Here is a 72089-nt window from a genome sequence, read left to right on the forward strand (position 1 = left end):
ATTTCGTGAATATAGAGCAACGCTATACGAAAAATCTAACAGATCTAAACCCCAAAGATTTAGAATGGTATGACAACGAGGGACGTTAGGAATTTTCACGATTCTTAACTAGCCAGCTGCCAGAAATGAGCGATGTTATTTTAGATGAAGAATCAAAATTCGCAAAAGGTATAGCTGACATGAGTTTCAATATTTTGTCTAATTATACTTTTGTTTCCAGCAGATGACATGAAGAAATTGGTGGTGACCAGGAGAGCGATTTTCATGATCACGATACTGTTGTGACGCCCAACTGAGATTAAAAACGTTCACATAATTTCATTTACCTAAACTGTGTTTTTCTTACTTTATCAAACTCTGTTTTTGTGCAATTTATTTAAACAAATCATTCAGTACTACAGTTTCGAGCAAGCTCTTTATTGATGATATGAGAGTTTCGGGGTTGCAGATTGATCATTGGCTTACAACGTAGACTTTCATAAGCCCCAATATGATCTTGTAATGAGTTTTAAGTACTGATAAGTTGTCTGATTGCTAAGATGCTGCACGAAATTGTCTGATATAAATTTTTTCTGCGTCTGGGAAAGTTATTTGGTTGTAACCAACAGTTATCGACGTAATCCTTTGTTACCGATCGGTAATACTTTTTAACGTTTTCGCAATTGTCTCAAAATTTCAAATATTGGGTTTAAAGCTGGAGAAGATATATCGATAGTGGAAGAATTCTGACTGTATTTAGATGTATGGGAGACTGCTAACGTAAAGGCTGAACTGAAAGTTAAGCCATGGTAAGGAGAATTCGAAAACAGTTGCTCCATGAGCTAGAGAGAAAAAAAATCTAAGATCAGAAGGTGGTAGAGGAAAGACGAAGAAAAACATGAATAACTAGACAGTAGTAAAGGAAGAGAATTTGTACGAACCACCACTGTTATCAAGACTGTCTTTACTTCGCAACATCTCACAACGCCCAGTCACTCATAAACAAACAGTGTGCGGGTGGCTGAACCGGCAACTGAAAGCACAGATCGTTCAGTTGGAAAACGGCAGGGCTCAGTTTCAACAGGTCCGACGCGAACAAAAGCGGATGGCTACTCGTGGGAGAATTGTACGCGATCGTTCGTCAGCGTTTAAGCGCCAAATAAACGGTCCATGGCCTGACAAATCACGCCTGAACAAGCACGGGCAGTTTAATCTGCCCCTTCTCTTCCCTCCCTCTGTCGGTTTAATTGTTTGTCGGCGTACGTCCTCTCCCAGTCCTATTTCTGAAAACGAGACCCTCACGACGAGCTACGAGCTCGTTTCAATGTCTCTACATTGATGAGCAGCCATTCATGCTATCTATAGCCTACAGTATGCAAGACGAGGAGGAAAGATAAAGAAATCCTTTCACTGGGAAACAGCAGGCACGTTATTTAAATTCGCCATTATGCAGCTTCTAGTCTTATAAATACACTGCGCAATAGAATTAAAGAATAACTTTTTCTACACTCCAGTATTTCCACGCATTGCGAGGCGTAAGTCTGAAATTTGGCTCAAAAGTGCGTACAGTCTTCCTCTGTAATGGTGCAATGTGTGGTTCCCTGTGACTTCGTCCAAGAGCTCGAAGACTCTTTACAGCAGGGTGTCGCTACATAAAAAAAAGGCCACAGTTCCGTTCAAGTGACGTGTAAGTTGGGTTAATGATGTCGCAATGGCACCAAACGTCGCGATAGTTCTGTCCAGTGCCAATGGGAAAGTCGTAACAGTCCCTATTACCCACATTTCATCCCTCCTTTTGATATCTTTGAAATGGTGGCCAGAACCCCATTTTTCTTATGACTGGCCGACAAAATCAAGAGACACTCTTCTGCTCAAAATCTGCAAATAAAGGCCTCATGTGTTGGCATAAAGGACGTCAGTGAAACCATCCCTCTCCACGGGGCATTAATTTCATCACATTTCCAGGTCGAAAACAGTTCGCAGTGCGATGATAAAAAGCAAGACGTTCTTGACAAACTTTGACACTGCTGAAACCCTCCGATCTTTTAACCCGTCCCTAAGGATACTTTGGGGCTGCACCCCTGTTATACATGATCAGAACCCTTTGGATCACAGAGTGATCGTCATTTTTGCTCTCATGTACAGATTAGAACCGCTACGGACCGTTCAACATTTTTCGACGAGATTTTAACATGACCTCTGGCAGAAAAGGGAACTATGCATGTATTTTCAACTGATGTCACATCCTCCTGTGGCGTCGTCATGGGGTGATGCCACATTGACCCATGCGGAGAATACAATGGAAAAGGCCCTTTTAACATCCCCCAGTTCGGCTAACTCCTCGCTGGCATCCGACCACCTTTAGTAGAGTTTTAGAAATGAGTGTGTACAGAGATAACCAGTAAAGAAGTACGAGGCACTTGCAGACAGCCTTCTGGATTTGCAAGGTTTTCAATAAGATGCTTGCCTCCAGGCGCTGCGGACTATTTTCTGATTGTTTCTCTACGCGACCGTTTTTAAAATTCTCAATAAAGGTGTGCAGGTGCCATAGGGGTTTTTGTTGAACTGGGCGATCTTTGAAGCACTCTTTGCTTTTGACTTCACACATGAGTCAATGTTGCATCACCCCCATCCCGCCACAGGAGGACGTGAAACAGGAGGAACGAAAATGCGTAAGTGCCCTTGCCTGCAATGGATCACATTTAAATTTAGTGGGATGGTTACGGATACTCCCTAGTGGTTCTAGTCCGTACAGAAGCGCAAACAGAGCGGTCGCCCTGCGCTCCAAAGAGGTAACATCACGTCTAATGGAAATGCAGTACTGAAATGTCCTTAGAGGGGAATTGAAACGTTCGAGAGTGTCAACGTTTGTTGCTCATCGCAATGCGAATTGCCACAGGGAAATGGTTGGGTTCGTTGACGCCCTTTATGTCTATCCCTGAGACGTTTTCTTGCCAGTTCAGAGAAATGTTATGTAATGATCGACGTTATATAACGAGATGCGAATTTTACCCTGCAGTTGACTGTAAAATCTATACCGGTTTTGCTCATAAAATTAAAAGAAAACGGACTGCGCCTATTTTCATGCAAAGGGAACATTCATTATTGTCACAACTGTGTTTTCCTTTTTTAATAGATGCTTTATTATAGCAGATGCGTTGACGTCAAATACAATTGTTCTCCATCTCAGAATGGCGAGAGCGGGGGAGGGGGAGTGGAGTCGAAAGCCGGACACAGCCGCGCTCTACGAGGGGTGGGCAGTGCTGCTAAATTTTGCTTTTCTGTTGGCGAAGGGTCGTCGCCTTAAGGCAGGACATCTAGAGGGGTTCTATCTTTCCAAGAAATACGTTTAACAGATTGCAAGAAAGAGTTTTTTGATGATAAATACAACTGTTCTTCATCAGAGAAAGGCGGACTGCTGCGAGCGAGGGAGGCATGTCTACTGTGGGTGGTCGCTGGACACTGCTGCACTGTGACCAGGGGGCAGAGTGTTTGGGCTGTGCGGTTATCTTTTAGGTGAACAAGCTACACTTGGGCGGCTATGCTTTTATCTCCAATTGTTTAGGTGACTATATACTATTGTGTTGGCGAAGGAGCGTCACCTCAAGGTGATTAGCCATGACGAAGACAGAAGAGTGGTAGAGAACAAAGTACAGTGGGGCAGGTGGCTGTTTGAAAAAGCCTGCGTCATCCACATAGGCAGAGGAATGGAGGGGAGGAGGGATGAGGGGAGGTAAGAGGGCCTCGATTTTCGCCAGTTTGTGGGCCCCTTTCGAGGAGAACACACATTCAGCTACCGTCCCCTCTGCAGTCTTTTGGACGATGAATTTCCCCAGTATGTGTGTTGCATTCTGACCATTCATTATGAACGCTGTATCTTTCATGACAATTTTGAAATGTAATTAGAACTGTGATGCATTTTCTCAATCAGTTGTGGCAGTGTGTATTGGCTTCGGTTATCTGGGCTGCGCGCTGGGTTTTGAGCAGGCGTCTGTAGCGAACTCTGACGTCAAACAACAGTAGATACTGTCCTCAGCTGTATGCTTACAGGTAATACACTTCTTAAACTCCTCTCCGTCCAACATTAGCATCGCATCAGCTGAGCGTATTTCTAGCCAAAGAGAATAAAGATAGTACTTTACACCCCTGTCTTTTCCTGCTAGCTTGTAAGTGAAGAGTAAAGTTTGAGTGTGTCTGCCACTAGTTTCGATCGATATTGTGAAATTTTTTCTCAGCAGGATAGCACCAGTTGTATGGTATCGTCAGTTTTTGAGCTGTATTGCGATTTCAGGCCATCCTTATGTAGCGCTATGCATGTAGTTGTGTAATTAGGCCCAAAATCTATGATTAATTACATAATTAGAACCTAATTTGCTTCATTTACCTGGCCAGAATAGATAAACTACACTAACTAACTTTCCTCTACTGCATCTTCACAGTTTTCATGCCTTGGGGGTTGTCCTTGGGCTTTCCATCCACTAGAACCAGGGTTCGAGTCCCAGGAACGGTACAACCCTTTCCACTTTCCCGTCAATTAAAACTGCCTCTGGTGTTATAATTGTGTTAGAGGGCAGCACTTGGGCTTTCCATCCAGAAGTACCAGGGTTCGAGTCCCAGGAAGGACAAAACCAATTCCTGAGTAGGGTGTGGGGTGGGATGTCAGCACAGCCCTGGGACAGAGAAATTCCCGCCAAACTTTCCGCGAACATTCGAAATTCCGGTTAATAGGATAGATGGGGAGGGGAAAAGGAGGGAGAGAGCGAGGGTGGAGAGTGGACAGGGGCCGGGGTCCACGTGCAGGCTGAGAAACACACATGACGTCATCTGGGGATGGGGGTGTGCGAGGTAGGAGGTGTATTAATTGATCAATTTAATTAATTTGCATGTGAATTTCATATCAAAATTTCACCCATGCCCAGTCGCTGTGGCTGAGAGGTTCTAGGTGCTTCAGTCCGGAACCGCACTGGTGCTACGGTCGCAGGTTCGAATCCTGCCTTGGGCATGAATGTGCGTGATGTCCTTCGGTTAGTTAGGTTTAAGTAGTTATAAATCTAGGGGACTGATGACCTTATATGTTAAGTCCCATAGTGCTTAGAGACATTTGAACCACTTTTGCACTCATTCCCCCACTAATCTACTAGTTTCCTGCCGTTTGTTATACGTTTATTTAGCCTGATGTAAGAGTGTGTTATATCATTTACAGAAAAGCCGTTATCTACCGGAATATGCCCTAAAATGTCGAATTCTTTACATATTTTGCTTTTGGCCAAAAGTGGGCGAAGGTGCTGGTGAATCATGGAGGTGAAGAAGGCTTTTTTATATCAAGCAGGGTGGTATGAACTGTCATTGGTGATATTATCTGTACAAGTGGGTTTTCTGAAAATAGAAAACTTATGTTTCTTGTTAACTTTCCCAATAGTAAGATCAAGGTAGTTAATGGAGCTCTCTTTTTCAATTTTAGTAGTGAAAGTTATTTTTGGGTGCATGCCCCATAGTGCTTGGGCATATGCGTTGACCTCACTGGTGTTACCTTCTATCAGCAATAAAATGTCACCAACATACAGTTTATAATAAACCATCCAGCTGTTGAAACTTGGCAAAAAACATACATTCTACATCGTTCATAAAAATAACTGCTGAAGTACCAGCTAGATTATTAACCATCCCAAACCCATCTTTTTGATATTATACTTCGTCCTTGAAGGTAAAAAAATTACTAGCTAGAACAGATCCTAGAAGTTTAATTAATTCTGCACATATTGCAGTGCTGATCTTCTTATGGGATAGGAGATTACGTCTAATAATGTCAATAGTTTCTTTTACTGGGACATTACTGTAAAGGCTTTTTACATCCAAGGATGGTAATGTCGATTTATTTCTAATATGTATATCCTTGATTGCATTTGCTAGCTCAGAACTGGTTTTGACCCCAAAATAAGTATCGAACGTGTAAGCTGATTTAAGTTAATTGTTAAGAAACGTATTTAGTTTACAGCATGCTGATGATATATTATCCACAGTTGCGCAAACCGAATTTCCATCTTTGTGAATCTTAACTTGAGATCTAAGCTGGGGAAATTTGACATTCATCATTTTCAGGAATTTCTTTTCTTATTCATTAAGAAGAAACTGTTTGTGAGCCACGACTCTGGTGTAGCGGTCGCGGGTGCACAAGTTGTTAACAGAAGTGAAATTACCGATTGTCAGCGTATTGAATTAATGGATACATGCAAGTGTGAACATTGCACCAAAATTAGTAAAGGAATACACGAAGCTATAATTTCAGTATTCATCACATAGTTAATTAGACTTTCAGTTGTGCACAATTTCATACGTATTTCATATAACAGAATACATACACAGTATTTCCAGAACTTCGTGACTTATTATTTGACTGTATTAGTTCAAGTGCTAGAACACAAAAACAGATTGTCGGTAACGTCTGAAAAGAGTGGAATGAAAAAGAAGAGAAAAATTCTATTCAGTTTGTTCATAACTATTTCCTTATCGATTTCTGCTTGTGGCACAGTTGTCCTACGATTCTACATTAACAAATTTTGTTAGAAAACTTTTCAATGTTTCCAGGTTCGAATCCCGGGCCAGCACACACTTCTGAACTGCCAGGAAATTTCAAATCAGCTCACACTCCGCTGCAGAGTGAAAATTCATTCTGGAAATTTCGTTACTCATTATTCACTTCGCTGCTATTTCTAGACTAACTGAAATAAATGGATGTGAACATTTTCGTTACGGGTTCACATTTCCATGAATTCCCATCACAGAGATTAAATTCTCTCTCACTAGCCTCTTAGATCGTACACTTAGCGGTATCCGTTCTGCACCTTCCAGATTATAGTCTAGAATTATCCATTCAGTGGATCAGTTAAACTCGATCACCACTGCTTCATGGGTCTAAAGCTGTTCCTGCAACCGACTAACGTCCTAGCAAGAAGTTATAGCAGTTATCTTGCGGCAGAAAAGTTATTACGGGTCCCCTGCAAACATTTCCACTAACGACCGTTCTCGTTGGCGCAACCGTTATGAGTTGCAGCGCGTGTAAATCTGAACGAATATCTCTGCTCGTATACGTCAGTGGAGCGATTGCAATTTGGTCACAACCATAGTTACGCGCCAGAGCGCAAAAACGGTATATACGTCTTCGACAATGCATCAGAAGCGACCAAACTAAACATGTTCTGTGTTGTCCCAACTAATTTTATTATAAATCTGAACCTGCTTCTTTCCATTAACAAAAACATAAATCATTTAAACGATGTGGACGGACATATGGGGACTCTAACCTAATGTCCCACATTTACATTTGCCGCCTCATATGGTACATAGCGAAACACAGATATCACTCAGTATTATCAAATATAGACGAGTGATTTGGTCATGCTCTATATTTCTTTCCGAATTGTTATTATGCTACGAAAATCGTGCTGTTACACTGCGTGACAGATAAGTGATATGTTAGAAGACAGTGTCGGATGTTAATGTGACTTCGTACTTATACACACCGTCTACGAATATCTAAACAATTAGACTTGCAATTCCCTGAGACAGAATAGCCAAATGACTGTATTAATGCTGTTCGGGATTAGTGTTCTCACTGGCCTTGTGGGATATACAGCCTGTCTCAAAAAGAATCATCTGACTTGGCTCCTCTATATTTCTGAAACTAATAAGCATATAAAATGAATTTTGTTTTTTGATGAACGGAAAACTGAAAAAAAAATTCTCATACATTTTCATAGGTGTTCCATATGCCACCTTGAGATGCACGGCATGTGTCAATGAGGTATTCAGATTGTCTCCACACTGCAGCGAGCTTAGCTTGAGCTACAGCTTCCATAGCTGCTGCTATGCGATGTCTCAGTTCATTCGTTGTTGTTGGTAACGGATGCACATAAACAGTCTTTTATAAACCCCCACAAGAAATAATCACATACTCAGGTCAGGTGACTTCGGAGGCTAGTAATATAAGGCTGATTCATTTGGTCCATTGCGACCGATCCAACGTTCAGTAACTCTTTGATTTAAAAATTACCGCACTTACAGATGCCAGTGTTGCGGGGTGCCTTCCTGTTGGTAAATTAAATCGTTCGAATCAGTCTGCAGCTGTGAAGGAAGTTATCAAACATACCGAGATATGTGCTTCCTGTGACATCGACAGACAAAGGTGGACTATACACCTTTCCCCGTTAAACTGCACAAAACACTTTAAATTTTGGAGAGTCCCTCTCACGTTGCACAACTTCGTGCGGTTGTTCCGCACCTCTTATTCTCACATTTTGGTGGTTAGCCTTTCCATTGAAATGGAATGTTCCCTCGTCATTAAACACTAAGCGTGGAAGAAAACTGTCGTCCTCCATCTTGCCAAGAACACAATTACAGAAATCCTTACGTCGTTGTTTGTCACCTTCAAGAAGAGCTTGCAGTAGCTGAATTTTGTTGGTTTCATGTGTAAACATTCACGCAACACAAGCCAGACGGACATCGGAGGTAAGTTGAGCTGTCGAGCTGCACGGCGAACGGATTCTGAGGACTCCTTGTGAAACTATGGCGGATGCGTTGTGTGTCTGTGTCATACGCTCGGGGACGGCCAGCGATTTGTCTTTACACAATGTGTTTCTCCGCATTGTTAATGCCATCGTCCGATGATCTGGGCTGTAGAAGGTTCCACACCGTACGTAGTATGAAATGCACACTGAACAGCTATTACTGACCCACACTGCACAAAACGTAGAGCACAAAACGCTTTCTGTTGTTCTGCCACCTCTTTTACTAGAACTGAAGTGGGAGTACACTGCTACTACCTAGCGGGAACCATGAAAAATTTCCTCTTTCCAACAGTACGGTGTTCACCCACATAACTCAAATAACTTAATAGTTGTGATTTTTTTCTAAATTGGATGATTCTTTCTGATACAACCTGTATAACGGCCGTGAACATCGTCAGATGTTATGTGACCACTATGAAGGACACAGAGTTGTCACTTACACGCCTGAGACGCCACTGTAAGCTCCTGACAGATCTCCAAAGGTACCACAGTGTGATTCTCCATTTGGCCGACTGGTAGCATTGGGCAGTATTCAGATTTTTGTGATAGTATCCTGAGTTTGGACTGCTTGGAAAAGTGGGACAGGTAAGTTCCTCACAATGTTTCTGTAGACCAAGTATAACAAACAAAAGGGACGAGCGCTCTATTTGAACCAAGCACATTGTAACCCTTTTACATCCACGCTGCCATCCGAGAACAATGTAATGAGCTCCCGGCAACATTCTGCGTCATTCCGCACCATTGCTCGGAGACAAGCAGCAGCCGGATTAAGGAATTACGGTCCCAAGCATAGGTCTCCGTTCACACCACAACGCAAACAGCGCGTTTGACGTGACAAATTGAAATGCCGTGTGGCTAGGGCCACCCGTCGAGTAGACCGGTCGCCTGGTGCACTTCTTTAGAGTTGACGCCACTTCGACGACTTGCGTGTCAAATGGTTGAAATGGCTCTGAGCACTATGCGACTTAACTTCTGAGGCCATCAGTCCCCTAGAACTTAGAACTAATTAAACCTAACTAACCTAAAGACATCACACACATCCATGCCCGAGGCCGGATTCGAACCTGCGACCGTAGCGGTCGCTCGGTTCCAGACTGTAGCGCCTAGAACCGCACGGCCACTCCGGCTGGCACCTGCGTGTCGATGGGAATGAAATGACGATGAGGAGAACACAACACCCAGTCCAAAAACGGAGAAAATCTCCGACCCAGCCGGGAATCGAACCTGAGCCATTAGTGCTGCTGATGAATGGCGTCACATTGTGTTCAGCGACGATTTGCGGCTGTGCACTATCACGCACGACCACCGTCGGCAGGTGTGGCGGCGACTTGGAAAACTGTTCCACTGTTCCTGGTGTCGTGGTGTGTGTGTGTGTGTGTGTGTGTGTGTGTGTGTGTGTGTGTGTGTGTGTGCCATCAGGCGTGACTTTAGATCACGACTCATAGTGACTTACGTAACTCTGACGGCACAACAGAGTTCCTACATCCCCATGCGTAACGTCTCGTTCGGTGTAATATTGGTGCCATTTTTCAACAGGATAATATTCGCCCACACATGACACGTATTTGTATGAACTGTCTGCGTGATGTGGATTTACTTCCGTCGCTAGAAAGATCCCCAGATCTGACCCGATGGAACATGTGTGGGACCACCTCGGACGTCAGTGACTGTGTCCAGGATATCAAGGGCCAGTTGCAACAGCTCTGCGCCAGCTCTCCTCGGGAGAGGATACGACGCCTTTATGACACCCTTCCCAAGCAGATCAATACACACATGCAGGCCGGAGTGGGTGCAATGTCGCACTGACAAGCCTCATATTGCCAAATTCTCTGTAAATTTCACTCGATTTGTAATCACTGAAAATCATCACATACCTTTTCAGCTTGTCAAATTTCATTTTGTTTCCTCACGGTGCTCCGTCGATTTGTTGGGGCCAGTGATAGTGAGCTACGCTGACAACAATGTGTGCCTCTATAGCCACAAAAGTGGGCCGTTCACCGCTGTTCATCTGTCTTAACAACAAACCCAGCTATCTTCAAAAGGCTTTGCCAGGCAAGCAATAACTAGACATACGATGTCTACCAAATGTTGCAGTAATGAATAAACTTCAAAATAATTTGAATGTAATGAGAAAATTTATGGAAACTTGTTATCAAAGAATGTAGTCAAAACAGTGCCCAAGTTAAGCTGAACACTGTACACCGTATATTCAGTTATAACACAAAAAGAAATATGACAGATTTACATGAAACTATTAAATGCCTGGACGTTTCCATATCAAATTTAAAGAGGCAAGTTTGTAGTTAACCAAAGGTGCAGCTCAGACTGCATGTATAGATAATGATATGGAAAATGTCCCAATTAAATAAGCAATCTGAGAGAAACATCAATGTCAAAGTCCGACTATGCGTTAGCATTAAAGTCCATGCTTCTTGACTGTCCACTGACAAAGTTAAAGTTCTCCAATCCCGAAAGCGTACGTCACACAAAACCAGCTTGAAATCGTCTACGTCCCTCGTATTGTTCACATTCTGTCATCCCTAAAACATAATACACTCGGACGGTGCGACTTAACTGCCAACCGTAAACCATCTCCTGTCGGAAGCTGCCCAGACTCGCCAAACACGCCACGCACCGTCTCCTACGTAACATCTCAGAAACAAGACCATTATATTCATGTTCATAACTTGTTTTCAAAATAACGTTAAATAACCATCACTGATAACACATAATTTTTCCGAAATCTAAACATATTGAAATGAATGCAACCCATCGCTGGCCACTTTCCGACCTTGTAAAACATTTTAACATACATATTACAGCAACTATTAATGAAATCAGCACGGTGCCATCATATAAACTATATATATATATATATATATATATATATATATATATATATATATATATATATATAATGGAAATGAGCGTTTGACGTCATTGGCCGGAAGGCTCCTTACGGGGCAGGTCCGGCCGCCTTGGTGCAGGTCATATTACGTTCGACGCCACATTGGGCGACTTGTGCGCCGGATGGGGATGAAATGATGATGAAGACAGCACAACACCCAGTCCCTGAACGGAGAAAATCCCCTACACAGCCGGTAATCGAACTCTGGCCCCTTAGGAGGCAGTCCGTCACGCTGACTATTGAGAATAGCACAATTTCCTTCTCTGTTATGTGGCGCTCTAAGTTTTTATGTAGTTAATTTGTGGCCTGTCTCAATCAAAATGGCCGGCCGAAGTGGCCGTGCGGTTAAAGGCGCTGCAGTCTGGAACCGCAAGACCGCTACTGTAGCAGGTTCGAATCCTGCCTCGGGCATGGATGTTTGTGATGTACTTAGGTTAGTTAGGTTTAACTACTTCTAAGTTCTAGGCGACTAATGACCTCAGCAGTTGAGTTCCATAGTGCTCAGAGCCATTTGAACCATTTGAACCATCAGTCAAAATACATACTACTCTCCGCGGCTCGTGGTCTTACGGTAGTGTTCTCGCTTCCCGCACACGGGGTCTCGGGTTCGATTCCTGGTGTGGTCAGGGATTTTCTCTGCCTCGAGATGACTGGGTGTTGTGTGTATTTCATCCTCATTCACTCGCAAGTCGCCGTAGTGGCGTTAAAGAACTTCTGGTGCGGCGGCCGAACCGCCCAGCGAGGGGTCTCCCGGCCACCAATGCCATATGCTCATTATTATTATTATTATTACTACATACTACTTAATTTTACACATATATACTAGATATATAAAGCATTAATGTCTAGAGGAACGCATTCTGACCGTGAAACACGTGTGCTTACGGATTACATTTAGTTGTAGTACGTTTAATTCAGTACGAAAGTTCAGTCTGGATCCAGATAAACTATGTGAACTTGTGTTCACTATACAGTTCAGCTCCAGTTTCTCACGTGGTTTGTGCAAGTGGCAGTATAGTTTACAGTTTTTTATCTTTTATTTTAAATCCTGAATGAATTTTCACTCTGCAGTGGAGTTCTATAGTTTGCCTGGAAGTTTCAAATCAGCGCACACTACGCTTCAGACTGAAAATTCATTCTGCAAACAGTCCCGCAGCCTGTGGCTAAACAGTTTCCCCTCAATATTGTTTCTACAGGAAATGCTATTTCCACATGGGGTACGCAGAAGAAATAATGTCACGTCTGGAAGGTAGGAGGTGAGATACTGGGAGAAGTATAGCTGTGAGGGGGGGAACGTGTGTCGTGCTTAGATAGCTCCGTCGGTAGGGCACTCGACCACGCGAGGCCAAGGTCCCGGCACACTGTTTTGATGTGCCAGGACGCTCCGTAAATTTTTATTTATAAAAATCAACGTAAACTAGTGTTCACAGTGTGTATTCTCGAGACATTGAGACGCACGATTTGATATCCACATTGATGAGCGCTATTGGTTTGTTAAGGTCCGATCGGTCGCGAAATGAAACCACAGCAGAAATCAAAACTGTTTTATTTGCAAAAGTTAGCTACTCCTTCCAGCTACTTCTCTACAGTGGCGCCGCTCCGAGTTACACACTTATCGTAGAGCCATTGTTTTCAAGACCCTGGTCATAGAAGACAGCACTCTGTACTTTCCTCCAATTCTCTACGCTGGCCTGTCTGTGCCAAAATATCGTCTTCATAGCCGGCGATCCACGGGAGCAAAGATGAAACTCAGAGGGAGCAAAATCTGGGCAGTAAGGTGGGTGATCAAACACTTTCCATCGAAAATGTTGCAGTGTGCGTCCAAGAATCGTCATGAAGAAAAAATGCATGATAGTTACCTTATGTATGTTGCATAGAATCAGGCGAAGTTTCTCAGCATGCACTTATATTTGGCAACAGAAACAATTTTCTAGGCACTTTTGAGTGCTCACTGTGTACTCAGAACTGAAACGCAATCAACGAGCATACTAGACACACTGCCTAACACTTCGAATGTTCATTGTGGTTTGTATTTCGCGATCAATCGGATCTTAACAAAAGAAATGGCTCTCGTACACTGATCAGCCAGAACATTATGAGCTAAAAGCCGGTATGTCCACCTTTGACATGGATAAAAGCGGCAAAGTGTCGTGGCATGGAAGCAATGAGGCCTTGGTAGGTCGCTGGAGGGAGTTGGCACATACACAAGTCACCTAATTCCCGTAAATTCTGAGTGGAGTGGCAACGAGCTCTGACGCCACGTTCAACCACATTCCAGATGTGTTCGATCGGTTTCAGATCTGGCGAGTTTGGGGGCCAGCACATCAGTTGGAACTCGCCACTGTGTTTCTCTAAACACTATCACATTCCTGGTCTTGTGATGTGGTGCCTTATTTTGTTGAAAAATGCCACTACCGCCAGGAAACATGATCGTCATGAAGGGGTGTATGTTATTCATTGGCCGTCGTGATGCCATACAGGAGCTCCTCTGGACCTAATACAGGTGTCAAGGAGCTGTTGCCCTGGAAGACGACGGATTCGCATACGCCTATCGGCATGATGAAGGTGTCGGGATTCATTAGACCATGCAGCGCTCTGCCACTGCGCCAACGTCCAGTGCCGATGGCCACCTACCCATTTCAGTCGTAATTGGCGATGTCGTGGTGTTAACATTGCCACATGAATGGATCATCTGCTGCGGAGGCCCACAGCGTTCCGTGCACCGTGTGTTCAGACACACTTGAACTCCGCGCAGCGTTAAAGTTTGAATTTAGTTCCGTCATATTTCGCCACACGTCCTGTTTTACCATTCTGCCCAGTGTACGGAGTCCAACATCTGTAATAAGAGGTGGCCGCCCAACCTCACGACGTTTGGGTGTGGCTTCACCATGGTTTCGCCAGGTGTTGAAGACACTCACCACAACACTCCTCGAACACCCGAAAAGTCATGAAGTATCCGAAACGCTCGTGTCGAGTCTCTGGGCCATCACAGGCTGCCCTCGGTCAATGCATATCACTCACCTCCCCCACCCTACTTATCATCACTTTTAGGTCTTTGAGGGAGGTCGAACAACTTGCCACTTGCCTCTGGTACAAACTCAAAACAGGAAGTACGTTGTTGTGCAATACTTGCTGATCGAATGATGTTGTGATGGACACTGGACTAGTGGTGGAGTAGGCATAGGTTCTCCCAGAAAGACTAAACCATGAGACCTAATCTGGCTCTAATGAACACGTGAACGACACCTGCTGAAGTTCAGGCAGAGGCTACAGGCAGAGCGTTATCACAAATCGTGGAAAAAAATGTGAATTAGCGTTGAGATTTGGAGTTGCACTGCGTCATTTATCACTGACACCATACGACAAACAACAGTGACGTGAATGTTGTTGAGTCTAAATGAGAAAGATTTATTAAAAACTTCTAAGAAATATGTTACGCTACCCACTATATCCTTCGTATAAAAAGGGAAAAGAAAATGGTATTATATATGATTACGATTATGATAACGGTGCCTGCCTTCACACTGAACATTAATAATATGTAATTAAGGCTGCACAAGTGGCTAGTGTGTGGGCTGGCGAATGAAGATGCTCAATTGAATTAATACTCATCTCCGCTTCCATGGTTGCTATGTGACATTGTAACTGCTTTGTTTTATTCTTATTTATATTTGTTGTAGTGGATGTAAAGTACTGATGTCCTATTCTTAAACTTTCGTTTATGTCTGTATTGTAATGTTAAACTGAATAATGCAGGTGTTGTGCTTACATAAACACTGTCTAGTAAAAAGAGATGCCGAATCTATCTGAAACTATGTAACTGTATTGCAATTACTTACAAAACGTAAAACTGTATCCCAAAGAAGCTGTGCTGTGAAATTCTGTATCGCACACTGCAGTGACCAGTGTCACAATGTGTAACGTCACAGTACGTGACTTGCACTTCCAACAGACAGAACCAACAGTGTGCTGGCGTAAGCTGTCGCCAGCACACCAGTCTGGAAAGAGGTTGCAAGAAGATCGATATCAGGCGCTGAATCAAGCGCACCTATCAGGAGAGGCCAAAAACCGACTCGCAAGCAACGCTCCGCCAACACCCTCTCGATCACCAGTATTTAGATCACAGCCGTGGACTGGAGGGTCCAGTCAGTCACAATCACGCCAATCGCAGACCGTAGGTTGTAGTCAGCTCAGTTACAAGCTTAGTCCCTATTCTAGTTAGCGTCTGTCAGTTCACATCAGCTGCTACTAGCGGGACTTGCAGTGAGGTTAACGTGAACTATTATGGAAGAGCTTGTACCACAACAGCTTGCTTTAAGATAAGTGGCTTTCTGCTCTGGTAAATAAAGAACCCTGTTAATACTTGCGTGCAGTTGTGTTGTAGAAAGAAGACGCTGGCCACCAAACAACATCGTCTCCGCTGCTTCCCCTGGTACAAGACTTCACAGTGGCGACGATGACACAAGAAACAGAGTAAAATGTCTATGTAACTGTAAATTCATACACGCAAAATAGATAAAAATATGAATAATATATGATACATAAGGGAATATGTAACACAGAACTGAAAAAAATTTGAATTTTTTGCAAAGAAATGAAAGCTGAGCTGAACTTTACTTGAACTGATCCTGAAGATAGTATTGAAATGCAATGCTTAACTGAATGATCTTCCTGTGTCCTGGCTGTGACGTTAAATTGGCTGTCACAGATTTTAATGATTTACCTGGTGGGAACGAAAACTCGGAAAAAGCTAGAAAGCGCCACAACAAAACAGCTAAAGAAAAAAACCTTGCTACGCTCATCATGCTTTACTCAGAACGACAGTGCAGTACGGTGATACACAACTACAAAATAAATTATCGTGAAGGCAGACGGAAGTAATTGAATTTACAAAATGATATACAATACATTTGCATTCAAAATCTGTGTTGTGAATTCCTGATTCCTTAGTAATTACAACAATTTTTACAAAATTCATTCCTTACTAAACAAAAAACAATTTCCCAATGTAATCAGTTACTGAAATGGTAAAGGAGTGGTGAATCTATACCTCTGAGTGCAAACCATGTGAGCAGACAATTCTGCTTAGTCTCGTCTCGACAATCTAACTAATCTGAAACTAAAAAGAAAACTCATGCCAATAATTTTCCTTTCTCAAACACATGATAAATTACTTGTGGATAAGCAATGCAGAGACAACATTACCTGAATACCTACACATTTCTCAAATCATTCTCTACAAAATCGTATTTTCAAAAATCATCATCAGCTGCACTTGCATTTTCGTGTTCTCCTAGTTATTTCCAGACCACTCAGAAGAGTGACTTACTTCTCAATGAATGCTACATTGGCAATGACAATGCTACTGGTAACCAAAGGTCGCACTATTTGTACTCGAGAAACCTATGTGGCGTAACAAACCTAGTATTGAAGAGTTAAGTTCGAAAAATACCCACTGTACAAATACGAAGTATAACATATCGAATAAACAGAGATCTCATATCATTTTCATTCAATACTAAATATAAAGTAGAAACCCTACAAATGGCTAGATTATTAAGGCCAAAATTCCGAGTATTTTTTGCCGTTCAGCTGCTACGTTCAGTGTATGCTGCTGTATACGTTACCAACGAGGGCAATACTCGATTTAATTTCTTTCTTTATCGTAGCTTTCTTCCAAATTCTGTATTATTTTGCGGGCCTGGCTGAACAACGGATCTACTGGGCAGCATTGAAATTATGGACAGCGACTGATTTTTAGTTGTGAACTGTCATCTTCAGTCAAGGTATCAAACACGCTGGTAATAATGAACGGCTATAAACTACTAGTTCGCACGGACTGACAGTAGCTCCAGGACGATGACCTCTGACAGCTATAGACAAGTACCGACAGAGAAAGGGCGAAGTTGTTGCAGCCAGAGACCACAGTACAACCACGTTATAAAGAACTTTCTCTACTGTGGATGGCGTGTGAGGAGAATAAGCATGGCGACCGCTACAGGGGGAAGAATGGCAGCGGAAGCATCTTTCACCATTACGTGCAGTTCTAACAAAATCAAAAATGGTTCAAATGGCTCTGAGCACTATGGGACTGAACACCTTAGGTCATAAGCCCCCTAGAACTGAGAACTACTTAAACCTAATGAACCTAAGCACATCACACACACCCATGCCCGAGGCAGGATTCGAACCTGCGACCGTAGCAGTCCCCCGTTTCCAGACTGCAGCGCCAGAACCGCACGGCCACCGCGGCCGGCGCAGTTCTAACACATTTTTATTTGTGCTGCTGTAGTAGAAAACATATACGAAAGTAAAAACGTGTCGTGAAAGTCCGTAACAGAGTTGTTCGTGTTCAAATGTGGTTTACGTCTGTATCAGTGGATAAGGTATGAAAGTAAACCATATAACCGATTACGATAGATAGTTAAGATAGGCAGCTGCAATCCACATAAATATTACAGTTAAAACGGTACTTCACCACAATTGTACAGAAATAACACAAATTTCCTTATGTTTCCGTAAATGAATTACATTATACGCCTCTAAAACTCTAGTTGCGCAGTTGCAACTGATATAGCCGTAACATAACAGACCAGTGCATCTGAAGGATTGGCGGCTTATACACTAATGTGACAAAAGTCATGGGATAGTGATGCGCACATATACAGATGGCGTCAGTATCGATTACACAAGCTGTGAAAGGACAGTGCATTGTCAGAGCTGTCGTTAGATGATTCACATGTAAGGTTTCCTACGTAATTACGGCCACACGACGGGAATTAAAAGACTTTGAACGCGGAATGGTAGTTGGAGCTAAATGCATCCGAAATTCCATTTCGGAAATCGTTAGGAAATTAAGTATACTGAGATCCACCGTGTCGAGTGTGTGCCAAGAATATCCAATTTCACATATTACCTCTCACCACGACCATTGGTCTTCACTTAGTGACAGAGAGCAGCGTAGAGTTGTCATTGCTAACAGACACACAACATTTCATGAAATAACCCCAGACGTTAATGTGCGAGGTACGACGAACGTATCCGTTAGGACAGTGCGGCGAAATCTGCGGTTAATGGGCTATGGCAGCAGACGACCGACGCAAGTGCCTCTGCTAACAGCACGACATTGCCTACAGCGTCTCTCTTGGGCTCGTGGCCATAACAGTTGGACCCTAGTTGATTGGAAAACTGTGGCATGGTCAGATGAGTCCCGACTTCAGTTGGTAAGAACTGATGGTAGCGATCGAGTGTGGCGCAGACCCCAGAAAGCCATGCATCCAAGTTGTCAACAAGGTATTGCGCAAGCTGTTTGCGGATCCATAAGTGTGTGGGCTGTATTTATATGCAATGGTGTAGGTCGTTCTTATTTTCGGCTACTTGGAATCCATTTACAGTCATTCACGGAATCATGTTTCCAAATAACGATGGAATTTTTGTGGATAGCAATGCGCCACTTCACCGGGCAACAGTTATTCGCGATTACTTTGAATAACGTTCTGACCAATTCGAGCAAATGATTTGGTCACCCAGGTTGTTCGACAAAAATCTCACTAATCGATTACGGGACATAATCGAGAGGTCAGTTCGCGCACAAAATCCCGCACCGGCAACAGATTCGCATTCAGGGATGGCTATGGAAACACCACTGCTTAATATTTCTCCAGGGGACTTCCGACGACATGCTGAGTCCACGCCACATTGAGTTGTTGCACTACGACGGGCAAAAGGAGGTCCGACATAGTATAAGTAGTCATCCCATTACTTTTATCACCCCTAAGAACGAGACTCTGGAGGTTCAGAATAGCACACGCGGCAGTGTTAAGAACGGTATGGACCAATGACAAAATGGCATCGTGTGACGGGAGTTTCGAATTGAAAATATCCAGCTTACCATAACTTTACATAAACTGAATTTCATGGATTTCTTTCCCATCGTGTGATAGATGCTGACTCCTTGGGCCACGCTGATACTTGCCTTAGGCCATAACAGTCCCGCTGACCGCGGGTTGGACACCCCGTTGTACAGACACAGTACACAGGGACATGGAGTGGTATTCTCTGGTGTTCAGCGAAGAGTTTAGCTTCTGTTGTGTCAGACTCCAACGACTCCGTAAAGGGTATAGGAAACAGAAAGTCTCAAGACCCAAGCCTCAGCAACTCCTGGCACGATGATGTAGGGATCTGTTAAATACAACGACAGGAGTGATCTGGTAATTTCTGAAGTTTGGTTGCGTGCTCACCAGTATTTGTCAGCAGTGGCAAACTCTTTTGTCACAACCTTTTGTATCATAATGCATGTTCCAGCAAGATCGCACTCCTTAGATTTAATCACAAACACCTTGAGAAACGTGCAGATTGGCTAAACGCACCAGCCCTCTAATTTCTCACCAGTGGAACATGTTTGGAATACTACGATAATTTGTATACTTTCAACCAACCTCCACCCAGCTAGTCCTCATGAACTGAGACAGCACTCTTTCAGTAACGGCAAGAAATTACTAACGATGACAATCGGAGGTTGTCTGCTTTCATGCCAGAATGAATACAAGTGTGTATTCATGTGTCCAAAATTTTACATCGTGGAGGAGATCCTGGTTCTCTTGCCAGTATGTGGTACATGTGCTCATTACGGAACCTGTAGACACGTCCGAGACGAAATTGCAGCACCAGGCGGCCAGCACCAAATTACTGTAGGCTTCACGTTATTCAGTATCGCCGATAGCCGAAGACGCCCATGCAGTCATTAATCGCTGTTCCAGTGTCAAAGGTAATTTACACAATTGTTCAGCTAGATTACGATTACGGTGGTTGAGGGTACCATATACGAGAGTAGGCTGCAAAATAATGCACACATGCACGCAAAACGTGACCGAAATTACTTTGAAAAACTCGTCATGTGTCGAATTTAACTTCTCCCTCTATACGCATTCGCACATTGAACGCGAGACGCTCGTCCAGTGTATTCTGAGCAGCGGGAGTATGCAGACATGTTCTAGTGCTATGTCAACTGGAATTAAACAGCGTGCTATTATCGAATGATTAATTACTGAAACAAAGACCCCTAATGAAATTCGACCTCGTTTAAAGACTATGGAGACAATGTCATTGAATACTGTAAATCGACGGCTATAAAAAGCCGTGGTTGAGAGAGAATAGCCATAATTGTTGATGAACGTAGACGATAAACATTGCAAACTAGTCGTCAATTTGATTCAATCCGGCGAATCGCTCAAAAGCGTATCGAAGACAATCTTGGAATAACCAAGAAACATATCAGCTTGATTATTCAACAGCTAAGTTACCGTCAAATCAGTGTACGACGGGTGCCACGCCATCTCACAAACGAGAACAAACTACGTCGATTGGAACGGTGCAGGCAACTTTCGCAGCGTGCCGTGATGGATCAGACGACTTCCTTTCGAATACTGTGATGGGGGACGAGTGACGGGTCCAGCATTACGATCCAGAAGAGGAAAGGCAGAGCGCTGAATATCAACATCCGTTTTCTCCTCAGGCGAACAGTTCAAAAGCACAACCGTCCACAAGAAACTATTTTGATTGTGTTTCGGAATGCTCTCAGAGTTTATGTGACCGATTATCTGGTACGAGGAGCAGCAGTAAATTCTCTCGGTAGTAGCGGCTCTGAAATACCCCCGCCGTCGAGTTTATCACGCAGCCTGATGCTAATAATCTTGCAGTACAGCACTCATCCACACACATCGCGCGCAACATTTTTTAGAGACTCAGTGAAACTTAAAAGCTTAACTCTATTCCCCTCCCTCATTATTGCCCCGATCTTGCGACCTGAAATTTATATTTTTTACTCTGGTCAAGGGACACCTCAAGGGTAATAATTATACCTCGGGCGAGAAGGTGCAAGCAGAGAAAAATCGAAAGAATTTTTCAGTGACGGAATGAGAAAGCTTGTTACATGTTGGTGGGTGTCTGTGTTGAAAAATGAATATATGGTTTTGAAGCTTAAGAATAAACCGGGGTATCCATAATTAAAGTTCCACTTTCAAATTGCTGTAGAAAGTGAACCAAGCTTAGAAACCGACCAGTAGATGGCCTTATAAACTTCGGAATACGCACACCATCAGATGCGTGGCACATGAATGTTCCGCCTTTCGCGTGAGAAAAGCCCAACATGACTGTTTCCATGAAAAGTTTGGCGCTGCTGAGGAAGTTCTTTTACAAGAACAGGGACTGTGCGTCAGTGACCCGCAGAAGCTCCGGACACGGAAGCGTATGAAGAAAGGTATTGGTCCGATGACTGCAAAGATTTAGATAAAATGATTACGTAATTTGAACAGACAGCTACTTTTGAAATGCAATGTGGCAGAGGGAGGAAAGCAGCTGATTCGATGACTGTCGAAGATGTGTACGCAGAATTGCTGGAGGGGGCGAGCGATCGTATGCAAACATGCAGTGCACGGGGAATCTCACTATAAATTATATAAGTAGCACCCAGCAACGAATTTCCAAAATCTAAACAGTTCATCCGATTTCGTCGATCGACGTGTCTTTAGAAAGCTATTAGTGTAAACCTAAATTGGTATGAACTACAGGCATGTAACTTCAATAGCACATGAGTTATTGAAGGTCAAAGCGGTTGATTACTATTGACCGTGTCAGACCATGAGTACTCCACGGTTACACGAAAAAACGGTAGCAGCATGCTTATCAATATATTTATTCGTCTATGTCTGTTTATATCCGATATACGCTATTCATGAAGGAATTGGTTAAATATTTACTGTGTTTTAGAAAGCACAGAGACGTTAGGCTTCTGGCCTACCTTTTATTGCTATTCCTTTGATATATGTTTATTTAATTTGCTTATGCATTTAAATGTGTGTTAGAATGTGTTTATGGTCCAGCCGTAGGAGTATTTATTTAATTTCAAATTATTTAAACGAAAATCCAGTAACTCGAATACATTTCAGTATGTTTGTGAATATGCGTTGGCTTGAAGACAGGGCGGGAGCGCTCTAGTCAATCACATCGATAGTTCCAAAAAGGACATGTAGAGAGACTGTATGGAAGTGAGGGGGTACAGGAAAGGACACGAGGCAGAGTGGAACAGCGCAGCGCGAGGGACAGTCGCACAAGACGCGACGGATGCACAGTCGCGGCAGAGACATGGAGAGTGTGGAGCGGTTTGCGTGTGGTCGCGGAAGATAGAAATACTTCATAGTGCCGACTTGTGCACTTGTGAGATTTCCGTGGCTTGTACAGTGAAGACGTAGAAGTGAATATCTCGCGAGCTATATTGTTGTTAGTAACCATTTACGTGCAGTTGGAATCTATTGTTTCCCTGTTATTCAACTTATATTTTATTTAATTGCTGGACCATCGACACCAGTAAGTGTCTTGCAGAAATATACCACCTTCTCAAAAGTACTTCTACTATTGTGTTCATCATTTAAAGTCATTAAGATAGTACCTGGAGATTTTATTAAATTGCAATCTTTCATGTATAAATTTCTATGTTATATTCGCATTTGCCGAGTGATAGGAACCTTCGACCATTCGATTCATGTGTATATTCATATTGTATACTGTAGACTCAGCAGTATATGGCTTGTAATGCGGCAACTACGTATCCCAGCCCCTAGACAAGGAAACCTGCGAAAACTTTTAATATTTCAACACTTAGTCAGAGGGAACGTAGTTGAGGGCCACACACCACATCATTTTATTTGAAAGCCCGCACCGTTGACGTTAAGACGCTTACAGCGCTATAAATTGGTGCAATTATTAATACATTTTTTTCTTTGTTATGTGACGTGTCCCCATGCATCAATATGCCATTCAAAGTTGACGTCATGCTGAGCAGTGGTTCTTTCTACAGCGTTTTGAAACTGGAACTTTAATTATGGACGCCCTGTACTGTAATGTACGTTTTTCTCGATCTTCCTAATTGTCTTTGTTCGTGTACTACAAGTATGTGGGCATTACTTGTGTTCTGTCTCGAGAATTGTCCAGTCCACGGTCAAGAAAGTTTCGTGGTCTATTTTACAGTGGTATCTGTACAAGATCTACACGCTGCAGTAACTTAAACGTCATGATCCGCAGTAACAATATGAATTTGCTCTTCGGTTGCTGGCATGGATCGAAGTTGATGACATGCAGCCGGAAAATATCCTGTAGATTGACGAGGCATATACGAGGGCTATTCGGAATGTAAGGAAGGATAGGTCGCGAAATTGAAACCACAGTGAAAATCAAAACTGTTTTATTTGCAACAGTTAGCTACAACTTCCAGCTACTTATCTCCATAGTCACCGATCCGACTTAGACGTTTGTCCTAGCGTTGTACCAATTTTATAGTACCCTCGTTATAGAAGGCACCCACCAGTGTATTCCGCCAATTCTTTACGGTGGCCTACAGCTCGTTGTCTGTGCCAAAATGTTGTCTTCGTAGCCAGCGGTTCATGTGAGCAGAGATGAAAGTCAGAGAGAGACAATTACGGGCTGTATTGTGGGTAATCAAACATTTCCAATTAAAAACGATGCTGGAGCATCTTCATTGCCCCTGCAGAATGCGGCTGGGAATTGTCTTGAAGAAGAAAGCGCACGACAGTTATGTAATGTTGGCTGCATAGTTTCAGGCGAAATTTCTCACCAGGACCTCGTACTCGGCGGGAGACACTATTGTTCTAGGTATCTTTATGTGCTCCCTGTGTGCTCAGAATTAAACAGAACGACGTAACGCCATCGTCGGGCATACTAGAGGCACTGCCCAACACGCCTGTACAAAACTTCATCGTGTTTTCGCTGTGGTTTCTATTTCGCGACCGATCGTTCCTTATTTCCCGAATAACCCTCGTAATACACAACAGGGTGCAGTGAATACACAGGCCTGCCGAATTTCGGGCACTATCAAACCGTGTGTTGCGCACGAACAGATATTGCGATCACCGTATGTGACTGTGTGGTGTGGATTCTCAAGCACCTTCGTTTTCGCTCCGTTCTTCTCTGAAGAGAACACACCCAGAGGGCCTATCAGGCGTACCGTGCGTCTGCACGTTATCGAGACCTCCTTGTACAGCATGCTATTTCTGATCTGGAAGAACACAGCTGTGTTAGAAGCACCATTTTCATGCAAGATGGGACAACACGTCATGTTGCTCGACCACTGGAAGATCTGCTTAATGCAGCCTTCCAAGAATCTCCAGAGATTTTCTAGATGCAAGGCCTGCAAGATCGCCGTATCTGTATTCAAGTGACGTTTGCTATGGAGTGTCTCAAAGAACGCGTTTACCAGTGGTACGTTCGACCTCTACCGGATCTGAAGACCAATAGACAGACAGAAACACGTTGGTCGGACTCCCCCAGAACTGCAGCGAGCAATTATTGATCACGCTATTTTATGGATGTAGCATCTCGTCAGCGTCTCTGGTGCTCACATTAAACCAGCTGTGTAAGTGGCAATAAGAAATAGAACCACCATTATTCCTTATTCACTTGTCTATGCTTTTCTGCCCACGTCCCGTTTCTAACCAGTTTTTACACAGGATAACTTCCGGACATTAGGACCCGGACCAGTGGCATATTTCACAAATGCGTCACTGAAGAGTAACTAGCGCGTCGAGGACTGAAGCACTTTAGTGAACAAACGTGGTGTATAAGTGTTGCTGTCATTTTCATGTTAGTTCTGGAGAAAAATCGCATCCTCCATTCTGGTAAGCCGGAAAGCTTTATAGAGCAGTTACATACTTTCAGTATTAAAGCTTAGTTGGCACAATATTTATTCAGTTTATGTACAGCGAGCTTTGAAAATGTGTAGTCATGAAAGTGACTGAAAAAATGGTCACGCAGTTCGCTGCCTACAGACAGAAGTTGGGATGGTCCATCTCTACCAGACGACCTAAAGAGATGGACCAGTGCTATTCGGGAGAGACGGACCACTTGTTTTAATGTGAGACAGACCTATTTGTCAGAAGATACATCTGTGCCAAGAAATGGAGAATTAGAATCTTGTAAGCAGGCCAACCAACCACTTCAAAGTTCATTTAAGAACTACAGATACCAAGTACACCAAAAGAGCGGAGCTGTCTGCACAAGTACGAGTAAAATTCCTCAAAACTGACCACTTCCAATCCAGCACAGCCAAATTTGGGGCGATATAGCATCTGTTCCTTGTATTGATAAAACTACGAATTTTAAGAGGAAGGCAGTATCTGTATCGGAAGGGCTCAATTCTGCTGAACATATTGGAACTCTAAAGGTAAAGAGGGATAAGGAAACAAAAGAAAAAGGCACAATAAGATCACGAAAGAGAAATACCAGTGAATAGAAAAGCAGATTGAAGAAGCTCAATAAGAAAAATACTCCATAAAGATCATAGCGTTCATCAGGTGCTTTGTAAAAGATTACGAAAATAGTATTTATGAATGAGATGAGAATGAATATGTTGGCTGTTGTGAAATCTATAGCGAAACTGATACAATTTACGGTTGTATTCCGGGTGTTTCCTGTTCAGGATTGTCAATATTTCCTAATACGTGTAATTGCTATGGTGAGTTACAGACAGGCTAATGCTTGATCAGAACCAAAAACGATTTAGGAAAGCCAATGTTCAATGAAGACTTGTAATAAACTCATAAAATTGTTTTGGACTAAAATATTTAATAGTACAATTCTGTAATCATTTACAACATATTACAAACAAAAACATGAAATTATAACGGACTCTTTTCCTCATGTATAGCCATTTTCATACGGTCTATCTCTCCCAGTACACTGGTCCCATCACCTTTGGCTGAGATGGATCAATCATGTATATTTTCGTTTTAAAATATCTCTTGTATTTTGAGTGGCAGTGTCTCAATAGTACACTGCAATTATGTTTAGATGACACTCTATATAAACCCTACAGCCAGAAGTTAAAAAAAAAAAGTTGAGAAACACACGAAGTTTATACTGAAGACAAAATTGGTCCAACTTTCCCAGACCTGCCCTTTAGAATATTTTCTGGGCGTCTTTCTTGCATTCTCTGCGCCAGATTTGCGAATGTTGGTGAAAACTGGAATTAATGTTTGGTTGCACATTGGCTCATTAGAATACATTCAAAATTTCACTGCTATACAATAATTGCAGCCCATGATGGACCCAATGCAAGCAGCCTTTTCGCTACAAACGTCATGCCGACATTCTTGCTACTGTCGGCTTCCCACGGCTTCTTTAATTGTTACGGCTTATAATAGACCTACAATTTGAGAGAATTCAAATAATTGATGACACTTGCTTCTAACGTCCCTCTTCTATGGGAGAAAAAGGCGGTTCTGAAGAACAAATGAAACAACAAAAAGTAGAATCAGTTATAACCGAATCGTTATTTCGTGACTACTTCTACGCAATAACGATCGGAAGAACTTGGACAAATGATAAAACTGCAAAGTAGATAGTGAAATTTCAGATAACGAAAATATTTTCTTTAAGTTTAGATAGCAATCGTCATAGAAAACGGATGCCAACTCATGGTGTGAGCGACCAATATCAAATAGATTTGCTAAGTATATGCACTTGACTGCTAATTGCTTGGCACTCAGTTTACGTAATAAATAGCTTCACGCAACCTACCATAGTGCCTAATGTTAATATTCCTACTATTGTAATTGTTATTAAGTAGATAACTTTTGTTAAGCTAAATATGTCTTCTTAGCGCGTAACTTCTATTAAATAACTACCGTTTAACTTTTCCATAACACAGTGCCGGCCGGGGTGGCCTAGCGGTTCTAGACGCTACAGTCTGGAACCGCGCGACCGCTACGGTCGCAAGTTCGAATCCTGCCTCGGGCATGGATGAGTGTGATGTCCTTAGGTTAGTTAGGTTTAAGTAGTTCTAAGTCCTAGGAGACTGATGACCTCAGAAGTTAAGTCCTATTGTGCTCAGAGCCGTTTGAACCATAGCACGGTTACGTTTTTTGGAGATGAGAACACAAATTATTCATCACAAAAAGGAATTAAACATTCTGATCTACAATAATAGTTAAAAACTCACTGAAATTACTTTTTCATAATCACTGAATATTATTACTGGTGTTTCAAGTGAAGATTTCGCTGAGCAACGAAGACCATTAATTTTAACTATCAGTCTCAATTTTTTTTTTTACGTTTTGGCAACTTAATTTTAAACATATTATTGACATTAAATTAAATTAGCAATTTTAGTATTTTTATCATCATCAGTGACGCTTGGTTTTAATTAATAATGAAGAGATGGGACCCTACTTGATAGCCGTTCAGGTTTAAGCACGTGTAACACAGCATTAACGTTAAATTGGTAATTATTCACACACTGAAACTACTATGCTGGCTAGCCTTGATCGCTTATAAATATTAAATTTGGTTGGTTGTACATTGGTGAGCGGCTGCTGGTGCTGCGTAAGGAAATAATTGTCGACAATTCATGGCAACAGGCTCTTCTTACCGTCGCTTCGCAATAAACAGTTTTGGGCCCATAGTGGTCTTCTTTCATCTTTATTACCCTTGATGCTTTTTGCACTGTGTCCAATTACCGCAGTAGTTACGCCTGACAAAACATACAAATCTTCCACTTTCGTACTTAACATACAGATCTTCCAGTTTGGTACCTTACAAAGTGCAGCACTACATGCCGCTAGAACCACAACGACTGAGTGCTTCTGTCAGACTCTATGGTACAAGACCTCACGTCAATTCAACCGCCCTGTGAGCGTCCGCACCCAACAACGATGTTCCCTGCATCAAACATACTCTTTGACTGTTCACAATAGCAAATCGACCTGACTAGACCAGCGTGTTTGTTACATTTTATGACCTAATTATTTCTTGGATATAGTGTTTGTATTCCATAAAGACATTCGTTCACAAGAGAATATTTACGAAATAGTGAAAAATTTCTTGTATAAAACTGATTAATTACTTACACATCCAACATTAATACTGCGAAAATTTCTTATGTTAGACAGTGTGTTGTTGTGTTACAGGCTGATATGATTTCGGCCGTAATGGCCAAAAGATAGTAGCGGCGCTAAAAATCTACTATTATGACAACAGAACTGTTGTAGGAGCAGTAGAGGTGAAACTAACTGCAAGGTAACGAACGGTATCAGCAGCAATGAGAACTATAGATGTGAGTGGAATTCAGATACTTTTGTTCAATGTTTCATATGTTTGCTGCCAGAAGAACAGACGAAACAGATTTTAATCCATGTTCTTCCAACATAAATCCTCTGACCTATGGTTTTGCGCTTGCAAAAACGTTTGGAAACGAGGTAGAACAGCAGGGCATTCTGAGCAAGGAGACAGATTTAGTTTCATAACGGAAAGAGTGTTCTTGCTGACACTGACAACGGCCCTTTGTGAATAAGTGTACCTTAGCCTAGGCACTCTCTTTTGCGTTTCGGCCTAATGACATTGTGAACTGTGTAGTTTTGAAAAGGAAACTTCTTTCAGCCAGACCTCGTCACTGTCTTACCAGCTGTGTAAGTCCTTTACAGTCAGAGAGAATAACATATGTAAATGCAATGCCAAAATGATAAGCTAGTTCATCTGTGTCTCCTTCAACAAATGAGTGTGTTCTTTCTCATAAGTGTTATTATGCGAGATCTAAATATTGTTTTTCTCCGTTTGTAACCATACTGCAATTCATAAAGCGACCTATGTTTGTATTCGGCATGCTGTTTCGTTGAAACGGCTTAACAAATTGTGGGTAGTGTTGTATGAGCTGAAACATTGTATGGAAGGGAAGGTATTTCGAGAAAACCAGAAAATAAAGCTAAATTTCCGGTGATGAATACTGATTCTAAATTAACGTCATCATCTCCCATAAACGACAGTTCTGCTAACAAGATAGAAACGAAAGTATGTGCATTGACGTTTGTGGCCACAGCCCGGTGGAGAGCTCAGCCACACTGTACAGGTCAGCCTTGTGTTATAGAAATGTGTTGTTTTAAGATAGTGGAGCAAGGTATTCGATGACTATTTTGGACACATTTCAGTATCTTTCCATTTGAATACTGAATAGAGCCATACTACACACTCGAATTAAAGCTCCATTTGTAGAAGCAGCAGAAGCGTCACTGATTATTCTGAGGTTAAACCGGGCTGATACTTTCATGTTGAACCAAATGTTACAGAATGGATCACCCTTTTATCAATATATTAATAAGATATTAGTGGTCAATGATGAGACACTGACTAAATAGTCACGAAATGTAAGTATATCTCAAATAAACAGGAGAAATTTCGCTGATGAGATCTTTCGGAGGGTGCAAGTTATTTGAAAATAAAACACAGTAATAATTGTAAGGTATTCGGCAAGTTTTCAAGTGTAACTGATAACAGAGTAGTATATTTCAGTGGTTGTTTTTCTTCCTCTTTTCTAATGTTTGTGCAAATTACGAGAGATTTTGTTATTCCGACAACCTTTACCGTTTCAGAAATATTCGAATAAGACACATACTTGACCAGCTGACTTGCAAGATGCTACCAAATTCCTGAACACCTTAGACCTGAACACCTTAGTTAGTTGTGCCTGTTCAGATAAACGAGGCCAAGGTCTGTTACATCAGAGGAAATCTCTACTACAACGTGCTTACTTTACGTTGTAGAATAATCTCAGGTAATAACGATGTGACGTTCATTTGAAACATGGGCATTAGGAGAGTGTATCTGCAGGCAGCAGTAAACAGAAAATCAGTTTTATAGTCAACATAAATTTACAATAGAAAATAAAATGTGAAATCAGTGGGTTTTGTGGGCTACGTGAAAGTTATGTAACATTCATTTCACACTTCTTATTCTATCACTATCATAAAATACATTTTCCTGTTAGGATACCTCGGGGTAGTTTCAATATTTCTTGTGTGACTTTTTACGGCGGTAAAACCAGACTTGTATTACATAGCTGTACTTGTCACAGTAATAGTGCCGTACTCGGAAAAAAGTGATTTTCTCTTACAAAATCTACCATGGATTCTGAAATCACCGATCACGATAAATAGAAAAGAAGCAGATCCACATAATGCCAATGTATAGAGACAACGAGAAAATTTCTACATTTTGTGTCTTTCGGAAAGCTTTCGATTCAGTTATACCAACAGATGACAAGCAGTGTACGTCGTTATGGATTTTCTGCTGTAATGTTGCACAGGAACACAGGACGATTGGGATTTGACTAGAGAGAAAACCCCTGAAATGCTCGAATCAGTCGATCCCAACAATCATCCAAGAGGAAACCACATTCATGGTAGATTTATACTTCATGTATCCAACACTTTCCCCCAGTTCGTTACGGTAATCTACATCAAACACAATCCTCTCCAAAAACTGGGAGGAGTGTTAAAACAATAACTGTAGCTGATCTTGGAAAAGAACAAAGACAAGAAATCGCCAGATTCTGTACACTAAATCTTTTATTCCAGAAGCAAAGACACTTGAAAACTTATAATAAAGCGAATAATGAATTTCAGCTACCGCAAAGCTCTTCTGCGTAAAAATTAACTTCCCACAACGGTAGAAAAGTTTGAGCAGAAACCGCAGGTTGTGCACAAGGGTAATATGTGGCCGAGTTCCCTGAAATAGGCAACATAATTCATTCCGTAGTTACCTTACTCAAGGGATTTGCGAGTAATTGCCTTTATGGACGACCTAATTATACTAGATGAAGGGAAAAAATGCTCCTGGAATAGCTGTAACCCACACTAATGGTAGGATAATGTTGGATTCGTTATGACATCCAGAAAAAAACGGTTTCTTGTAGAATAAGTACCCTGCGGAATCATAGGATCATAAATTCACCACTGGTATATACAGTTCATTTGGATTAAATCACGTACAAGGATGACGGATATTGAACTACCTGATAAATTAGCTAAGAGCTTGTCCTGATCACAGAAAATGGGAAGCTGCAGCAAAATATCTACAAATGTAATAAAGAAGAATTTAGAAATAGATGGAAGATTGAGGGGCAACAAACTAATAAAGAGAAAACAAAGCACTGTACTTGCCTCCCTATATGTCAACGATGAATATTAACTTGCCACTATCACCAATCTTAAATTCATGTTGACAGGCTTTGGAAAACTGAGAGCTCCAAAATAACTTAAAACGTACTTTGCCTCCCTATATGTCAACGATGAAGATTAACTTGCCACTATCACCGATCTTAAATTCATGTTAACAGGCTTTGGAAAACTGAGAGCTCCAAAATAACTTACAACGTACTTTGCAGTTGTACTAGAGGAGACCAAACCAGTGGCCACCCACTAACGTCAGCTGTAATTTAACAAGAGAGGAAAACTATATCGGGAAACTGATAATTATAAATGGAAGATGATGGTCCATCAATAAATCAGATTTACAACTAGTTTACAAATTCACAACAGATTTTTACTGCTAATGCCATTCAGTAACTTTCTTGGATATCTGACGTTGTGCCGGTATTAACTATAGCTTAGTATATAACCTGAAAGCCCTATCCCAAATATACCTACAACACTACTACGGTCCTGAGCATAGCTCATGCAGTTTTGACCGAGGCCTACGAGAAAGACAGGGCGCGGCGCGTACGTCACGAACGTAGGCCTGAACTTGCTCGCTCGCTCAGCTCAGCAGACAAAATTCATTTCTAGATCTGTTAACTCGCAGCTGGGTGTGTACGTACTAACGAGAATTGCTTCTGTACTGTAATCTGCTATTACGAAGTCTTACTGATAAACAGCGCTACAATAAAATTTAATTTCAGGTCATTATTCAGTAAAAATGGTACAATGGCTTGTTTATTGAATTTAGTCTCTTCTGATTGTTGTTGTTGTTGTGGTCTTCAGTCTTGAGACTGGTTTGATGCAGCTCTCCATGCTACTCTATCCTGTGCTAGCTTTTTCATCTCCCAGTACCTACTGCAACCTATATCCTTCTGAATCTGCTTAGTGTATTCATCTCTTGGTCTCCCTCTACGATTTTTACCCTCCACGCTGCCCTCCAATACTAAATTGGTGATCCCTTGATGCCTCAGAACATGTCCTACCAACCGATCCCTTCTTCTGGTCAAGTTGTGCCACAAACTTCTCTTCTCCCCAATCCTATTCAGTACTTCCTCATTAGTTATGTGATCTACCATCTAATCTTCAGCATTCTTCTGTAGCACCACATTTCGAAAACTTCTATTCTCTTCTTGTCCAAACTATTTATCGTCCATGCTTCAGTTCCATACATGGCTACACTCCATACAAATACTTTCAGAAATGACTTCCTGACACTTAAATCTATACTCGATGTTAACAAATTTCTCTTCTTCAGAAACGCTTTCCTTGCCATTGCCAGTCTACATTTTATATCCTCTCTACTTCGACCATCATCAGTTATTTTGCTCCCCAAATAGCAAAACTCCTTTACTACTTTAAGTGCCTCATTTCCTAATCTAATTCCCTCAGCATCACCCGACTTAATTAGACTATATTCCATTATCCTTGTTTTGCTTTTGTTGATGTTCATCTTATGTCCTCCTTTCAAGACACTGTCCATTCCGTTCAACTGCTCTTCCAAGTCCTTTGCTGTCTCTGACAGAATTACAATGTCATCGGCGAACCTGAAAGTTTTTATTTCTTCTCCATGAATATTAATAACTACTCCGATTTTTTCTTTTGTTTCCTTTACTTCTTGCTCAAAATACAGATTGAACAACATCGGGGAGAGGCTACAACCCTGTCTTAATCCCTTCCCAACCATTGCTTCCCTTTCATGTCCCTCGACTCTTATAACTGACATCTCGTTTCTGTACAAATTGTAAATAGCCTTTCGCTCCCTGTATTTTACCCCTGTCACCTTTAGAATTTGAAAGAGAGTATTCCAGTCAACATTATCAAAAGCTTTCTCTAAGTCTACAAATGCTAGAAACGCAGGTTTGCCTTTCCTTAATCTTTCTTCTAAGATAAGTCGTAAGGTCAGTATTGCCTCACGTGTTCCAACATTTCCGCGGAATCCAAACAGATCTTCCCCGAGGTTGGCTTCTACTAGTTTTTCCATTCGTCTGTAAAGAATTCGTGTTTTGCAGCTGTGGCTTATTAAACTGATAGTTCGGTAATTTTCACATCTGTCAACACCTGCTCTCCTTGGGATTGGAATTATTATTTTCTTTTTGAAGTCTGAGGGTATTTCGTCTGTTTCATACTTCTTGCTCACCAGATGGTAGAGTTTTGTCAGGACTGGCTCTCCCAAGGCCGTCAGTAGTTCCAATGGAATATTGTCTACTCTGGGGGCCTTGTTTCGACTCAGGTCTTTCAGTGCTCTGTCAAACTCTTCACGCAGTATCATATCTCCCATTTCATCTTCATCTGCATCCTCTTCCATTTCCATAATATTGTCCTCAAGTACATCGCCCTGGTATAGACCCTCTATATACTCCTTCCACCTTTCTGCTTTCCCTTCTTTGCTTAGAACTGGGTGTCCATCTGCGCTCTTGATATTCATACAAGTCGTTCTCTTATCTCCAAAGGTCTCTTTAATTTTCCTGTAGGCAGTATCTATCTTATCCCTAGTGAGATAGGCCTCTACATCCTTACATTTGTCCTCTAGCCATCCCTGCTTAGCCATTTTGCACTTCCTGTCGATCTCATTTTTGAGACGTTTGTATTCCTTTTTGCCCGCTCCATTTACTGCATTTTTATATTTTCTCCTTTCATCAATTAAATTCAATATTTCTTCTGTTCCCCAAGGATTTCTACTAGCCCTCGTCTTTTTACCTACTTGATCCTCTGCTGCCTTCGCTTCTTCATGGCTCAAAGCTACCCATTCTTCATCTACTGTATTTCTTTCCCCCCATTCCTGTCAATTGTTCGCTTATGCTCTCCCTGAAACTCTGTACAACCTCTGGTTCTTACAGTTTATCCAGGTCCCATCTCCTTAAATTCCCACCTTTTTGCAGTTTCTTGAGTTTTAATCTACAGGTGATAACCTATAGAGTGTGGTCAGAGTCCACATCTGCCCCTGGAAATGTCTTACAATTTAAACTTGGTTCCTAAATCTCTGTCTTACCATTATATAATCTATCTGATACCTTTTAGTATCTCCAGGGTTCTTCCATGTATACAACCTTCTTTCATGATTCTTAAACCAAGTGTTAGCTATGATTATGTTGTGCTCTGTGCAAAATTCTACCAGGCTGCTTGCTCTTTCATTTCTTAGCCCCAATCCATGTTCACCTACTATGTTTCCTTCTCTCCCTATTCCTACACTCGAATTCCAGTCTCCCATGACTATTAAATTTTCGTCTCCCTTCACGATCTGAATCATTTCTTTTATTTTATCATACATTTCTTCAATTTCTTCGTCATCTGCAGAGCTAGTTGGCACATAAACTTGTACTACTGTAGTAGGTGAGGGCTTCGTATCTATCTTGGCCACCATAATGCGTTCACTATGCTGTTTGTAGTAGCTTACCCGCATTCCTATTTTCCTATTCATTATTAAACCTACTCCTGCATTACCCCTATTTGATTTTGTGTTTATAACCCTGTAGTCACCTGACCAGAAGTCTTGTTCCTCCTGCCACCGAACTTCACTAATTCCCACTATATCTAACTTCAACCTATCCATTTCCCTTTTTAAATTTTCTAACCTACCTGCCCGATTAAGGGATCTGACATTCCACGCTCCGATCCGTAGAACGCCAGTTTTCTTTCTGCTCATAACGACATCCTCTTGAGTAGTCCCCGCCCGGAGATCTGAATGGGGGACTATTTTACCTCCGGAATATTTTACCCAAGAGGACGCCATCATCATTTAATCATACAGTAAAGCTGCATGCCCTCGGGAAAAATTACGGCTGTAGTTTCCCCTTGCTTTCAGCCGTTCACAGTACCAGCACAGCAAGGCCGTTTTGGTTATTGTTACAAGGCCAGATCAGTCAATCATCCAGACTGTTGCCCTTGCAACTACTGAAAAGGCTGCTGCCCCTCTTCAGGAACCACCCGTTTGTCTAGCCTCTGAACAGATACCCCTTCGTTGTGGTTGCACCTACGGTACGGCTATCTGTATCACTGAGGCACGCAAGACTCCCCACCAACGGCAAGTTCCATGGTTCATGGGGTGGGGGGGGCTCTTCTGATTAATGGTCCTCATTTCATATAAGAAGTGGTGCCTTATGCAACTGATAACCATTTTGGCATGATTTTAATTTTATTGTACCCCGGTACAGCAGTAACAAATTAGAAGTAGGCCTATGGACTTCCGATCATTGTAAGACTTCACAATAGCGGATTCCAGTAGAGGATGCAATTATCGTTTGTACGTACACACCTAGTTACGAGTTAAGTGATCTAGAAACGTCGTTTGTCTGCTGAGTTCAGCGAGAGAGCATTTTCTGTTAGTTACAGAGATACAACTGTTGAAACATAACCCAAACAAGTATTCATATACGGTGTTACGAAATGGCAAATAGGAAGAAATTTCCTCTGAAGCCAAGGTCGATAATTATTATTTATTTAACGATGACCGGTTCCGAAAGAAGCTTTCTGTCATAATCTTATCTACAGACGTAACAAATGACTACTGAAATTAAAATGAGACATTTATAATGCTGTAAAAGAACAATTTTTCCACACATTGGGTAATGTATAGTAAATATATTAAATACCTTCGGAAATTTAAAATGCATAAATACCAGTCAAATAACGGGGAGACAATCCATTCATAACACAGTCTAAGCACTTTGATTTTTCTGTAATAAGAAGATTAAAAAGTGAAATGCACATGGCGCCAAACGTTTTCGCTGAAGTCGAATGGCATAGCTACAGAATATAAAGTCGTAATCCGACATCTTGGTAGGAACTGAACATACGTACAGATCAGCGCAGAGTGCACACTTACAGAAGTTGTCAATAGGTGGTGCTGGTATACCGCTACATCGTGTAATTTGCACAAAAAAATTTTAACACGTAAAAACTCTAATTATTTGTGTTTCATTGTTCCTCTCGTTCAGTGTAACTGTGCAGGTACGCTAAGCTGTTAGAAACTCATTAATATCATTGTTTTGGTTCAAAGTCGAATTGACGCCGAATTTCCCATCGTTGATATTCCACGTTGATGCCAGTAAATTTCTATCTGTAATACAATTTTCCTTCTTTGAATCAATGATTCGCAGTGTTTGTTATGTGTTCATTGTGGGTGTGTATGTTAAACGATGTATCGGTATACTAGCGCCACGTGTTGGCAGTTAGTTCCTATCTTGATGTTGTCGGCTTACGACGTCACATTTTACACATATGCCATTCCACGTCAGCGAATACACTTGGCGCCATGTGTATTTTATATTTTCACCTTCTTATGACTGACAAATTAAAGCATTTATTCTGTATTATCAGTCGATTGCGAACCCGTTATTTAACCGATATGTATGCACTGTCAGTTTCCGAAGGTATAATACATATTTATAATACGTTATCCAACGTAGGGAAAACTGTTCTTTCACGCCATTATAACATTATCCTTTTAATGTCATTCATCCTTCATTACGTTTGTAGATCACATGATGACAGTGAAGTTGTATCGAAACCAATCATAGTGACATAAATATTATTTATCGATCTTCACTTCAGAAGAAATTTCTTCCAATTAAATCGACAGAACGCTCCCATCACATCACGTGTGTAAGCTACATAAAAGCAAATGATTAAGATGAAATTCAGTTTTTTATTAATTCCATCTGCAACTTCAACAGACTTTCGAATTCTTTTGAAACCATCACGGGTAGCATTTCTAAGGTCGCCTTGGCATTGTTTTATGAGACAAATTTAGACATAATCCGAAAGACCAATTCATTTAATGTGTTTACTTTTTCTTTATGTATTTTTGACCACGACAAATATTTAAAGCCATAACATCTGCGGACCGTGTCGGGCAAGAAAGGTTGAAAGGCTGTCGTTTCTTTTCACTTTCAGTTCCTCACAGAATATTTTATCTTTCTGTATGAATCGCGATTCTTTTTCACGATAATCTATAAGATCTGTCTTTAATCAGTTTCACTGTTGATCAATGTCTACATACTAGCTTTTTCACAACCTCTTTGCTTCGTCATTCTGTCAGTGTGAAGTCTTTGGTGAGTCGTTTTTCTCTCGCCCAATAGCAATGGTTCGCGAGTTACAAGTTCCTTGTTTGGAATTTTTTGGTCATTACTATGGTACGACTTCCCTGTTGGTCTGCCGTGGTACCTGTTCTGAGTTGGAGCGTCTACATTCGAGGCCACATGGTGTTGAGAAGGAATCTGTCGTTGTCTGTTGGAGATTCATACTACTGAGCAGAACATTACCAAATAAAACGAATCCAGTAAGACCAATCCAATCTATTCCCTATGACGAAGTTTAGTTTTGCGTTTATGGTTAACTTGGGAATGTTTATGGGTATCAGTCCGCTTGATGGTCCGCTTGTGTGTGTAATAGCAGATTAGTTGCAAAGTCAAAACTGTTTGGAAGCTGTTTAGGGCATTATTTACTACGTATTTTGCTTTGTGTTATTATAAATTCAAGCTGTTACGTCTACGTCTCCTGATGTGTATAGATTAATTCTCGCAGTGGTTTTTAATTACGAACTTTGTGGACAACAGTAAACGTTAGAAAAATCATTACAACCATAATTTAATACCATGTAATTCAGTTCCTGGACTTGATAACCGCCTGGATTTGGCTAGAAAGTGAGTCCACAACGTTGTTCAGGTAAGTCGCATCCAGCTTAAGCCACTCGCTGAGGATTTAGTGGCGCAGTTCCACCAAATTGCTGGGATGCTGATGTCGCCGTTTTAATCTCTGTTCCAGGTCCAACAGATTTTTTATGGGGTTCAGGTTAGGTGATTCTGCAGTCCAACAGAGACGTAACAGGGTGGGGGAGCGGTCAGTAAACCACTCGGCATATTCTTCCAGCTCCATGAACTGTGCTGTTATCGTCCTGAAGAAGGGGGTGTGAATGGCGTACTAATCATGCAGTACCTGATCATTCAGAATGTTTAAATAAACATGCTGGTTCATTTTAGTGGTCATCTAAGTGAGCAACCTAATTCACGATAAGAAAAGCATCCCCAAAACATAACAGACCGACCTTTAGGTTGAACTTGACGTTACACTTATTCAGGAAGAACTGCTTCATTTGGCCTTCGGTGCGCTCGACGACATGGCGTCATTTGAATACACGTAAAAATTTTATTTCTCAGACACCATTAGGTTCGCCCGACGGCCCGTCAAGTTAGATGATTTCTAGACCTTCGAAAACGCGAAGATTTATGTGCCTATGAGGGCAATGGTCTCTCGCGAGGTGACTGACTCCAAATGTTCGTTGCATGCTGTTCCCTTCGCAGTACTCTCTCGCTAACAGAACCTTCATTCATTGTCTGCAGCAATTTCTGTAGAGTTTGGAAGCGACTTTGATTCACAAGTCGTAAAATGGATCTCCAGCCTCCATCAATCAGCATCCTTCTCCGACCACAATTTTGACATCGTGTTTCATGGCCACGTGTGTTACAACGCTGTTTGTAAAAGCGTTGAACAGTCCGCAGCAAGACACCAATAAATCCAGCAACTTAGTAAGCCGTATGACCAGAGGCACGACCGCATACGATTGCCCCTTTTGGTCTCACTGTCACGTCCTTACATTTACCCATGTTCACGTAAAATACCGACATGCAACATAAATGTGTCACTGATCGCTATTGCACTATAGTCATTTAGAGGCACTGCGCGCGCGGCTGAGCGCGTGACTCAGTCGCTGCGCCATGTGTGTTGGCTGGATTCATCTGTGTGTGCACACTGGGGTGACTTAACATTTGTCCGGGTAGGTTATTATATGTGCTTGTGAACCGAAAACTCGGAATGTTAGACTGACTGCTTTTTGCAGTAAGGCCTCACAATTTTTTTTTTTTACTGTAAAATCTATACCGCTTTTGATCATAAAACTAAAAGAAAATGAACTGCACCTATTTTCCTGGAAAGAGAACATTTATTATTGTCGCAATTGTGTTTTTATTTTTTAATAGATGCTTTATTATGGCAGATGCGTTGACATCAAATACAATTATTGTCTATCTCAGAATGAAGGACGTGGTGGAGGAGTGGGGGCGGGGTGGTGTCGATGCCGAAGACAGCTGCATTCGACAAGGCGCGGGGCAGTGCTGCTAAATTTTCCTTTTCTGTTGGCAAAGGATCGTCGCCTTAAGGAAGGCCATCCAGAGGGGTCCACTCTTTATCCCAGAAAGACGGGCTGCTGCGGATGAGGGTGGCATGTCTATTGGGGGTGGGCGCCGGACACTGCTGCACTCTGACTAGGGGATGGAGCGTTTGGGCAGTGTCGCTATCTTTTAGGAGAACAAGTTATACTTGGGTGACCATCCTTCTATCTCCAATTGTTTAGGTGACTATACACTATTGTGTTGGTGAAGGAGCGTCGCCTCAAATCGGTTAGCCATAGCGAAGGCAGAAGGGTGGTAGAGCATAAAGCAAGGTGTGGCAGCTGGCTGTTTGAAAAAACCTGCGTCCTTCCCATAGGCAGATGTATGGAGGAAGGGAGGGAGAGGAGGGATGAGTGGAGGTAAGAGGGTATCGGTTTTCGGCAGTTTGTGGGCGCCTTTCGAGGAGAACACACATTCAACTTCCGTCCCCTCTGCAGTCTTTTGGGACGATGGTTTTCCCTAGTACATGTGTTGCATTCTGACCATTCATTACGAGTGTTGTGTTTTTTTTTATCATAACAATTTTGAAGTGTAATGAGAACTGTGAAGCATTTTCTCAAGCAGTTGTGACTGTGTATTGATTTTGGGTACCTGTGCTGCAGGATGGTTTTTGAGCAGGCGTCTATAGCGAACTCTGACATCAAACAAAAATAGATACTGTCCTCAGCTGTATGCTTACAGGTAATACACTTCTTAAACTCCTCTCCGTCCAACACCAGCATCTCATCAGCTGAACATATTTCCAGCCAAAAAGAATAAAGATAGTACTTTACACCCCTGTCTTTTCCTTCTAGCTTGTAAGTGAAGAGTAAAATTGAGTATGCCTGCCACTAATTGCGAAATTTTTTCCCCACCAGGATAACACCAGTTGTATGGTATCGTCAGTTTCCGAGCTGTATTGCGATTTTAGGCCATCCTTGTGTAGTGCTATGTGTGTAGTTGTGTAATTAGGCCCAAAAGTTATGATTAATTACATAATTAGAACCTAATTTACTTCATTTTCCTGACCAGAATAGATAAAATACACTAACTAAACTTCCTCTACTGCATCTGCATAGTTTCCATGTTTTGGGTTTGTCCTTGGGCTTTCCATCCACTAGAACCAGGATTCGAGTCCCAGAAAAGGTACCACCATTTTCAGTTACCCGTCAATTACAACTGTCTCTGGTGGTATAATTGTGTTAGAGGGCTGAACTTGGACTTTCCATCCAGAGAGACCAGGGTTTGAGTACCAGGAAGGGCACCATCCATTCCTGAGTGGGGTGTGCGGTGGTATGTCAACACAGTCCTGGGACAGAGAAATTCCAGGATAAATGAGGGAGGGGATGGGGAAGGGGTGGGGGAGGGTGGAGAGTGGGCAGCGGCTGGGGTCCAGGCTGAGAAAAACACGTGACGTCATCTGGGGATTGGGCTGTGCATGGTCGGGGGGGGGGGGGGGGAGGAAATTAATTGATGAATTTCATTAATTTAAATATCATTTTGATATGAAAGTTGCACCCATTCCCCCACTAATCTACTAGCTACCTGCTGTTTGTTATACATTTCTTAGCTTAATGTAAGGGCGTGTGATGCCATTTACATAAAAGCCGTTAGCCACCGCAATCTGCTCTAAAATGTTGAGTTCTTTACATATTTCGCTTTCGGCCAAAGGTAGAAGAAGGAGCCGATGAATCATGGAGCTTAAGAAGCCTTTTTTACATCGGGGAGGATGGTATGAACTGTCTTTGGTGATATTATCTGTACAAGTCGGTTTTCTGAAAATCGAAAACTTATCTTCATTGTTAACTTTCGCAGTACTAAAATCAAGGTAGTTAATGGCGCTCTATTTTTCGAACTTAGCTGTGAAAATTATTTTGGGTCCAAGCTACATATTGCTTGGGCATATGCGTTGACCTCGCTGGTGTCATCTATCAGTGATAAAATGTCGCCAACCTGAAGGAAGCAGGAATAACACAACTTGATAGAAAGATTTGTAGCCTGAAAACTCACAATTAAATATCTTGCATAGCAAATAAATAAATGAATAAATAAATTGGTCTGTCGGCGGAAATGAAAGTCTATTCTGTAATAATTAAAGTAATTTGTACACACAGAAAAGCTAAAGCGAAACTTTAAAATACCATTTGCTCTATATACCTTCGTCCAGTAGGGCCCAAACAGGATCAAGATGCCATTTTTTTCTGCTTTAGTTTTATTGTCTTCACTGTTTAATTCATAACTATTCCCATTTGTTGCGTTCCATATTGCATCTAATGTAAAACATGAAGAATGTTTGTTTGGATAAAACGTTGGCCTAATGGTCTTTAACTTGCCAGAATAATTGAAACAATAATTCTTCATCAAGGGTATATCCGATTTATATGAGACACACTGTGCAGGAAATTACTGTTTTCCGCAGGTGTCACTATAACACGTTTTCACATCCTTATTTATGTGGCATCCGTTTAGTATCGAAAATCGCTGTTCAGAGAATCACAGCATTTCAAAAACGTTCGTCAACAAATTAAAGAAGTATATGCATAAGCCAACTGATTTAAGAGCCCCCTGACCTAGAACTGGAAGCGGACTACATACAAAATTGACTCATAAGAATGGCATGAATTGAAATGCCCTCTCGTACACAAAGTTTAGAACCATGAATGTATATAGCAACACGATCTGACTGCACCATTAAGTAAACATGAGTTAGAACAGGAGATACTAATTTTGTGAAACATTTTTCAATGGGCGTAGTAATTAATTAATTGATTTGTGTGGACTTGGTAAGTTTCAATAAAGATCTCAATTTATATGAGTTTTGTGTAAGCAACTATGCTTATAACGCAGTTGTGAGAAAGGCGCACTGTGGGCCCGGTTTGCAAGAAGTAAAGCAGCCGCACGTGAATTAAACTATCGAACTCAGCAACGGATCACAATTTCTGAACATGTATATGAATTTTATATATGTTCCCGTCTCCTTCTCTCTCTCTCTCTCTCTCTCTCTCTCTCTCTCTCTCTCTCTCTCCCTCTCTCTCCCTCTCCTTCTCCCTCCATCTCCTCCTATCCGTCGCTTTGTTCGCCTAATCCTCTTCCCCTCTCTCTGTGCCCATCTCTTCCTGGTGCTCCCTTTCGCAGTCCAACCCCTCCTCTCTCCCAGTCCCTCTTCATCTGCTCCCCGCCCCTCTCTCTGTCCATCACCCTGTCTCCCTCTCTGATGTTCAGTCTTGTTTATTGTTATTGCAAACAAAATTTCGATAGTGAAACAGTCACTTAAAATGAATGAGTAAATAGACTGGGATCATTAATATGAGCGGTGCAGGAGAGACTTGTAAGCCGCTGATGCTGAGAGGATAGTAGCCTCTGCGACAGTATTTCCCACAGTATGAAGCTGTGAACAGGTAGGACTGCAATGTTTCGGATGATTCATATACTAAGGTAGTATTCTAATCAGAAGTTGACAAGCCATAAATAAAACTTCCCTTTTTCCTCTTAAAACCGACTACGACGAAGCAAACAAAACAGCACCCTGGTGTATACACAATTTTTGTTTAAGAGTATATGTAAAGAGACAGAATATATGTGGTACAAACTATTTGTCTAATCGCTTAAATGCCTTGATATATAGCTTATAACTGACTGTGAGAAAGAAAACGAAACCGCACACTTCCACGGCGTAACATTTTCTTTCGCGCATTCGGTTCCAACGGAAAACCTGTACATTATCGTAAAAAAAAAGGCAGCCTGTGTCCACCTGAATGTTAGCGGAGTGGAGTGCAATAATTTAAAGTAAAACAATCAAGAAGTCTTTGAGATATTTACTGACAAGGTTTTTCCTTGATATATTAAATATATATTTTCGTATTCCATATATATGAGAAGTATAAAGTCTACGTGCGTCCAAATTATTATCAGAGCGTCATGTAAACATTTCTCTTAAATTGGTCGAAAACTTCTCGAGATTTTTTTCTAACAACCTCTATTCTTTCTGTATTACACATATATTTTTTTGCCACATATGTTAAAAATATATAGCCTATATATTTATGAACGTTTATTAAAGTATCATGTAGAAAGGTGGAACATGACAATGAGAGCTTGTTGAGCTTTCCGCTGATATTGGTTCCCCTTTATTTAGTCTATAGACAGTTATGTAGTACATTACGTTTATGTACTACAAATATTAAAGAAATATGTAGCTTCCCATCTGAAAGTATATAAAGTATCATGTAGAAATTAGAGCTAAATCGGTCAAGAACTTTTCGAGATTTTTCGTAACAACTTTAAACGACTTGGCTGTATACTAGTATTTTAAGAAAATATGTAGTCTATGTCTATCCGAACGTTTATTGGAGTATCACGTAAAAATATGAATTATGTCGGTCAAGAATTTTCCGAGATTTTTGCTAAAAACCTTTTGCTTTGTATAGTATATACATGTGTATTTGTATACCATATATTTTAAAAATACAGAGCATATATATATATATATATATATATATATATATATATATATATATATATGTGTGTGTGTGTGTGTGTGTGTGTGTGTGTGTGTGTGTGTGTTGTATCCGTCCCCGAACGTTTATTAATGTGTAGTTTAAAAATTTAAAGAAAATCAGTGTGGTGAGATTTTTTGGGAACAACAATAAACTACAACTTGGCTTTACAGGGTGGTGAACTTCAGCTCCATCAGTCGACAGCGATTGACTGAACTGCTGTTCTGAAAGAGGCATGCACAGGAAAGCGGTAACTATTGTCACCATATTAACTAAATAATACAATGTTAATCATACAACAATTGAAGAAATTACTGTCATTGCGGAAGTGAAATGTACTTTACGTGGGATGATTTGGTTCCGATTACAAAGTGTAGCTCGTAGATAAGTGTAGTTTGTAGATTATCGCAACTACAAAAATAATGGCATGTAAATTCCACGACTTAATTTTTTTTCTTTTTTTCTTTTTTTTTGGGTCAGCAGTCTTCTGACTGATTTGACGTGGCCCTCCACGAATTCATCTCCTGCTCCAGCCTCATCATATCAGAGTAGCACTTGCGGTCTACGCCCTTCCTCTACTGTTTTTGCCCTCTACAGCTCCCTTTGGTACCGTGGAAGTCATTCCCTGATGTCTTAACAGATATCCTATCTTCCTGCTCCTTCCCCTTGTCTGTTCTCAACATATTCCATTCTTCTCCGACTCTGCGCAAAACTTCCTCATTCCTTACCTTATCATTCCACCTAATTTTCCACTTTCGCCTAAAGCACCAAACTTTAAATGCTTCGATTCTTTTCTGTTCCCGTTTTCCCACAGTCCGTGTTTCACTACCCTACAATGCTGTGCTCCAGATGTACATTCTCAGAAATTTCTTCCGCAAATTAAGGTCTCTGTTTGATACTAGTAGACTTCTCTTGGCCATGAATGTCCTTTTTGCCAGCTTTTGATGTCCTTCTTGCTCCGTCCGTCATTGGTATTCTTTCTGCCTGAGTAACACAATTCCTTGATCTCCTTCGTGATCGTCAAACCTGATGTTAAGTTTCTCGATGTTCTCATTTCTGCTACTTCTCATTACTTTTATCTTTCTTCGATCTACTCTCAATCCATATCCTGTACTCATTACATTGTTCATTCCACTCATCATATCGTGTAACTCTTCTTCACTTTCACTCGGGATAGCAATGCCTGCAGCGAATCGTATAATTGATATCCTTTCACTTTGAAGTTTAAATCCACTTCTGAACCTTTTATTTATTTCCACCATTGCTTCTTCGATGTACAGATTGAACAGTAGTGGCGAATGACTACATCCCTGTCTTACACGCTTTTGAAAAAAAATAGTTCAAATGGCTCTGAGCACTATGCGACTTAAATTCTGAGGTCATCAGTCGCCTAGAACTTAGAACTAATTAAACCTAACCAACCTAAGGACATCACACACATCCATACCCGAGGCAGGATTCGAACCTGCGACCGTAGCGGTCACGCGGTTCCAGACTGAAGCGCCTTTACACCCTTTTTAATCGTAGCGCTTCGATCTTGGTCGTCCACTCTTATTCCCTCTTGGGTGATGTACATACTGTATTTTACCCTTCTCTCCATGTAGTTTACGCATACTTTTCTCAGCATTTTGAACATCTTGCACCATTTTACATTGTCGAACGCTTAAGCCAGGTAGACAAATCCTATGAACGTGTCCTGATTTTTCTTTAGTCTTGCTTATATTATCGAACAGCAACGTCATAATTGCCTCTCTGGTGCCTTTTCCTTTTCTAAAGCCAAACTAATCATCATCTAGCACATTCTCAAGTTCTTTTCCCATTCATATGTATATTATTCTTGTCAGCAACTTGGATGCGTGAGCTTTTAAGCTTATTGTGTGATAATGCTCTTACATGTCACCTATTACAATCTTCGGAATTGTGTGGAAGATTTTCTTCCGAAAGCAGATTGTATGTCACCAGCTTCATACATTCTCCATCCCAATGGATATAGTCGTTTTGTTGACACTTGTCCCAATGATTTTAGAAGTTCTGGTGGAATGTTGTCTATCCCTTCTGACTTATTTGATCTGAAGTCCTTCAAAGCTCTCTTAAAATCTAACTCTAATAGTGGATCTCCGGTCTTCACTAAATTGTCTCCTGTTTCTTCTTGTATCACATCAGACAAATCTTCCCCCTCATAGAGGCCTTCAATGTAGTCTTGCCATCTATACGCTCTCTCCTGTGCATTTAACAGCGTAATTCCCCTTGCAATCTTAATGTCACCACCCTTGCTTTTAGTTTCACAGAAGGTTCTTTCGACTTTTCTATACGCTGAGTCAGTCCTTTTGACAATCATTTCTTTTTCAGGTTCTTCACATTTTTCATGCAGCCATACCGTCTTAGCTTCCCTGCACTTCCTATTTGTTTCAGTCCTGAGTGAGTTGTATTTCTGCACATGTATCTTCCATCGATCAACTGGTTTGTTCGCAGTTACCTTCTTTGTACCTATGTTCTCCTTTCCAACTTCTGTGATTGATCTTTTCAGAGATGTCCATTCTTCTTCAACTGTCCTGCCTACTGAGCTATTTCTTATTTCTGTATCTATAGCCTTAGAGGACTTCAAGCGTGTCTCATCATCCCTTAGTACTTCTGATTCCCACTTCTTTGTGTATTCATTGTTCCTGACTAATCTCTTGAACTTTATCCTACTCTTCATCACTATTGCATTGTAATCAGAGTGTATATCTGCTCCTGCGTACACCTTACAAAATTTCGGAATCTCTTCCTGACCACGATGTAATCTAACTGAAATCTTCCAGTATCATCCGGTCTTTTGCAAGTAAACCTTCTTCTCTAATGATCCTTGAACAGAGTGTGCGCTATTACTAACTGAAATATTACGGAACTCAACTAGTCTTTCTCCTCTTACACTCCTTGTCCTAAGCCCAAATTCTCCTGTGACCTTTTCTTCTACTCCTTCCCCTCCTAAGAAATTTTGGTCTTATGTCAAAGCGGTAGGTGGGTCAAAACAAAATGTCCAGACACTCTGTGACCAAAATGGTACTGAAACAGAGGATGACAGACTAAAGGCCGAAATACTAGATGTCTTTTTCCAAAGTTGTTTCACAGAGGAAGATTGCACTGCAGTTCCTTCTCTAGATTGTCGCACAGATGACAAAATGGTAGATACCGAAATAGACGACAGAGGGATAGAGAAACAATTAAAATCGCTCAAAAGAGGAAAGGCCTCTGGACCTGATGGGATACCAGTTCAATTTTACACAGAGTACGCGAAGGAACTTGCCCCAGTTCTTGCAGCGGTGTACCGTAGGTCTCTAGAAGAGCGTAGCGTTCCAAAGGACTGGAAAAGGGCACAGGTCATCCCCGTTTTCAAGAAGGGACGTCGAGCAGATGTGCAGAACTATAGACCTATATCTCTAACGTCGATCAGTTGTAGAATTTTGGAACACGTATTGTGTTCGTGTATAATGACTTTTCTGGAGACTAGAAATCTACTCTGTAGGAATCAGCATGGGTTTCGAAAAAGACGGTCATGTGAAACCCAGCTCGCGCTATTCGTCCACGAGACTCAGAGGGCCATAGACACGGGTTCACAGGTAGATGCCGTGTTTCTTGACTTTCGCAAGGCGTTCGATACAGTTCCCCACAATCGTTTAATGAACAAAGTAAGAGCATATGGACTATCAGACCAATTGTGTGATTGGATTGAGGAGTTCCTAGATAACAGGACGCAGCATGTCAATCTCAATGGAGAGAAGTCTTCCGAAGTAAGAGTGATTTCAGGTGTGCCGCAGGGGAGTGTCATAGGACCGTTGCTATTCAACATATACATAAATGACCTTGTGGATGACATCGGAAGTTCACTGAGGCTTTTTGCAGATGATGCTGTGGTGTATCGAGAGGTTGTAACAATGGAAAATTGTACTGAAATGCAGGAGGATCTGCAGTGAATTGACGCATGGTGCAGGGAATGGCAATTGAATCTCAATGTAGACAAGTGTAATGTGCTGCGAATACACAGAAAGAAAGATCCCTTATCATTTAGCTACAATATAGCAGGTCAGCAACTGGAAGCAGTTAATACCATAAATTATCTGGGAGTACGCATTAGGAGTGATTTAAAATGGAATGATCATATAATGTTGATCGTCGGTAAAGCAGATGCCACACTGAGATTCATTGGGAGAATCCTAAGGAAATGCAATCCGAAAACAAAGGAAGTAGGTTACAGTACGCTTGTTCGCCCACTGCTTGAATACTGCTCAGCAGTGTGGGATCCGTACCAGATAGGGTTGATAGAAGATATAGAGAAGATCCAACGGAGAGCAGCGCGCTTCGTTACAGGATCATTTAGTAATCGCGAAAGCGTTACGGAGATGATAGATAAACTCCAGCGGAAGACTCTGCAGGAGAGACGCTCAGTAGCTCGGTACGGGCTTTTGTCAAAGTTTCGAGAACATACCTTCACCGAAGAGTCAAGCAGTATATTTCTCCCTCCTACGTATATCTCGCGAAGAGACCATGAGGATAAAATCAGAGAGATTAGAGCCCACACAGAGGCATACCGACAATCCTTCTTTCCACGAACAATACGAGACTGGAATAGAAGGGAGAACCGATAGAGGTACTCAAGGTACCCTCCGTCACACACCGTCAGGTGGCTTGCGGAGTATGGATGTAGATGTAGAACTGCATTCAAATCCCTTTGCTAATTAGATTTTTATATCCCTTTATGTACTGTGTTATCCTTTCAATATCCTCATATGCTTTCTCTATTTAATCTTCAGCTTGTGACATCGGCATGTATAACTGAACTATCGTTGTCGGTGTTAGTTTGCTGTCGATTCTGAGAAGAGCAACACTGTCACTGAACTTTCCTCTGTAACACACTCTGTGCCCTACCTTTCTATTCATAACGAATCCTACTCCTGTTATACCATGATGTGCTGCTGTTGCTATTACCTACACTCATCAAACCAGAAATCCTATCTTCTTTCCATTTCACTTTTGAATCCTACAATATCTAGATAGAGACCTTGCATTTCTCTTTTCAGATTTTCTAGTTTTCCTACCACTTTCAAACCTTCGACATTCCACGTCCCAAGTCGTAGAACGTTATGCTTTCGGTGACTATTCGATCTTTTTCTCATGGTCACCTCCCCTTGGCAGTCCCCTCCTGGAGATCCGAATGGGGTATTCTTCCGGAATCTTTTGCCAATGTACAGGTTATCATGACACGTTTTCAATTACAGACCACATGCCCTGTTGATACATATTGTGTGTCTTTAATGCAGTGGTTTCCACTGCCTTCTGCATCCTCATACCGCTTATCATTGCCGATTCTTCCGTCTTTAAGGCAGTTTTCCACCCCAAGGACAAGTTGACAAGGCTGTTGGGAGAATGAGGTTGACTTCTTATGCCGGAAGTCTACGGCTACCAATACTGATTACTAAAGTTCAAGCGGTGACGGGTTTCGGGCTCGGGATAGAGGGTTTTTTGATTACTAAACAAAGACGCTACTCCTGCATCACGGGTGCAGCTTCTAAATATTGGATAATAAATCTAATATTTGCTCCCAAACTGTAGTTTCGCCACAACCGCACATACACACAGCATTTATCTACAAAGCACATGGTAAAAAGATTAAAACAAGTGGAAAAATCTGTATATGTCGAGAAATATTAAAAGAAACTCATTGAATGGAGATGTTGTGAGTTTGAGAGCCCTAGTTATCGGATGGATTAATGGAAAACTAATTCTGTAGTGTGCATCAAGGCTGACCCACTTCAGAAAGCCACAAGCGTAACATTTCAACATGGAAGACATTCACTAAAGTTCTGAAAATACCGTCAAAGTCGTCATTCCTAGCCTTGAAACACTTACAAAAAAAAATATGTGTACATTATCCACACAGCACATAGCATGAAAAATCCTAGAATCAACATTTTTATTTTTAAAGCTTTCTTATTTCCGAAACTTTGCTGATAAATTTGGAAATTTATGTACGTACAAATATAAACGGAACTACGAAAAGGGAATTTTTCTTGGTAGGGAGGGGTGGTTCTCGATGCCCATGACACCCCTTCACTTCTCCGCTCATCTCGGATCACAGCGTGAGGCATAGAGAAACGTAAATGCTGAGGAAGAACCGATCGATGTTCAGCTGTGGGCGGCAAAATGCGGGCAGCCTCAGAGCGCCGTACGCCCCTACCACTCCTCCTCCCTTCTTCCCCCACGCCCTCACCTCACACACCGCCACCCGCCCTTCCTCGCTCGGCGCGTTTGACCGGCCCCCGTGGAGCCTTCCCGGCCGCCGTAATAACGTCGGGGAGCGCCCGCCGTGGCTCTGGTCACACCAGACTGGCGCGAAATTGGCGATACACGGCAGCTCTTGGACCGATGGTCTCCACCTGCTGCTGCCGGCCGAGATGCGCGCTCATGCGGTTCACACGTGGTCCATTCATTTGTCACACGGCTATCGTAACTACTATACGTCGCACTAGCACAGCTCGCTTCTCACAATCGAATTTCCTGTATCAGTCGACTACTCGTAGCAAATGGTTCCGCTGCAATACCCCTGGCGTATTATTTTTGTTCTGTGTCGATTTCAGTGGACTGAAAATCCAGTCCAAGTTGAAAAGTTTTACTTTATCTTTAGTCGATGACTAGTTTCGGGCCGGGGCCCATTATCAAATCATTATAACATAGTCGACAATGGCCTTTCTTAAGTTATCAGAAATGTGCAGTGGACATTTACAGTGCATGCAGATAACTGAGTCGTTTTTGTTTATACGTCGGTGGCAATGTTGTTATCCGTAATTGGAGAAACAACAAATAACGATTGGCGTGAGTTCCAAATTCTGTTTATTGCTAACAGTTCAAAATGGTTCAAATGGCTCTGAGCACTATGGGACTTAACATCTCAGGTCATCAGTCCCCTAGAACTTAGAACTTCTTAAACCTAACTGACCTAAGGACATCACACACATCCATGCCCGAGGCAGGATTCGAACCTGCGACCGTAGTGGTCTCGCGGTTCCAGACTGAAGCGCCTAGAACCGCTCGGCCACAACGGCCGGCTGATAACAGTTCCACAATAACAACACAACTAGGTGCTTGATCAACAGCAGCGACTGGGCTGCAGAGTCCAAGACCGGTATGGTAAACAGTCGTAGTCTAGCGTCGTTCGGGGTGCGACGTCGACGTAGCACGTAGGTAGCCAAACACGAGACTCCCAGAAGTGGCGGCGTATACGGCTGTATAGGGCGAGTGGCGGAGGAATATGCCCGCCGTAAACGAGTCCGCTTGTCGCGTCCTGTTGTGATTGGCGGCGCGGCCTCACGTAACAATCTCTCGGGAGGACGCCGGCCGAGGTTGCCCTGACAGTGCGGAGGCACTCAGTGTGCGAGGCCCGCGCCTGCGCTGTACAGCTGTGCAGAGCTGCGCATAAGCGGGGCGTGCCGGCCGTTGGCTGTATGACGTAAAGACCGCGGCCACGCAGCTGCAGGCGCCACGTTGTGGGCATTGACTATACCACAGGCAAAATTGCGTTTCTTGTAAGAACTGTCTGCTAAGTAGTTTAGTATCCAAACGGTGTCCTTCGTATAAAAACGTGAAGTACTGTAAAAAATTCAGGAACGAACAATTATAGGCGGTCCAGTCACATTAAAGCGACCACCAACTACGTTTGAGGTCAAAGTGCAATAAACATTGACAGACGGCATGTGCCAGCTGAGATCCCTGGGCTAGCAGGACAAGCGGATGAGGTTATATTTGTGGAAAGGGGCCAAAATAGGTTACTGTCAGTTTCACTCAAAATATAAATTTTATATGTTAAAACACAGAATCATACAAGCAAGAATCAAAAACTCGAAGGAACCATCCCGACATTTGCCTGGAGTGATTTAGGAAAATCACGGAAAACCTAAATCAGGATGGCCGGACGCGGGATTGAACCCTCGTCCTCCCGAATGCGAGTCCAGTGTGCTAGCCACTGCGCCACCTCACTCGGTCCCACATTGTTGATACACCTACTGTGGAGAAGACGACCCTGCTGAAACAGCGCGAGAAGCACTCCAAGGCCCTAGTCAGAGGGCTACCTTGGATCTGTGATGAGAAGACGGTCCAAGAGGTGCTGTCACGTACTGGATTCCAGGTCGTGACTACTAAGCTGCGCAAACGGACAAATAAGAAGAGGCCGTCAGTGTACATCGTCGTAGTGGAAACTGCGAAAGATGGCAGCGACAACTTCGGGATGAGGAAGGTCTTAGGTTTTCCTGTGACCGTCGAAGCTCCCCCTAGGCATGGACCATAAGCCACAGTGCATCAGGTGCCAAGCCGAAGGGCATGTGGCTAAATACCGCTGGAACTCGCCGCGGTGCGTTAAGTGCGCCGGCGCGCACGACACCCGCACCTGTGACAGATGACGAGAAGAGGTGCCAACTTGTGCTCGCTGCGGCGGGCCACATTTGGCAAACTGGCGTGGCGATTTCACCAGCGACGGCTGCGCTGAACCGATCAGACGCGACGACGGGGCAGCAAGCCCAACGAAGCAACCGAAAGGCGAGAAAAAAAGTCCCACTGTCAAGACGCCAGAAGACCGCGCCAGTGAGAGTGGCGCGGGGGACCGGCCGCCGGCGGTTGCACAGCAGGCGCCGCAAGTGTAGGAGATGCGCGCCATGCTGGGGGCCGTGGCGGAGGAGGCGACTGCTGCCTTCAAAACCGCCATAGACGCAGATAGAGCAGCTTTTAAGGCAACCCTCTCTGCAGAGACGGAGGAGGCTTGCAACCAACTGAGGCAATTTCGCTCGCAGCTGGCGCACATTTGTGCGGCTGCCACAGGTGAAGAGAAGACACCTGCCGCCGCTCCCTTTATGGAGCAGCCGGGAGAAAACCACAGCGCGACGGACACGCCGTAGAAGAACACGACTGCCGACAAGTGGGCTGCCAGAGCGACCAGGACGCTCAAGGGCTTGGGTTAAGTCGTCCGCAATACAAGAAAGACTCAACCGCGGCCCTCACTGAGCCTGTCAGGGCAGGCAGTGAGTAAGGAGGGGTGCCGTTACGCGACCGCAGAACTCCGAGCGCTTGGCTTCGACGCTCGCCCCCCCAGACACCCATAGGCGACCTGGGCCTTCCCCCGCGCCAAGTCACCACTGACGCAGCGTGGCAGGGGGCTCTCACAGCCCAAACCGCAGCACACCGTGCTGCAGCACTGTCACGGACTGATCTCTTATGACGAACATATGGCTTGACACGGTATCCGATTGCATGATACCCGCTTCTAACTTAACCCACCCTTGCGTGACCTATCGCAGTCCCCAAGACATCCGCTACTGCTCTTACTAGCCACCCTAACTATCGCATAGGTTTTTTTTTCCCTTGGCGCTTGCCTTGGCACTTTTTTCCCTCTGTCCTTCAAACCGCTACCCTTCGTTCGACTTTCGACCCAATCTATCTCCAGATGAACGCGTACAAATACACTCCTGGAAATGGAAAAAAGAACACATTGACACCGGTGTGTCAGACCCACCATACTTGCTCCGGACACTGCGAGAGGGCTGTACAAGCAATGATCACACGCACGGCACAGCGGACACACCAGGAACCGCGGTGTTGGCCGTCGAATGGTGCTAGCTGCGCAGCATTTGTGCACCGCTGCCGTCAGTGTCAGCCAGTTTGCCGTGGCATACGGAGCTCCATCGCAGTCTTTAACACTGGTAGCATGCCGCGACAGCGTGGACGTGAACCGTATGTGCAGTTGACGGACTTTGAGCGAGGGCGTATAGTGGGCATGCGGGAGGCCGGGTGGACGTACCGCCGAATTGCTCAACACGTGGGGCGTGAGGTCTCCACAGTACATCGATGTTGTCGCCAGTGGTTGGCGGAAGGTGCACGTGCCCGTCGACCTGGGACCGGACCGCAGCGACGCACGGATACACGCCAAGAGCGTAGGATCCTACGCAGTGCCGTAGGGGACCGCACCGCCACTTCCCAGCAAATTAGGGACACTGTTGCTCCTGGGGTATCGGCGAGGACCATTCGCAACCGTTTCCATGAAGCTGGGCTACGGTACCGCACACCGTTAGGCCGTCTTCCGCTCATGCCCCAACATCGTGCAGCCCGCCTCCAGTGGTGTCGCGACAGGCGTGAATGGAGGGACGAATGGAGACGTGTCGTCTTCAGCGATGAGAGTCGCTTCTGCCTTGGTGCCAATGAAGGTCGTATGCGTGTTTGGCGCCGTGCAGGTGAGCGCCACAATCAGGACTGCATACGACCGAGGCACACAGGGCCAACACCCGGCATCATGGTGTGGGGAGCGATCTCCTACACTGGCCGTACACAACTGGTGATCGTCGAGGGGACACTGAATAGTGCACGGTACATCCAAACCGTCATCGAACCCATCGTTCTACCATTCCTAGACCGGCAAGGGAACTTGCTGTTCCAACAGGACAATGCACGTCCGCATGTATTCCGTGCCACCCAACGTGCTCTAGAAGGTGTAAGTCAACTACCCTGGCCAGCAAGATCTCCGGATCTGTCCCCCATTGAGCATGTTTGGGACTGGATGAAGCGTCGTCTCACGCGGTCTGCACGTCCAGCACGAACGCTGGTCCAACTGAGGCGCCAGGTGGAAATGGCATGGCAAGCCGTTCCACAGGACTACATCCAGCATCTCTACGATCGTCTCCATGGGAGAATAGCAGCCTGCATTGCTGCGAAAGGTGGATATACACTGTACTAGTGCCGACATTGTGCATGCTCTGTTGCCTGTGTCTATGTGCCTGTGGTTCTGTCAGTGTGATCATGTGATGTATCTGACCCCAGGAATGTGTCAATAAAGTTTCCCTTCCTGGGACAATGAATTCACGGTGTTCTTATTTCAATTTCCAGGAGTGTAGTTAACCTTAACCATACGTAAGCATACATCGCAGTACCCACATCCTGTGACACCTCACATTGGTGAAAACTAACCCTTATGCAGAGATGGCAGTAGACCTTTTGAGTTGACCATCATGCCGGTGTGGGCATGGAGCTGCTCCACCTCTTTGTTAAAAAAAAAAGAAATCGAAACCCTTGATTTATCTGACGCTCAGAGGCTCTTGCAAGACAAGAGGGGAACCATTTCCAAAACGTGTAAGTTTGTAAGGTATTCACTTACCGCGGTGGTTAATGTATATCGAGCATGGCAACATGACGCTGTACAAAACCAGCGCCAAGGCAACTGTGGAGCACCACGGACTAAAGATGTCAGGGATAAACTACGAGTGCAGAGATGTATACGAGGGAACAGACGGGCAATTGTTGAGCAACTGACCACCCAGATGAACCAAGGGGCTACCAACAGTGTCTCCTCAACGATCGTTCAGCGAACGTTGCTGCATGTGGACCTCCGCAGCAGGCGCCTGGTTCATGAACCCATGCTGACTGCGGTTTATCGGCGACGAAGGCTGGAATTTTCAAGCCAGTACCTCAATCAGACGTCCACTGAGTGGCAACACGTGGCCTTTTCAGATCATTCATATGCCTTGGAATATGTTAAAACAAACATCCTGGAACAACTGTGGGAACTCTACAGGCCGGAGGGGAGGGAGTTATGCTCTGGAGAATGTTTTCGTGGCATTTCCTGGCTGATACTCGAAGGCACAGCGGATCAACACAATTATGCGTCTAGCCTCGGTGGACGTGTCCACCACTGCATGCAGTTTGTTTTTCGTACTCACAATTTCATCTACCAGCAGGACATTGCAATGCGTCATACAGGACGTGCTTAGTTCGACGACCACTAGTATAAATTTACCGTACTTCCCTAGTCACCAAACTCCCCGGATTGAAGCCCAGTCGAGAATCTGTGGTACCACCTGGAACGGGCTGTACATGCCATGGATCTCAACCGAGAAACTTAGCACAGCTGGCCACACTACTGGAGCAGGCATAGCTCCCCATTCCTGTTCGTACCTTCCAAAAACCTCATTGACTTTTTTCAGTCCGCCCTGCAAAAGTTGCTTACTCAGGCTTTTCAAAGGTGGTGACATTCATGTGAGTGGGCAGTGTAATACATTTTATTAAAAGTGGAAGTTCCGGGAAGAGGTCGTATCGTGAAGTCCCAACAATTCTAAGAACTAAAAGAATAGGAAAAATGTCGTTCAAACATTTCAGAACACTGATGTGTATTTGACCGATAAAACGTACACTTGGAGCAGTTAGAAAGGTTTAATTCTTATTTCAAGAAAATCTTGTTACACAATCAATTCTTTATCGCCAATCCTGGTGTACACTAAAATCCGCGCGCTACAGTACCGTATCATTCAGCTAGACGAGCCAAAACAAAAGGAGCAGACTATTGATAAAGTGGTGCATCGAGCGATAATTTGATGTCGACAACAGCGGGAATGTAGCAGCTGCGGAAGGCCAGTCCAGGTAACTTCATTAGCCCTCTGGGTGGACCTGATACAGGTGCAGCATTCCCGCGGCTGCCGAAATCAAATTACGGTACGATGCACCGTTTTATGAATAGTCTGCTCCTTTCTGTTTTGGCTCGTCTAGCGAAGTGAGGCGGCACTGTAGCGCCAAGCACCGTACGGTGGATTACGGAGTGTCGATGTAGATGTAAATCTGGATTAATAGATAAATCTGCGCACCCATTTCTGAGAATGCTGTTGCCATTAGACAGCTGGAGCAGTAGGAGAGCTCCAAGCGGAAAGGAAGCTCGACATCATGGAGTAAGAATAGTCTTTACTTTTCACCCTTTTTCTGCATACTTTGTCAAATAATTATCTCAGTGTTTTGCGTTGAAAGCGTCAGGCTAGTATTAGCGAACTGTAATGATTTTAAAATGAAGGTGAACTTACGTATGGGATCTGTGAAGAAATACTTGAGAAACTGGATGTAATTGTAAGTTACACCATCTATAGCAACAGAATAAAAGCACTATATCTTCCTGGCATGAAATACGAACGTTTACTTTCACGTTGTGGTGCGTCTTTTAGTATTCAGTGTTAATAATTTATGAATACAGGATGTTACAAAAAGGTACGGTCAAACTTTCAGGAAACATTCCTCACACACAAATAAAGAAAAGATGTTATGTGGACATGCGTCCGGAAACGTTTAATTTCCATGTTAGAGTTCATTTTAGTTTCGTCAGTATGTTCTTCCACCTACGCTCAATGGAGCACGTTATCATGATTTCATACGGGATACTCTACCTGCGCTCCTAGAACATGTGCCTTTACAAGTACGACACAACATGTGGTTCATGCACGATGGAGCTCCTGCACATTTCAGTCGAAGTGTTCGTACGCTTCTCAACAACAGATTCGGTGACCGATAGACTGGTAGAGACGGACCAATTCCATGGCCTCCACGTTCTCCTGACCTCAACCCTCTTGACTTTCATCTATGGGGGCATTTGAAAGCTCTTGTCTACGCAACCCCGGTACCAAATGTAGAGACTCTTCGTGCTCGTATTGTGGACGGCTGTGATACAATACGCCATTCTCCAGGGCTGTATCAGCGCATCAGGGATTCCATGCGACGGAGGGTGGATGCATGTATCCTCGCTAACGGAGGACATTTTGAACATTTCCTGTAAGAAAGTGTTTGAAGTCAAGCTGGTACGTTCTGTTGCTGTGTGTTTCCATTCCATTATTAATGTGATTTGAAGAGAAGTAATAAAATGAGCTCTAGCATGGAAAGTAAGCGTTTCCGGACACATGTCCACATAACATATTTTCTTTTTTTGTGTGTGAGGAATGTTTCCTGAAAGTTTGGCCGTACCTTTTTTGTAACACCCTGTATAGTGTCATCCATGTCTAAGAACAAGGATACTGCATGGAGACAGCGTTCAAGGTTTGTTTTATGTTTTACTACACATGCTGTTACACGAGAATTGGCCGTCCAGGATCACTGCATTATTTTATCTGATGTGATATTATGCTGGTCTGTGCGATTGCTGCCTGTGTTATGATGAATTGATAACTGCTGTAACAATTTAACAGACCTTCTTCAGGTCAGTTCCTATCCTATTATATCCTGCAGTACCTAAAGTTGAATGTGGCCACTGTAATTGTACCAGCAGAAGCTAAAATAGTTTTGCGAAACGGTATTAAATTGTTTTCAGCTACAATAGTCATTACTTGTGTCTGCCCTTTAATAGAACCCGCACATAATTCATTTCTTTACGAAGTCTAACGTTTTATTAAGTTACGCGGTGTAGATCATTTATTCAGTAAATATGAAAGACGCCAAGCCTTGCCCGATTGTGTTCTTCAATTTTTTTCTTTCCATTTTCATCATTCATCAGATGTTTTCTCGGTGGAAGCGGCCAAAATAATGTCATATAATAACATGTGATCCCGTGCTGAGACTTCCAAAGTTCTTTGGCGCTCATGAAATTGGCTGTTCGCTGTAGTCTCGTTCCTATATTCTCTACTGAATAAGTGTGTGTGGCCGCTCTGCGAGGAGCGGTTCGCTTGAAAGAATTGCCTGTGGTCGGCACAGACGGTTCCTGGAAGGCGGCCTGTCAATGACAATAGTGTGGAGCCGACGGAGGCGACCTCTGGGAAACGGCCCGCAGTACATCTTTGTGAGGCCAGTGGCCCGGCAGAAGTTTGGCGCGACTGGCCACCACGTCGCAAAATAGCCTGACTGCTGCGTACGGCGTGCTGGCCGCCGCCTCTGCGTCAGACGTGTGTATTGTGAGGGCGGCGTTCTCAGAAGTTGATTTCTGACACCGTGGGGTGCCCGGCAGGCTGGTACTACACGTACGCGCTGTTTCGCAGTGCCCGGGTGCAGTTTCTCACTCGTGCGTACTTCGGTGCGTGGTAAAAAGGTGCAATAATATTGGAGAACTGCAGATGGTTCATGCTGACTTCGTCGAGCGCCGCTCACATTTGACAGCAAGTTTCTTCATTGGAGCTGGTTTCAGCGTGGCGTTTTTTGGATCTTTCGTGAGCAGCGTGTAGTATGGAAAGTACTGGTATAGGGCCCCGCGCACTGCCACGAGTGGAAGTATAGAAGCGTGGAGGGGCCGAAGCGCGCTTATTTTCATCGGGGCCGCCAGAGAGAGTTTTCCATCTATTCGAAATGACCTTACCAACAGCGCATTCTAAGCTATGTTTTTCCTCGATTATATCACAGAGTCATTATACTATGTACTGAAGTACCTCTGTGTCCTACGATAATAAATCTCATAGTAAAACCCAGTCTGATTATCATTTCAGGAGTTAAGGTACCACGCTTAATATCCTGGCCCAGTATGATACATTTTTCGTTGATATTAGTTAACCAAACTATCACTAAAATAAATTATAATGCATGTGTCCACTGTTGGACTGTCCATTCAGCGATCCAAACAGTGTCTTGTAGCGCAAGTTATTGTCCATTCTGTGATAGGAAAAGTGGCAAGTCAAGTTCGGTAGAATGATGTTGCCGTTCAAATACAGAATTATATGGAATGAGGTGCACATCTCACCTGTCCACCCCAGCACCTCGTAACTATATTTTAATCGCAAACACACAAGCCAAAGTTACTTAATAAACTTTGGTTTGATCAGAAATTAATTTGTTTTTCTAAAGAGAGATAATAATTAATTCTGATTTAAGTGAAAAGTAATTTATAATGAGCAGTCTTTGCCCATAATTCAATGAGGCTCAGAGATAGTGTTTAACGCTGGCTCATATTTCCGTCTGTTGAGACGAATTTAGAGCTGACGCTCACGAAATATTCATGCAACCCAGAAAAGAAAGGTTTCGAAATAAATTAAATGTATTACAGGACAGTTAAAATCTATAAAAAAGAAACGAGCTCCATTCACCAGTCCGTTTTAGGTTGAAGACGTTAGGCCGGCCGTAATATTACGGATTTCGTTTCTATTGTGATACTATCCAGGGTCAGGTACTTCCAAAAAACAGTAGATTTCCACAGAAAACGTCGTAATGCAAAACCGATCAAATTTCTGACATAGAAAAATGTTGGACCAAGAGCTACATCATCATATATCAACATACAAAGATTAAGTGCCTCAGTGGATGTAAATCAACTGTTGAAACACGAACAACAGTATCAATTTTATTCTGAAAACAAAAAATACAAAATGAATGAGGTAATCTGTTCAACTCGGATATTTCCTTAACGGTTTAAGATATTGTCTCTGTTTTAGCTCAAATGAACATTAATTACAGAGATATCGGTACCAACTTCGCGTCTTTAAATGGAGCTGAAGTATTTCTGCTGCCAGTATTGTAGTTCTAAAAAGACACGAATTCAGCAGCGTTTCAGAATTAAACATTTTTCACTGTTCTGTATTTCATTTATCCGTCTGCATTGAACGACTATTTCAAACAATACAGTCGATGAAACAGTTCTCTCCAGAAGGACGGCGCTTAAGGATTAACAGAAATTAAATAATTCCATTAACTGAGTGACGCAGAGGAATTAACATGTTATACTTGTCCTAGCTGAGCACTGTTAAGTCTGTCGTTACAGGTTAATTGTCTTGCTACTGTATTTTAGTCACCAGTAAATTTTCTTATACTTAGGTTCGTTCAAGTAAGTCTGGATGTTTTTCCTAAACATTGTGGATAATCTTATTTCGTTTCCGTACTTAATAGTACATTGGTTTCTTAAACACTTTATCTCTCTTTACAATACAGACTTGATAACCGCTAGTATATTGACCAAGCAGTAAAGGAAACAAAAGAAAAGTTTGGAGTCGGTATTAAAATCCATGGAGAAGAAATAAAAACTTTGAGGTTCGCCGATGACATTGTAATTCTGTCAGAGACAGCAAAGGACTTTGAAGAGCAGTTGAACGGAATGGACAGTGTCTTGAAAGGAGGGTATAAGATGAACACCAACAAAAGCAAAACAAGGATAATGGAATGTAGTCGAATTAAGTCGGGTGATGCTGAGATAATTAGATTAGGAAATGAGACACTTAAAGTAGTAAAGGAGTTTTGCTATTTGGGGAGCAAAATAACTGATGATGGTCGAAGTAGAGAAGATATAAAATGTAGACTGGCAATGGCAAGGAAAGCGTTTCTGAAGAAGAGAAATTTGTTAACATCGAGTATAGATTTAAGTGTCAGGAAGTCGTTTCTGAAAATATTTGTATGGCGTGTAGCCATGTGTGGAAGTGAAACATGGACCATAATAGTTTGGACAAGAAGAGAATAGAAGCTTTCGATATGTGGTGCTACAGAAGAATGCTGAGAATAGATGGGTAGATCACATAACTAATGAGGAGGTATTGAATAGAATTGGGGAGAAGAGGAGTATGTGGCAAAACTTGACCAGAAGAAGGGATTGGTTGGTAGGACATGTTCTGAGGCATCAAGGGATCACCAATTTAGTACTGAAGGGCAGCATGGACGGTAAAATCGTAGAGGGAGACCAAGAGGTGAATACACTAAGCAGATTCAGAAGGATGTAGACTGCAGTAGGTACTGGGAGATGAAGAAGCTTGCACAGGATAGAGTAGCATGGAGAGCTGAATCAAACCAGTCTCAGGACTGAAGACCACAACAACAACAACCGCTAGTCCTAGCGTTTATCGAATATCACGCGAGCACTCTATTAATGTGAACATAATCCTCCACCGTAATTTGTCCTTGGAAAACAACAATAAGATAGACAAAACAGTTATTTAGGTGTTTGAATTCAATTGTTTGTATCCTTATGAATTAGATAATTCGCGAATGTTACTGCTTAACAGTACCCATTTCGAAAGAATTATGTACTTCCGACTGCTTGCATAGACGCACGATAGGGCAATTTCTCACTTATTTAGTAAAATGGGATAGTTTGCTGTCTCCAGCATTTTAAATGGACTAGATCTGAATTGAACACTGTCTGAAAACAACTGTAGGACGGAATGAAGTATTTGAGAACCTTTAGAGTACCCATATAAATCTTATCTGAAGATATTTCCCATACAATTATCTGTTTAGTTTTCAACTACCAAAAACGAAGGAATTATGCAAATAGAAATTACGTAATACAGTGTAGGTGACCTACTATGGGGAATTCTTATGAGGAATGACAGACCAGTTAGACACTTAATGTCGCTTGTACCCTGATACATTATGGCGAAAGTATCCGGACACCCCCAAAAACATACGTTTTTCCTATTGGGTGCATTGTGCTGCCACCTACTGCCACGTACTCTGTATCAGCGACTTCAGACTCCATTGAACATCGTCAGAGAGTAGAATGGGGCACTCCGCGGAACTCACTGTCTTCGAAAGTTTTCAGGTGACGGTGTCACTTGTGTCATACGTCTGTACGCGAGATTTCCACAAAGTATCCCTAGGTCCACTGTTTCCGATGTAATAGTGGAAACGCGAAGGGACACATACAGCGCAAAAGCGCACAGGCCGACCTCGTCTGTTGACCGACAGAGACCGCTAACAGTTGAAAAGGGTCGAAGTGTGTAATAATAGTCCGACATCTATCCAGACCATCACACAGGAATTCCAAACTGCATTAGGATCCACTGCAAGTACTGCTGTAAATCCTGTAAATTGAAACTATTTGTATACTCATTTTGTCTTTTCATTAATTGGAAGTAGTCAGTTCTGTGACGCACGCCAAAAGCGCGCTATCGTTTTTACATTTCAACATTTCTAAGTCGAAGTAGCTGTCTATGCTTTTAATGAAATCCGACTGTAATTGTTATTATCACGCAAACTTTTTCTATCATTAACAGTTAACAATAACACTATCTTGTGACATAAACTTTGCTGCTTTCCAACGAGGACTTCTGGGCCTGCACCAAACCGGCGTGAGTAAAGAAATAATCTCTTACAAAGTCATTTTATGCCACAAGGAAAATATAAAACTCAGTGCCTTCTCTCTAATTTTCATGTCTATATGTTTACTTCTCTTGCTTGCTTTGTGATGTGTCCTTTCTTTCTCAAAACTTTATTTTCTTATTTACCACGAAAATCGACACAGGAGAGAAAGGACGCATTACACTGTCAACCGTTTCACATGACAATTTCATAAATTATCTGTCTATCAAAGTATATTGTCATTAGATTATTGCAAACTGTCTCTCTCTGTTTCATGATCTGAATGAAAACATGAAAATACTGACAAACTGACTGAAGTTGAAAAAATAAACTATGTCGATGGAAATAATATTAACAAAAGTAATTACGCGCAGTTGATGAAACAAATGAATAAGACAAAATTTCTGGCAATGAAGTATTAATTACCTCCATTACGACACAGTGTATAAAGCAAAGAAAAAATTTCTTATTCTTTTTGTATATGTGTGTTGTAATAGTTTCCAGTGGAATTAATCATTCATGACTCATATTTATTCAAAATTTGGTTACTAATTTTTTTTAATTATTTGTAATAATCATGAACTTAAACCGTACAAGATAGCTGCCTTGGTATTATTCAAAATTTGGTTATTAGTTTTTTAATTATTTGTAATAACATGAAGTCAATCTGTACGAGATAGCTGACTTGTCATTGTATCTATATCACATAGCACAGCATGCTACAACTTTTCAGCAGATTAATATCTACTTGCTGTAAAGTTCATGTTCACCTTATCATTATTCGTGTGCTACTATTAAACTAAAATATATAATTTCACTCAAATAACTTCAGCTATCTTCGTGTTGTATTAAAGATAGGAAAATCTGTAAAGATGGAATATGAAACACACAATGATGCAGAATCATACACCAAAGCTAGTAAATTTTCTGACATGGCTATTGCAACTACTGATGCTTCAGCATGCGAAATGGAATCGCAAGATGAGAGCGAAGAGATTGTTCCACCAGCTGGTCCTTCTCAAGACCCATTTAGAACATTATACTGAAGTTTAGAAGCAATGATATATCGAATTTTCAACACATCATTACAGCAAAATGAAATGTCATCTAAGTAAAATCGAAAGCAGAATTAAATGTCATCTACGTTAAATAACATATTATCCAAGAATTATCAAATATCATTAAGCAAACTGTCGACGCAAAATGAAACGTCGTCTAAACTGACAAATTCGTCATCGCAACGATGCCTTAATAACAGACATTTCGGAATTGAAAATTGTTTTCCTGGCGCCAAATGAGAATTAACTGATGAACAAACTCATGTTAAAGAATCTGTTTATAAATGAAAAGACAGATAATTTTACTGCTGAACAAGAGGTTACGATAAGGGAACGGTCTGACACACAGAGCAACAGCATTACCCAGGATTTTTCAAAGTTGATTTCAGTAAGTATACGTTAAATGTACTTGCAAAATTATATCATTTTACGACAGATTGTGTAGTGGGACAAATTATAAGGGGGAAGAATGGGGAGCACATCTTGAGGTATGCTTATCCAAACTGGCAGAAACAGGAGGGTGGCTGATATTACTTAATCACCATCACTCATCATTACAACACTGCTAATATTCGAGTGCAGCGGCAGATCACAGCCAGTATGTAAATAAATGTTAGCATGATATGTAAATGATGTTTCGAATTTGTACTAATAGTGTTCATAGACATGTATATGCATGGGCTTTAAACAGCTACATTTGACTAGGCATTTCGCTATTTGTAAGTAAATATTTTGCTGTATTTGAGATTTCTCTCAGTTCTTTTTGTGTTTTGATGGAATTTCACGCATGGGTTTGATTTTTATGGCATCTACACAAAGGCTAATTTTGCTTCAAATGAAAAAAAAAATTTCCGGCCCACCTGAATTGTAAGATACTATAGAATATCGACGTTTAGTACCTCAGGCCACAGTTGTGAAAAACTCTGTCACTGCATGGAATCCATTTCGTAATACTAATTATGGATATGTTTCCCACTGAAATATGTATGTATTTTTCCTGTAAATATTTTGATTGTTCTCTGTTTCAACAAAATATTCTGATCTGTGGGGGCGGCATTAATGCACAATTTTGTAAGAAGAAATTACTGAAATATTACGATCCAGTGAACTCATTCTTAAAACCGCTTTTCTTCTTTTGCATTGGTGAGTTTACGGTAAAATTATAATACAATGGTAAACAAGTATGGTACTAGGGTGTGTTGAAGTGAACAACCAGACTAGTATATCGACAACAACCTTGTTCAGAATTTTGAATCGAAATGAACAAACAGTTATCTTACTCATGATGGTGTCAAAGATTAAAACGCTTTCTGAATGTGGCGAGACAGTTTTATTTCTATTGGCGCTCAGTGAGTAACTATGATGGATGCGTAACGATCACTATCCTTCCGTGTGGAGCAGCCGACAATCCCGTCTGCATTCAGAAAAACCAGATTGTCGACGTGAAGGACTCTCCACGCTGTCATTATTGACTTAGACTATACAGTAAATACAAATGAAAATTTGGAGCCACTTTCTCGGTTCGTGTTGTGGAAATTACCTATACAAGACTGGTATTGACCTCATCTGCTGATTAAAAGCAATAATTAATTGTTTAAATCCCACTATTCTGAACACGACGCAATACTTTGAAATATAAGAGATGTCTCCAAGCTAAACCCATAGCCATTTCATGTGTTTAATTCATTCTTTGTAACTCTAATCTATGCAAAAGATTACTTGTATATTAACGAAATTCTTTTTCTCGGCGCAACTGAACTAAGCCAAGCATTACATAGCTCTGATTCCTCTGTACAACTGTAACATGTAACCTGATTACGAGGGGCTACGGGACACCTGTATGGAAAGCATCCAAACTACGATAAGGCACCCTACCGGCTTTCTGGTCACTGACCTCACTGCCCAGATGCTAAACATCAAGAAGCGTCATTACGCAACTGACAACCATCACCTACATCCTGTGTTCAGATCCAGCTTACCTTGTCTTTGTAAGGGGTCATCCATCACCACAATCCAGCGTCACCAACTGCAGATTTCCATTGTCATAAAATATTAACTGCAATCATTTTCACATTGTACCTATACTACATGTCATACGCCACTTACAATAGATCTATACTACATGAGTCAGGGAACGAACTCTAAAGCAAAGACATATACGGTTATAATGATTTCGTAAAGTGAAAAAAATTCAAACGAGGATAAACGGGACCTGCTGAGACTTTTAAAACGTATGCTAAATACCACTTTCTTCAGGTGTATACTCCGTTAAATTAACTTATAACAAGACATTACCTAAAAGAATCAGTGTCTATACCGCATTTCGTACACGATATTGCATGAATATGTATTTACTTTACAATGACTTTAAAGGCCTTTAATCCTGTAAAATGTTCAAGTCTGTTAAAGTCTGAAGGTCATGTCTCAGTTCTCTCATGTTTCCCGTTACGGCGCCCAATTGAAGGGGGAGGGGGGACAAATTCAGTTAAATGTAGTTCTGAGGAAAAAACCAATTTAAACCTAAGTCATAACACCGAGTATTCGACTGTAAAAGTTCATCAAATCTGTGGTCCTCATGTCACTTGCATGAATATCATTGTAGAGATCAGTCCTTATAGTATTAATTTACCGAACTGTTTTCAAGAAAACATTATTGGTCTATAAGAAGAGTACTGTTTTAACAGGACTACTCCATGTTCCTTCAGCAGTGACTACATGATCACGATTATTGTATGTTGACTGCTTCAAGCCCTGAGTGAAGAGAATAAAGAGACACTGAATGTCGTATCCATACACTGTAATAGAGAGTGTCTCGACAATTCAAGGGCGCGATGTACCACATCATTGTGTTTCAGTTACATTAGCGATAAGTTCGCATATATATATGAACTTAATTTCGATGTCTTAGTTATCTTTGATACTTGGGATCATTTTTGTTAAAAATAAAGAGCTGATATTCAGTTTCCTTTCTTCTTCTTTGAACTACGCATCATTCTTGCACCATGAATTACGTTGTGAAATAGTAACATATTTAAGTTACATACGACATTTTTTTATAGTTGAGTCACTACCCTGTCTTTACTGTAAAATATAATTTATTGTATATTCTTTCGGCCTTTCAAATTAGATGGAAGTAGTCAGTTTGGTGACGCAACGATCGCGCACCGTAAGCGCTCTATCGTTTTCACATTTCAGTATTTCTAAGCCGAACCTGGAGTCTATGTTTTTAACAAAGTCTGGTTGTAATTATTATCATCATGCAAACAAACTATTTCTTTCCATTAATAGTTATCACCAAATCTGCTGCTTTCCAAGGACTTCTTGTGGGCCTGTAGCAAATTGACATGACTAAAGAAATACTCTCTTACAGAATCATTTTACACCACAAGAACAGTATAAAGTTCAATGTCCTGTCTCTAATTTTCATAACTAAATGTTTTCTTCTCTTAATGGCAATGTAATAAGTGCTTTCTTCCTCAACGTATTACTTTCTTACTTACATTTAAAATTTAAAAGAAAGGGTTTGAGGTGAACTCTCCTGGATTTCCGTTTCATGGTAGCTGAGCCTAGCCCCAGCTTTCCTCCTATCGATTCTCCTTCAGAGATCGTACCTTTCCGGCCCTCGTGATGCGGTCACGCGGTAGCGCGCACGTCGAGGTGATGGACGGACCGAACGTGTGGAGTGAGAAGCAGGGAGTAAGAGCATGTAGTTGGTAGCGGACATGACATGCACAACCTTGGCGGCTAATACTGTCACGATGAAAACGTCCATTCGGGTCATCGCGGGCTGCATTTGAAGAATTTTGGGATGGACCGCGTAGCGAAGAAGTCTATTGGTCGTTAGCCGATGCGTGTAGTTGGGGGTCGTCATTTGTGACCTACCTTGTCGATGCTGTTGGACACTGACTTCAACCGACGTAATAAGGTGATACAACTGTATTTACTTCATTCTTTTGTGACACATTTCATGTCCTCCGTGTTGCACATGTGATGACCTGGAGACATATTACGGGTTGATTCTCTCAGTCACGAAACTCTGTGTGCAATTTATCTTGTGATTCGCCCCTCTGAAACTTGTACCATTCTGTGCTAGCGTCTGATGGCGATAAAACCTTGAGGCTTACTATTATTTCTTAATGTTAGTGTCTATTTCAAGAAGGATCTGTATCGTTGAACAGATCGATGCACAAATGTATGGTCATCCCGCCAGATCTTTCTGCGGAATGTTTAATGTTTGTATCCATCAAGGATGTGAAATTTAATTTATCATTTTAGACCTTCCTTGAGGTAATCTTATGTTAGCGTGATTTGGATTGCATCTTTCAAATACCTGGGCTTTGGGTTTGATTCGGTTACTGCTTGGGGGCAGTGACAATTTGTTTAACATGGTTTGGTGGTAATTTGATATTGTTTAATCTAATACTGTTCTCAGTGCTGTCTTGGGTTCATTAGGGTAGGATTATTTATTTAAGGAGTTAAAGTTGTAGCGTGTTCGTTATCGTATTGGGACTCGCGATTTATTGGATCATGATTTCTTATGATTTGTTGTATCTCTGAGCCTTTCTCCTGGGTTTGACGTACGCCTTCGGGCCCTACGTGTCTATCTTATTTAGTAGATTCAAACGTTCCCTTCACGCTCCAGGTACACTCTTAACAGTCGCCTGTTCTGAATTTAATACTGACTGAGCGAGTATATGTGAGAGAAAGTCGGTCTGAGACCCATATACCTCGAACCATTCGCCGGGCCGACACCTGGTGGTCAAGCGCGACAGCTGGCCGTTGCCCGCGCTGCTTGCTGTGTACAACGTTCGTGTCGCACCTGGTTGCCGCCTGGAGCTCAGTTGTATTTATAAGTTTCGTGCACTGGTCCATGGTCATAAAAATTAAAAAGAGTTTCAGTATATGTCCTTTTCAGACGTTAACTAAGCAGTGTTTCAGATGAAAGACTTGCATTGTTAAAGCTGCTTATTGTATTTATTCAGTTATGAATGAATTCCCCAATCGTGTCATTTATTGTCTGTAGGTCAGTTTTGTCAATGTTCGGTTCTGGGGAAAACTTGTGCCAGTTTAGGCATCTGGCAACCACTCATTTGGGCAAAATTTTTGTTTACAGTTGTTATATGAGCTGATTACTTACATGACTAACGCTTTGTGTGCAACAAAAGGTGAAGGAAGTTCTCCACGCCCCAAGAACACGTCCTTCCACTTAGTCCTTGGACATTTTACGAAGCGCTGATGTATCCCCTTATCAGTAGCGTTGGAATTTGGAATAATGCGCAGCTGGAATGGATTGCACGTGTGGAAATCGATTTTGAATTATGAACTACCAGTAGAGAAAATAGCTGCGCATATCTAAACGAAACTCTGTCCAAGATTATAACTGAATATTATGTCATTTCTGTCAGCTAAAGTGATTTGGATAAAACCAGACTGGATGTGGAATGTACTATTTTGTGAAACTGAAGTTTCATGGTAATTCTTGTTGTTGAAGGTCCCGAGTTCGAGTCTCGGTCGGGCACACAGTTTTAATCTGCCAGGAAGTTTCATATCAGCGCACACTCCGCTGCAGAGTGAAAATCTCATTCTGGAAACATCCCCCAGGCTGTGGCTAAGCCATGTCTCCGCAATATCCTTTCTTTCAGGAGTGCTAGTTCTGCAAGGTTCGCAGGAGAGCTGTAAAGTTTGAAAGGTAGGAGACGAGGTACTGGCAGGAGTAAAGCTGTGAGTACCGGGCGTGAGTCGTGCTTCGGTAGCTCAGATGGTAGAGCACGTGCCCGCGAAAGGCAAAGGTCCCGAGTTCGAGTCTCGGTCGGGAACACAGTTTTAATCTGCCAGGAAGTTTCAGCTCTTGTTGTTATCTCAAAATGGTGTGGCTCGGTTAACTAGAATAACATTTTTCAGCGCGTAGGCACTGACTTGAATTAATGGGTCTAGTTCTATGTTTGTTAGAGAGAAACTGGGGGGTTCTTTATCTCGTGAGTGCCTCTGCTGTGGCATTTGGTAACATCGTGCCCCCAGTGCTTGTAAACGTAACACCGTTCCTTCAGTAAGCTTATTGTCCATTGGATATGTTTTTTTAATATTCTGACCTGTACTTGTTATCAGGGACAATACGGTGAGCATTCACATGTTCGCCTTATGCCACAGGTTGTACTACAGTATTGATTTTGTAACTTTTTTGGCCCTTTTAATGTTTTCTAATGTTTGCTGCGTTCGCTGGATGCCTTGTGTGCATCTTAATTCTTGTGAAATTACTTTTTAGTTATTAATTTATTTGCTTAGTTGTTTTATATGTTTTAATTAAGAGATTTTAAATTAAGCATTGGGTTGTAATCTGACTTTTTATAAAGCGTATACACCACTGTGTGAAGAGTTCCTTGTGTAATAAAGTTGTCATTTACTCAAAGTTATTGGGGAATTTACCTTCAAGTGAACGTAATAGTTTTTTATTTAAATGGTCACTTAGTAAGGGAGGCAGGTCATTTAAATAAATTGGTTCAAGGCTGTGTAACTTCTTATATTGTCAAAGACTAACATTGTTCTGCTGTCAGAAGAGCAGACTCTATTGGTATGTAACTTATAGTTAGCGGCCGATGTGAAACTATAGTGATACCTTTTGGTTGAAACGGTCTCGCTCCAAACCATTTGGCTTCTTGTCAGCAGGCCAGCCGCTCGCCTAATGAAAAGAAACCATCTGTAAACGTATGGTTGTCATACTTAACTTATTAATTGATTGCTTGCATGAAAGTATTATTTCACTGATTTACCTCTCTTTATTTATTTGCGAATTTGATGATTAATTATTTGGATGTGTCATCCTGTACTCATTTCACCCAGAAATCGCTCCACATCATCTTGTGGCGCAAGCCTAAAATGATTTTACACGTCCACTTGGAACTTTCTTACCTATAACGTTCGAAGCTCTTACACAGAGGTGAATGCAGCTACAGTGACGTCAGTCCGCCCATAGTGTTGAAAGACGAAGGTACAAAACTTTTTTTTCGTCTTAATACTAATGTTCTCATATGTAGTACACCTTCATTATCTTCATCTTCTCTTCAGATATTACGCAGGAATTGCCTGTTACGGTACCCATCTCCGTCGGGATCTTCCTCTGTCTCTTCTCCCAAGGCACTTATAATTTCTTGCCTTTAAGAGAAGTCTCTCCTCTCCATTCTTTGTAGGTGTTCGTTTCATTTTCTTCTGCAATTTCGAATTTTATCATTGAGGCTAAAGATTTGCTGTTCATCTCTAATATCTTGATTTCTTAGCCTGCCTTCTCTTCTGCAACCTTCAACACCTCTAAGGAATTTCATTTCTTGTGCCTGAATCCGGCTTTCTTGTTTCATGGTAATCACCCATGTCTCACTTCCAAGTAGCAGTGAGGGAACTGCAACAGTTTTCTAAAATTTAATTTGTCTTTCCAGGTTTTGTTTTTTAGGTTTCCGTTAATTGTTCCACATAGCCGGCTGAATTTACTACGCTTAATTTCAATATCACTCCTGTAGCCATATGTCATTTCACATCTGAGATAGTTGAATTGGTTTACTTGCTCTAAAATCTTCTGATCTATCACTGTTTTGGTTCTGATTGGTTCTTGTCCCACAAAGGCCATTTGTCTTATATTTTTCTTTTGAAATTTCCATGTTAAATTTTGCACTTACCTGTTTTAGCAAGTAGATTCCCTTCTGAAGGTCATCTTCCTTATCTGCTAGGATCACTGCATCATCGGCATATAGTGAATCACTTAAAAAATGACCCTGTCTACGTAGATGCCTTTCTGAAATTTCGATTTCCATATATGTATTATTTCATTAATGTAGATGTTGAACGAAGTTGGATAGATGCAACAGCCCTGTCATACCCCTTTGTTAGTTGGTATCTCTTTAGTTGTTTTACCACTGAGATCTAGAGTGATATTTATGTCTTGATAGAAACTTTTTATCACATTTACCACATGTTTTGGATATCCATGATTTTTCAATATTTCCCAAAGTTTCTGTTTATTGACACTGTCAAAAGCTTTTTTAAAGTCAATTAAAGCACTGTGTGTTTCTTTATTATACTCTCTCCATTTTTCTATTATTTGCTGTAGAATAAAAA

The sequence above is a fragment of the Schistocerca piceifrons genome, chromosome 2 (assembly GCF_021461385.2).
Source record: "Schistocerca piceifrons isolate TAMUIC-IGC-003096 chromosome 2, iqSchPice1.1, whole genome shotgun sequence".
NCBI lineage: Eukaryota > Metazoa > Arthropoda > Insecta > Orthoptera > Acrididae > Schistocerca > Schistocerca piceifrons.